Here is a 72,089-nt window from a genome sequence, read left to right as displayed (position 1 = left end):
TTTATATAGATAACACCTGCATTTGATATAGAAAATGCTGTTGTATATCTATGCATACATTCATTTTTGAATTTACTAAAATATCTGCTTGCCCAATATTAACGGTTTCAGAATATAACAGTGTAACAACAGATTTTATAAAGGTAAACAGTGTTACAGTTTCTGTTCTGATGATCCTGTTTGCAACAGGAGTGAACTCCAGTATGCAAATGTACAACCCCCTGTATTAATGCTGAAATGTTTAGTTGTTTTGTATGCAAAATGTATGGGCGGTTGTTAAAGGTTAGGCTTCAGTGTACTGCGCCTATTTTTACTGGTAAGCATTACTGCACTTAGAGGACAATACCGATTACATTTGGGTAACAAATTCTTTTACCATAGATAATATACTGAATAAAATCAAGAGGATTCAAGTGAAAATATTGAAATTACTAATTCACACAAAACTTATAAAATAAGAGCTACAATGACTGTTAGTTAAAAAAAAGGCTCAAGATGTTTCAGACCCTCCATAGAGCAACTGTGGGTCCCATTCCTCTAGAACATTAATATGAGAAGACTGGATAGTTTCAAGAATGACCTATTCCCAGGCACTGAACCTAGGAAGGGTACTTGGGTGTGCAATAAAGTGTCAAGCAAAATTCTCACCAAATAGTATCAGTCAGCTTGCAAAACCCTAGAAAAGTGCCGCAGGTCAACAAAAATATTCGTTTAACAAAAGATTCTTGTGTTATATGTGACTCATTAGCAATATTCAAACTATGGGCCCTCCTAGCTTTCCATCTTTGGAAGTCCAGCCAGTGACTGTAGCTGTGAACACTCCTTTTGTGTCATAGGATGTCTTCATAATTTGGCTAAGAACAACCACACACTGGTTTATGAATTATGGTAGTAAAGAAGAAATTCCATGAGCGCACTTATGTGTATTGCCTCCATCAAATGCTTTTACATCCCCAACAGAAGATATTTCTTCCCTCCCCTCCACAGTAAAGCAGACTACAACTCTCCCTTCTTTGACTGTGCTGTGTGCTCAATCCTTGTATTGTGGCTGTCCTGTTTCCTTCCTCGCTGACAACTGTCCTGTTTCCCCTGTCCCTGGGTGGAAAGATTGCCTTATTTCCTTTGCTTTTTTTTTCAAATCCAGTTTTATGAACCTAAAACAAAAATAATCAGCAGTTTTTTGTCACTTTGTAAAGACTTGGTAAATTTCAACAAATTAAAACCGTTATCTATAAATGACTGAAACTGAAATGTGAGAGAAATATCTATTTCTCCGAAATTCTCACTCCCCTTTAACACTCATACCTGACCCCTGAGCTGTTAGTGTCAGTACATCTGCCAGGATTGGGGAATCTGGCCGCCCTGCTGGCCATCCTGTGTATTGTCGAGTTGTGCTTTTGTTTGTTTTGGTTTTGCCATGTGCTTCTGTTTGTCCCTGTGTACTCCTGTCCCCGCCCCCCACCTGATCCCTATTATTACCTCGTTTGTCTCCTCCAATAGTCTGTCTCTGCTGTTTATTGTTCTGTGTATTTAAGTCCTGTGTTTTGTACCTGTTCTTTGTCAGATTGTGACCTTTTGTTCTCTCTGCCAGTCTGTGTGTTTTGCCTCCCGTGATCTGTTATTTTTGACCGTGTTTACCTGGACCTGTTTTTGCTTTATGTTTTGGATTTGGTTGCCCTGTGGATCCCTGGCTCTGACCTTGTTTGTATCCTGTTTTTGACCAATCTTTTGCCTTGCGATTTGGATTTGTTTGCCCTCAGAATTTCTGGATTTGACCTTGGACTGGACACTGTTTTTGAGATTTGGATTCTGATCTTTGTTCTAAATAAATCTTATTTTACTCAGTGGGTCTGCGATTGGGTCTTGGTCTGTCAAATCCTCACAATTAGTGCCTTCAGCTGAAATTTAGCCTCTGAAACTGGAGCAAAGTGTCCTTGGGAGAGCACAATTTTGAATCTGCACACAAGTTTCCAGTGGGATGTTCTTGATTTGTATAGTTCCGAGTTAACTGATGTGTACTGTGTCTGCTTCTAAAAGAAACATTTATACTTACTACTAAAATGTGACATGTATATGGATCAACATGGCTGATAACTCAGTACTGAAGGGTATAGTCATGTGTGCATCACCAAAAGGTTCATATTCATTTTACCATAAGCACTTAGTTTTTTTGTTTGTTTTTGTTTTGTTTTTCCAATAGCCAACTATTGAAATAGGCAACGTAGAACTAGAACACTGTTGTACCAAAATAAAATGCTTTTGTCATTGTACGGTACAGTACTTAATTTAAAAAAGAAAAGAAAGAACAGAAAAGAAAAAGGGGGGATGCTAGAAATTGTACTTAGCTGAGTTCTGACTGCAAACATTGTCCTCATAATCTTGTGTTAATGGTCACTTCGTGGCCTTGCGTAAAGTTGTAGTAGTCTTTCAACTGAATGGTAATGGCAAGACAGAAATATAATGTAATTTCAGTGATGTTCTAACTGCTTGTCATGTGTCCTTTTCTAGGTCCAGAAATGGGATTATCTAGTGAGTCAAAAATATTCTTCTTCAATCACATGTACATGTCATATACAACTATACAAAATATACAAATGTTTTATTCATTCTTAATTACAGTTGTCATGTAACCGGAAGACATTGTAGCTTCTCCTCTCTACATGCCACTTACATAAATCAGGGACATTTAATATAAGCTAGGACTCTGATAAGTGCAGAGCTAGAAGTTCTTCCACCTATTACCTGTGTGAATTTCTCAGTGTGTGACACATGCAGAGTAACACATTTGACACTTGAGTCTATTTACACCCCATAAGCTTCATCTATCAGTAAGCCCATTAGCTATTATCCATTCTGTTTACAGAGGTGTGCTATGAAGAAGTGACTTAATTAGTATTTTGTATTCAACCACTTTTAAATGGTGATAATCTGCTAGAGAGGCTCTGCAGGTTATGGGCTGCATTATTTATTTTTTTGCTGTGAGTTTTTGCTATTGTTTTTAAATATAGCACAAACCGAGATAAGAATTTGAAAGTAGATGTGAAATGATTTTTGTATTGAGTATGTGTCATTAATAGTCAGCTTTAGTAGTATATTTTTGCTTGGCTGAACAAGTTGGTGATATGTTTCCATATGTAAATCATTATATCAACAGAGAATGATTTTAAATGAATAACGTATATTTTACTTACCATTGCATGGAGCTACATTGCTGTTACATTGAATTTTACTGTGTGTAGCTGATAATAATATTTTTTTTCAGCCAGATTAATTCAATTTGCAGAGGGAGCAGATGTTGACAGATGAGAGCTGCTACTATTTGACTTCCTTTAGAATTGCTAGTGGAACCAATTGAATTGGGTTATGCTGAATTTTTAAGCCTTCAATTTCTATGTTGAAATCAAACATTGAAAGGCAGTATGCACTGCAGAGGATATTTCTGCCTGATATTTCTCTCTTCACAGTAATAAGCAAACCTAAAGATCAAGAAGTGTACGTAGGCTCAGAGATTATTCTCAGCTGTGAGGTGGACACAGATCGAGCTTCAGCAATATGGAAGAAGGATGGTGTTTGTTTGTCGGAGGATGGCAGGTGTAAAATATCTTCGAGTGATGGAAAATTCACTTTGACAATCAACAAAGCACAATTAGAAGATGGAGGAGTGTACAGCATTCACTTTGGGAAAAAAACCCAAAGCTCTGCCGAAGTCACCGTAAAAAAAGGTAAACATATATCCATACATGTGATTGACTTCCTCCTCATCAATGCTTGTTTATAATTCATGCCTATAGAGAAAAGCTTCAAATTCAAATCGCTGTTAAAGCTAAAAATCGAAAGGCTTCCATAGCAGTTACAGGATATGCATAAAAAGTGTCTTCAAAAAGTATTGAAGCCCCCAGTTTATTTTATTTATTTATTTTTTTTAATTCATTCATTATTTTAACTACAAATGATTGTTACAGCCTGGGTTTTGGTAAGTTTTACAGATTTTATATTTGTGAATCACACAATCTTTTTCAGAGTGCAGCCTCAGTAAAAGGTATACACCTTCAAAAAATTAAATATGAAAAGCCGTAATTTCAAAAATTTATAAATATGCATCCCTGTTCAGTGTTTGGTTGGAACGCCTCTTGCAGCTATTACAGCCAATAGTCTTTTTGGATAAGTGTCCATTAAGTTTGCAGAATGTGAGGCAGCAAGTTCTTCCCAAGTTTTCCAATTGCGCGCTCTCTCTCTGTGTGTGTGTGTGTGTGTGTGTGTGTGTGTGTGTGTGTGTGTGTGTGTGTGTGTATATATATATGTACATACACACACATATATATATATTTGAAACTTACCGGTCATGTATCAATAACAATCTATGATACAAATGCAAATACAATGTAGGCTACACCTAGATTGATGAAAAAATGACAACAACCTCAAATCAGTTTGACTATTTAATGAACAGTAACAATAAAGCAAAACAAACAGAGTAACGATTGAGCAAAACCTCAACATTAGCTGCTAAAATGTGGGCTATTACAAAACATATAACTTGTAACATCTGTAGCTTTTTTTTTTTTTTTTTAAAAAAAGGGGGGGGGGGGGCACCACTGTAGGTTGTTAATAGGCTGTTTCACTGTCAAAACACAAATGTCCCGTTTAGCGATTGCCTTTGTTGTAGCTACATTTGGTAGTTTTGCCAGGCAAAAAATGGTAATTACCGGCTAATGGAAACCCTGATATTATGCAATTAGGAAAGCACATGATTCAGTAGGAGGAGTACACGCTATTGACTGTGTGAAAGCAAGGGGCCCTTTGAAGAGCAAACTCAAGAGCCCTGCCACACTGACCATAAAAAAGGCAAATACATATACACATATGTGATCTGCCTCTTAATCAATGCTTCCCTTTATAAATAGTTGTTTAAAAAAGCCCTAAATGAAAACATAATTGTTAAAGCAAAAATCAAAAGACTTTCAATCATGTCATAGAATGTGCAAAATTTCATTTAAATTTGAGTTTTATTGCATTTTAAATGTGTCTAGATACACTGGGCTAAAAACACATGAACATGAGAAAATTCTGATGTTAGGAGGGTTCACTTCTACAAAAATAATCTTATTTCAGCTTTCAAAAAGTGATGGCAGTCTGAACCAAGAACTCAAATGTCCAATCCAGTCAAGGACTGTCAATGGTGTGAGCAAAAAGAGAGAAAAGATTATTCCATTAACCAAACTGTCAAGTGACTAAGTATGTTTTGACTTTTTGAAAAGCTAGAGTGGTACACAGATTGCTCTCTCCATCTCTCCCTTCTGTTTCTCTCTTGAAACTGTGGTGTACTGTCCTTTGTTGCAACAACATGCTGTGGCATATAGACACAATGAAAATGAAAGGGAATGACTTAATTGTATCTTGTTTGATCATTTAAAACCTTATATCTGGAATGAACTCAAAGCTTAAAATTATTGGAAAATAATATGATTGAATACAACGACAATGTTATGAGTTAATCAGCATAATATGTCTGTTATGTGTTTTACAGCGTGGCGGGAGATAAACTGGGAGTAAGTCCATAACCTTTAAAAATCACTTTTAAAATCACAAAAACAAGTTCCCATAATGTAAAAGAGATCTAAAAAATCTGTATGTTCTATGAAATGCATGTATTTTCATTTGGCAGAGGAGGCCAAAAAGTGTTAAGTGAACAAATATATTTTTGGAGGTACCGCTGATATAAAAATATATATTACTCTGTCAGATTTTAACTATGAGATTGGAGAGAGATTGGTGTCATCAGTAACACTAACAACACCAGTAAATTTGACATTACCGAAGTCAAGAATTTTGACATTCTGACATTTTAGTCCATGTGAAAAGAAAAAAAAAAGTAATATATTTAAACTAACCATAAAACTAAAATGTTGGCCCTTGTGATATTAGTTCAAGTAGGTGGTATAGTGTAGTATGTTATAGAATATAGCAGAGTATAGCAGGGGTGCCTGCAGGATTTCATCTTAGGGTACGCACAGAAGCCTGACCGCACGCACGTATACACACACACACACACACACACACACACACAGAGAGCTAAGATAGAGAAACTCCACTCACTGATTAATGAATAATTAAATCTGGCCCACCCATTTGAAGTTTACTCTTCTTCTCCTGGTCACATCAAATTGTTTGAGCACTTCCTCACTGTCTATTTTCATTTCAGAATGTTCGTAAGGGCAAGTCCAGTGAGTCTGCTGTCTGTCATCATGTAAATAAGGTCGTTTTCACACCTGAAAGTCCGGACCAACATCCGGTTCATGTTTTGTTACATTGTATACATTTGATCCGGTCGGTTTTGGTTTCACACTGCAATTTTGTGAGTGAACTAACATCGCATGACATACCAACGTGCGCTGCATCTCCCTATACTTGACATTGACTGGTTTGTTGATGGGCATGTGTTGGACATCAGCATGTTGTCGGTTTGGCAGGTAGCCTTTTCCATTTGAATGGAGAAAAATGAACGAGCAGATTAATTTAGCTGCCACTATACTATTCTTATGCCATTACTACCAGCAGTATCAACTTCAAGCGCAGTACTTGAGACTAGCTCGAATTCGCCTGTGATGACTTTGTCTCCTCCTCCTTCGAATTCTACCATTCAGAGATCGGCGTTGCCTGTCTACTAATCACCAGCCTGTTTAATCATCATCCTCTACACCTGTTTTCACTTGTTTCTTCCTGATTTTTCAGTGTAATTATACCCTTCAGTTTCATCCAGTTAGTGCGAAGTCTACACTTTCCTATGTGTATTCTGAGCTCTTGCTTGTCCAAAAATTTCCAAGTCTGTTTTCTAGTTTAGATCTTAGTTAAGTTTCCTAGTCAGTATTTCCGTTTGTGTATATCTTGTTTACTTTTCTGGTTGTTTGTGTTTCATTCTATTTTGGGACTCCTGCCTTGTCGTGTTAAAGTTTGAACTTGCCTAACTTATATTAAATCTCCAAAAACTCCGCACTTATGTCCAGCTCTCTGTTTTTTTTCTGACATCGGCAAATGAACATCCTCATCATGCTAAAATTATATCATTGCCGATACAGCAAGCTTCGACATTTTTATGCAGCTTTTCCAGTTGGCCTTTGATGTCTTGATCGGACCAAATTACAATTAAATACTTCCTCTCCCCATGTGCCACTGTGGCTCATTTTTACCTCTCTTCTGGTTCTTTTTCTTCTTCTGTTGTGTAATGGGTGACGTTAGCTTGCCTCAGTTTACTGTAATTGATCCGAAAGTTTGAACCATCCAAAACGCGTTTTCACACTGCAGACGAATTGAACCATGATTCAGTTTGATCCGGACCGAGACCACCTCTTCTGGTCGGACCGAATTTTGGTCTGTTGGTCCGGACTGTGGTCCGAGGCAGCTTTCACACCTGCTATTTTGGTTCGGACCAAACTGAAAAGTCTGAAAGTCTGGACCAAACAAGGTAGGTGTGAAAGCTAAGTATTTAGATGCCCGAGAGTGCAAAATGAGTATTTGGCAGAGGCCATGGACACTGGCATAGTTAGCAGGACTTTCAGCACACAGTGAATGTTGGGGTAGAAATCTGCCGTGCTCTTAGTTCTAACATGAACTAACTGGCATAGGATTGTCATTGGTGATTATCTGGAGGAGAGCCACATTTGAAAAGACATAATTTAAGATTCTGCGCATTAGCTAACCAATCATATTCCCCTTATGTGCGTCTTTGCACAACAAGAGGCAAAAGACGACACCAACAACCTCCTTTATGGCTATACCAGACATCAAACACAGAGCCTAATTGAAGAGCATTTAGATGGACGAGATGTATGAAATGGAGTTACACATGATCTGTAAATGTCAGTAAACACTCAGAGGCAGACACCATGTCATTCCTTGGTCACAAATCGGGAATCTCATGGTACACACTGTGCGTACAGCTGTACAGCTGCAGGCACCCGTGTAGTATAGTATGCTTCAAGTATGGGTTAAATAATATTAGTACATTAACATGTTTATACAACGGTATTTTGTAGTAATAGAGATAATTCACATTGTTATATAAGTTAACTGCTAGTTGCTGATTACAATATTTACATTTTAGCTACGAGTTTCTTTTCTTTTTACGGATTCTACAGTAAATAGCATTTTGTTCTCCGTACAAGTTACTGATCCTAAATTTTGTCATCCTTTGCTGTTAGTTATCATCTTAAACCTTGAGGCCAATCATATTATACATTACCTAATAAAAATCATTATATTTAAACCTAAGTTATAAGCCTTGCTATGACATTATTTTTCCTATCCCCAGCAATCATAAGATGACAGAAGAAATCTCTTCATTCCAACCAAAGAAGGCCCCTCTTCACCTCCTTCTGCATGGACCAATTGGAGCAGGGAAGTCAAGCTTGATAAACTCAGTTGATACCATTTTCAAAGGGCATATATCCACTAAAGCCTTGGTTGATGGAATAGGCAACAAGAGTTTCACTTTAAATGTGAGCAAAAGCAGATGGCCAATCAACCACACAGTACTTAAATGTTGTTTTAAAGGCCTTTGGAATTACGTTAAAAATTTTATTTCTCATCACCTTTCATTAAATAATTGTTCAAATTCTATCATAAGGACAATAGCCTAGTTATAATATGTATTTGTATTCACTTTTCAATAGTATAATTCAATATTACAGTTGAACTATCTAGTTAATGTTTACTGTAATTGATCTGTTCAGCAGGAGAGAAATTGAAATTCTCGTTTCTTTCCCTTTTCTTTCTTTCTTTCTTTCTTTCTTTCTTTCTTTCTTTCTTTCTTTCTTTCTTTCTTTCTCTCTTTCTTCTGGTAGTATAAAACCTATACATTCCAGAATGACGAAGACTCTGGTCCCTTGCCATTTGTCATAAGTGATGTAATGGGTCTGGAAACAACAGAATCTGGGGGGGTGCACTCTGATGACATCATTAATATATTGAAAGGCCACATCAAGGAAGATTACAAGGTAGGCTCAATTCACACACACACACACACACACAGAGAGAGAGAGAGAGAGAGAGAGAGAGAGAGATCATCAATCCTTCTTTCTTTTTTTTTTTTTAGTTTAATCCAGGTGCTCCATTGTCTGAACATGACATAGGGTATAACCAGAATCCCCATGTGACAGATAAAGTTCACTGCTTGATAAGCATAATTCCAGCAGACAAAATCTCTCTGATGCAAAATGGTGTCATCGAGAAAATGAGGACTATCAGAGAGAAAGCCCGTGATTTAGGTGAGTCCACGGTTACAAATGTTCAATTTTGGTAATGTGAAGTACAGAAGATACATCCCTAAATCTGTGATCAGACAAATGATTAGTAGACTGGCAACGCTGGACACTGAATGGTGGATAGTGGAGGTGGGAGTATAGAAGGTAGCTACAATATAAAAACTGTTTGATCTATGATGTATGCTCTGAAAATATAAATGAATTTAAAGGTGCTAACACAATGATTTGTCAGTTCTGTTAGATCTCTGCTTAAATTTGATGTCTATATTTGATATGTTTGATTCTTTAGATCTCTATCTAATCATACTGTGTGTTAGATCCATTTGATATCTATTTACTGCAATTTTGTCTCAGGGATTCCTCAAGTGGTTATAATGACAAAGGTGGATGAGGCATGCCAACTGGTGAAGAACGATATGAAAAAGATTTACACCAGCACCAAAATCAGACAGAAAGTATGTCCTTGTGTTTGTGTGTGTGTGTGTGTGTGTGTGTGTGTGTGTGTGTGGATGTATTGTATTTGTGATAAAACAAAGTGTCAGAGCATTTCTTTGATTAGGGTTAGGGATAGGTTAGTTACAAGATAATGGGAGTCAATGGGAAGCCCCCACTAGGACATGTATAAACGTTTGTGTGTTTGTGTGTCCCCAGATGGATGAGTGCCACAGTAAATTGGGTGTCCCATTGAATTGTATTTTTCCCGTGAAGAATTACCATGAAGAAACCTCACTGAATCCAGAAGTGGATTGTGTGATCCTTGATGCTCTGAAGCACATCTTGAATTTTGCTCATGACTGTATGATCACTCTAGTGCCACCAGTCAAGCAATAGATGGCCCAAAGTGATTCTGCTACATTGCCTAAACAGACATGTAATTATGCAATTATGCAATATGAACTTTTTCTTTCAACTAAAGTATGTAGTTTGTATTAAATGTACCACATATATATTCAAAACATTTTATGCTATATGTTTCATCATAATTTTTTATTTCAAGATTAGCGTAATACAATAAGTAGAACACCTCAAATGAGATCAGGGCACATTTTTTGTGTGTTACTATTGGAAACAAGGATAATAAAATCCTACAGTTGAGATCCTTTTTCTCCCCTTTGGCTCCTGATATGAATAAAGTTTTGGAATTTTTATCTTGACTGACAGATTTTTTGTTATTTTTCCCACTTATTCCTCATTATTCTCTCAGTTTAAATGTGCCGCATAATACACCAAAATGATATTGTTCAGTTATGATCTGCACAAATATTACAACTGAATCGACCTCATCCTTAAGAGCTGGCTCCCTAGGGAAGCTTTTTAAGCAGGTTGACATGAATGTTTGCAATTTTAGAAAACTGTGCTTTCTCGTTGTTATGCCATAGGATATATCTGTAGGCCATATCTGCAAAGCTGCCTTGATCCTGGTCACCTTATCTCTGATTGTAAAGCTATAAAGCAAAATAATTTCTCCCTAAAGACTGAAAGAGTTGCTTTTGTTAAAACTGTGCCTGCTTCTGTCAGTCCCAGTATACTTACTGTAAATTCTTACTTATTTATCTGTAATGTATTTTATATGTAAAGTGATATATAGTTAAATTATGCACATTGTAATGGATGACCTAGCAGTCATGGAATAAAAGGCAGGAGAGATGTGGTGTCATGCCAAAGAATGCAGATTTAATTTTTATCCTAAGGGTAGCTCCCTGGTTGAGTGTCCCAAAACAGGCAGTAACAAGTGCAACCAAACCAAAACCAAAAACCAAACACTAGTTTCCCCCCCAAATAAAATAAATAAATAAATAATGAGAAATAAAGTCTCCACTTTTAACAAACTAAATTTCAAAAAGACTACAGCTTAACTCAATTACAATGTTCACAACAGCTCTCCTGATATCTCACTATCAGCCCAGGGGAACTGCCCGGGGTTGTTAAGCTCAAGGGAGAAATCATTTTAATACATTGTTGCTCTGTGAAGGTGTGCAATGATGGAATCCAAAGAAACCTCTCACCCATTTAGTTGGCCACCCTAAACGTCAGAAACATTTATTTTAGTTATGTTTTCTGTTGTAGATGCTGCCATAGTCCATGTTTGCCACCATTTGTCTGTATGCTGCAATTGCACACAATTAAATGTCTTTGTTAGACCAAGTATTACATTGGCCATTTGTTATATACTGGTACAGACAGTAGCTCCATTACACACATTTTAATCTTGGTGCTTGTTCAGACTCATTTTAAATTTAAACTAATTTTTCAATTACTCAATTACTCAGTTTTAAATTTGGAAATTTATTTGCCCGATAATACTCTAAACCTAGTTGACTATTTTTACTGTGCATACGAACACTTGTGGCAGAACAAAACTCTACTAACCACGAGATTATCGTCCTATACATCTGTGCTCCATTTCCTATCTTATACGCAACGTTCCACTTTGACTACCTGCATTAGACAATTCTGTGGAAAATGGCATCTTCAACTCCATTGTGACAGGTGAAAACAAAAACACACCTACATACACCAGAACATTTTTTGCAGGATTGCTCTCCTGAGTAGGACAACTGTTCACGTCAAAGTTTCACCCTGCGTATGTATCAGAATGTGCGGCAGTCAAACAAAAGCCAGCGAGCTAAAGTAATCAACTTACCGAAACAGAGTTACTTCCTTCCTGTTTTCTTTTTCGGGGCAGACTCCTCTTGCGCCTCTGTGAGCTCTCTAATGTCTGACTCCATCCTGTCCAACCGCAAAATATTCTCCAGAAATCTTCTTAAAAATGCATTTAACGGGGACACTAGTTTGTTTTTGTTCGGATTCGGCGTTGGAATAATCGGATATTCCGGGCGCACGAGTCGCCACTCCACTCCGCTGTCCGTTCGAAAACTCTAGTGTTCTTTTCCAAGCCATGTTCAAAATGCACACTATCAACATAATACGGAGTACAACTTCTGTAATCCTCTGTAATCTCTGATTTGCTTCTCCTCCATTCAGGTAACCGCTTCCCAAAAGCAAATTTCGCGCTGCTCTTGTACACATTGCTATTGGTTACTGTCACTCTAACTCTAACGCCATACATGCACAGAAAACTGACTGGGCAGGACTCAACCTTAGATTCTGAGTGGGTGGTTTGAAAACTGGCCGAATCCTCGTACTGAGGAGAAACATTCCAAACAAACAAGCAAGGAACAACAACAACAACAACAAAAATACAAACCTCCTGTACCCTGTAAACTTCTAAGGCACTTTGATAGGGTAACCAGGCGTACTGCTTTGCGTTGTACTGCACTTTTGACCCTTTGTCCCGCATTCTGCATGCTGAGATAATATCCCGCATTTTCGTTGATTGTTTGGTTTTTAACTGTCAGAAATCAAAACAAATGGATTTGTTCAAATGGAGAGTTTTTCTAAAAGCCTTGCTTTCACCCAATGGCTGATAAGAGGGCAGTCATTGAGAGGCTGTGACGGCCTTCAGTCAGACTGTTCAGGTGTGGGGCCAATGAACTCCTCTGCTACGTCACAAAAACCAAACTTAGAAAAACATTGCAGATATGAAGGTAAAAGCTATCAGCCGACAACCTGGTCAAAATGAAAAGAAAAAAGATCTTTTATCCCTTCTGACCATGATACATATCCAGTAGAGATTTTGATATATATATCGCCCTGTGAATGCTGGGATAGGCTGCAGCACTCCCACATCCCTAATCAGGATAAGCGGCTTAGAGAGTGAGTGAGGGAGATGTTGAATGATTGCAAGTTGTTACTGAACTGTTGTTTGCATCCAGGCTTACCTTTAAGTCTAGGGAGTAGAACTGCTTATTAAGACCAAGGAAGTTACTCCAAATTAAAGATATATCAATATATCATTTCTGAAATTGCTTGTTTTAGGTATGCAATGATAGTATTCTCTTAATAAAAGTCATATGAAGAAGTTTAGCACACCCCATCCTTCATCTCTATTCTGACGTTTTAACTGAATCCACCTGTTCTCAATACTCACCTAAATATATTGAACAACACTACATATATTGAACAATAATATGACAATACAGAGGAGAGAAAAATGGATACAGAGAGAGAGAGAGAGAGAGAGAGAGAGAGAGAGAGAGAGAGACAAGGCTTGATCTCAGTATAAACTATGTAAGATATTCAAGATTATAATATTCTATTTATATATAATTATATATACTTTATATATTTATATGTTTTCACGGCTAAACATTTGTTAGTTTGTTCATTTGTCAATTTATTTCTTAAAATAACCAAACGCAGTTTATGCTAATTTTTATGCTTTAGCAATCGATTGGTTCATGTACACTGAGGCCTTCATGTTTCTTGCAAGGCTTTCTCTTTCTCTTGTTAAATTACTTTTTCAACTACTCTTTTAATCATAGAAAATTTGAATTTAATTTGCTAAGTTATTTTGAAAATCCAAGTAATCACTCTCACAGTGCATATAACAATTTGTGGTAAAACAAAGCTCCACTAGCTAATAGAGGGTAGCTTATGGTCCTGAAGATTTTTTTTTCCCCAGACCCCTATCTACCACACTGGACACCCAAAAAAGTTTGTGGGGAAACATCATTTTAAAACACCTGTTTTATTTGGCCTTGCAGTATTGCTCTAAGCAGAATTTTAATTTCATCAGATTTTAGTTCAAAATTTTGGCACCTTTGGCACCTCTCCTGCGCGCACACACACACATACACACACACACACACACACACACACACACACACACATATGTATATCAACTGGACAGTTGAACAGTTTGATTAGAAAGATAGACACAGGGGTTAATGTCGGTAAAACGAATGACTTCACAGTAACATATGTGTTACTTGTTCCTTACAGAGTTTGACAAGCCTTGGAGGAGAATTTGGGATGACAAACAGAAGTAAGCCCACTAATTTTCAATATCATGTCATGAAATAAGACAAAAGACAGAAAGTAGTATTTAAAAATGTCATGGAGACCCACAAAAACAAATCTGTAAGAGGGTACTCTTCCAATTTGGCTTAAATGGCTTCTCATGGTAAATGCTGGCTTCAGTGGCCTCCATGATTACTTCCGTACGGCAGCATGATGCATGTGACGTCTGTGTTATTGTTCTTTTGCGCATGTGGGTCAGTTAATGATTGTGACCATTTTACACTGGAATCTGATATTGGCCACACAAAATAACGTGAACAGCCAAACAAACAAACAAAAAAAGAAATCAGATATGAAGAATAAATCCGAATTTTTTCCTGTAGCTGTAGCTCATTATTAAATAATGCCTTCCATTCTTTAGCATATGAAATGAGCTTGGAGCGAAAGAATTTTGACATGCAACCTTTTTCATCTGTGGCTGCAATTTACACTTCTGCAGTGACTGTTGTCTTGGCCATGCTGTTGCGGTCCACATTGTGATGCTCAGAGCTCTTAGTGACACTACATGTCTTCTTAAATGTTTTCAGCACTGCCTGATATCTATTCACCACATCTTCTGGCATTTTCACTGCAGAGACACAATTAAACGGCAGTGATGTAGTTAGGAGCCAAGCAGCGAAGCTGCAAGCACCTATTAGAATTGTTAGAATTTTTCACTATTATTATACTATACTTTGTACCATGGGAATGTATGGCAGCCCATAGAACCGAATGGTAAAAAGCTGTGAAATTCGGCACATTGATAGAGGACATAGATGCTCATAACTTTTGAACCCTTTGTCCTAGAGTTGACATTTTTCCCCCTTGATCCTTGTTCTTGGTGACACGAATGTGCCCATTGCCATTAATTTCTGCCATATTTTTTGACGAATAGTCAAAAAAATTAAGTCCTAAATCTTTTCCTAACCACTTTTCCTTGACCTCAATGGAAAACGTCATGAGGTTAAGGAAAGCTGGGAAGTAGAATTGATAATGACTGAGGAAAAGACAACCATGGTGCTAAGAGAATCCGAATGCACTTACACTAGGCTATGTAATCATGTGACGGCAAATTTTACTGAAGTAGATCTGCCGTGGTGAAACTACAGTGTTCCGAAGATGGACTACTAAAAGCGCGTCTTGGATACTTCTTACCATTCTTACCATGTTTTTTCACAGTATATACACTTGCACAACCCAGTGAAAAATGTTACTTCATTACCAAGGTTGGAATTGAAATAAAGAAAGGCATATAGGCTACCAATCACAAAAGTGAAAGGAATGGTTGCTCATCCTCACCCTCATATCCACTCACATTTATCGAGATGAATCCCAGTATGATTGTGGGGAAACAATTGTTAATGCTGCAAAGCTAGTGACTGTGGAATGTGCAGGAGGAGCAGGGCCATGCATGACGAGCAGGGCCAGCGACAGCAGGGCACAGAGATGAGGTCAGGTCGCTGCCCTAAGGATGGAGCCACATCCATGCAGCGACAGACAGATGTCACCCAGTCACACAGACAGAGGAGAACCAGTTAGTTACAGAAAAAACAACACGGTCGAGACAGAAAGTTGAAGGGGAGGGGGGAGAAGAGAGAACTGTGAGAGGCATCTAAACTGGCAGAAACTAAAGTAAACTATGATAGAAGAGGGTATGGCAGAGACTGAGCCAAATCTAAATTATATTATTTATAAGTTAAAGAAAACAGATGAGTCTTAAGCTTGGTTTTGAAGATGTCAAGAAAGTTGGCCTCCCTAACTTGGGGGGAGGGGGGGGTGATTATAGGGTGTAATAAAGTCAGATAGGTAGGCTGACGCAAGCCCATGTAGAATTTTATATGTTAATGACAGGACCTTAAAATCAGCTCTGGAATTAACTCTGAGCCAGTGAAGGGAAAGCAGGACAGGTGTAATGTGGGCAAACTTCCTCATTCAGGTCAGGATTCTGGCAGCAAGATTCTGAACTAATTGAAGACTTCTAGTATTAGAGGCAGGCAGACCAGGATACAGAACATTACAGTATTCAAGGGAAGATGTGACAAATGCATGAACAATGGTTTCGGCATCAGCCAAACTTAGCATGGGCCTAATTGTGGCGATATTGCGGAGGTGATAAAAGGCCATTTTTGTTGTGATTTGATATGGGTGACTAGCATGAGACTAGAGTCAAAAATCACACCAAAGTTTTTAGTTGTAAAATTTTGAGAGATAATGCAGTTGTCAAACTTTAGGGTGAGATCACTAAAAAGATGTTGATGCGTAGGGGGACCGATAACTGACATTATGATCCTGTCTGTGTTAAGCATAAGGAAATTTAAAGACATCTAAACCTTAATGGCACAGAGACATGCCTCAAGGTTAGCCAGTTTAGAACGATCATTGTGCTTGATCGGTAAGATCAGAGTATCGTCAGCATGCAATGGAAGCTAATGTTATAACTGCAAATAATGTCACCAAGAGGGAGCATATAAATGGAGAGGGCCAAGGACCAACCCCTGAGCAAAACTATAGTTAAACTATTGGTGCTCAGACATCATATTATTATAGTGAACACACTGCTTTCTCTCTGAGAGATAAGATTTAAACCAAGTGAGCGCCAGGTGAAAAACACCAATCTGATTTTCCAGGTGCTGTATCAATATGGTGTGATAGACTGTGACAAGTGCTGCGCTCAGACCAAGAAGGATAAGAATAGAGGTATCATCAACGTACATGGCTAAAAAGAGATCATTGGTCACTCTAGCAAGCACAGTTTCAGTAGAATAAAAACTCCTGAAGCCTAACTGAAACACTTCACATTGTTGGAGGACATATGGGCTATGAGCTTAACAACTACAATTTTCCCAAGTATTTTAGAAGGATTTTTTTTTCTTTTGATTGAGGTCCCTTCCTTGCTTACATTCTGTCTGTTTATAGATTCAGCATATGATTAAAATCTCCTATCAAAACAATTATTTCACCTTTATCCACCAAAAGGGCAGACACTTTCTTTAAAAAAAGTAAGGGCAGTCCTCATGTGGTGCATGCTAACATATATGAAGACTGAAGCAGATTGTACCACCCCAGTGTAGGATGTAAAGTCTGCAGCAGTTGATTTCCTAGAAATGACAGATCTACTGCTCTAAACAACACCCACAAACCCCAAAGACAGAGAAAGAGAAAGTAAAAGTAAGCTACACAGTATTTAAGAGCAGACACAGAGTGAGACATAGACCCCAGTAACAGACTAGTAACTTACTGTGGACACCATTGACTTTTAACAGAGAGGTAAGTCATAGTGCTGTATTTTAATGTGATGTGGGACGTGAAAAATATGCTTACTAAATTATCTCTCAGTTGCCAGATCAGCCATGCTTTCTTTTACAGTACATAAAAAGGGGACAATTTAAAATCCAGAAAAAAAATATATATATAGTTCACAATTAACATTTATTCAGCTAAAGCTCTAGGACTTTGTTAATTTACTCACTGTAGGACTGTCTAGTAGTTCAACTAATTCACTCCTATTGACAATGTGACCTGTCTTCAAATGGAGCGGTACACACCAGTTGTGACTGGGAGACTGCCGGACCTTGCAAATTAAGAATGCTGGTGTATAACTATGCCTACACTAATCCTTGAGTTTACCAGAATATTTCCATATCCATAATAACAGATTAGAGTATAACCGTGTAACAGTATTTGACAGAGTAGTGGAATAGATTTTAAAAAGTAACCAGTGTGAATACAGCTTCCTTTCTGCCACATCCTGTTTGCAACCAGGGTGAGTTGCCGCAAGCGAATGTACTTCCTCCATTTGTTATTGCAGTATTGTTTGGCATGCAATTTTTAGTATGTAAAATAAACAGTCAGTTGTTTAAGGTCAGGCTTCACTGCATGCACTGCTCCTATTTTAACTCTCCCCATCACTGCATTGAGGAGAAAGTGTGATTATGTTTAGAGAACAAGCCACATTCAGCAAGCATAGGTAAGATATTTCAGAAAACCAATGTAATTTAAGCAGATACATTAAAATGTCTGATTCAAACATAGATCCAAACATTAATGTTTAGACTAAGAGAGGTGGGCAATCTTCCCCATGAAATGCATCAGTGCTTTATTCTATCACCTCAGCTAAAGCGAGAGCACTAGATTTCAGATCCCGATATTTTCAGGGGTAAACTTTTATCAGTTCGTTTCTGGCTTAACTGAAAAGGACGTAGGCAATTTCTCCATAGTTCATGTGTTAGTAATCGATTTGTACATGTGAACTAAGGATTTCATGTTGATTAAAGAATTTATTTGTCGGTTGTTACTCTTATATCAATAATGTACTTTATCTGAGAAATAATTACATTTTCACACACTTTAATCACCAGACAAATTTTTAATTCAAACCACGTTGTCATAATTTTGATCAATTAAACTTAAAATTATATCCACTCTGTAATATTGTAAATACAATTAATCATATTCACAGTGCATATGAAGGTATGGCAGACTAAAGTTTTACCAGTTGCTAGAGGCTAGACTACAACCCTGCATATTTTTCCTCTAGATGCTAGCCTCTAAATTACTACATGATTAACTATGAATGACATATATGATTCTGGCTGGATATGTCAAGATTTAAAATTACACATATACAAGAATTCTTATGACAAAGGTTAAAGAGAACAACTGGTATAAAACACAAGCTGCTTATGGAACTGGCATGGTTGCAGACTCACTTATGCTATAATGCACAAAGAGTACAAAAAGTACAGAAACTATTTTCAATGAAATAACATGACAATGATTAAGGTATGATTAAAGAATCATAGTGGTGCATAAATAATTGTGTATTCAGTGTTCAACAAGGTACAAATATGTGTTATGGGCAATAATATATGACAGATTATAGACATATTCTTGGTATAACTGCTTTGGATTGTTTTCATTTTCACAGCATCAAGAACGAGACTGGTAGTGTTTCACTTGTGTATTAACAAAAATCAAGTCCAATTTTTATTCTGGATACAGAAAATGGTGTGCTAGAAAATTCCTCCAGCATCCTTTTTGTAACAGTGACAAGTGTATGTGAATTTCACTCATTGCTTCTGTTTTGTACCCTAGAGAGAGATATGGGATCAGATTTATCTGGTAGGTAGAAATGGTTCTCTCCAACAACATTACACGCTCTCTCTCTCTCTCTCTCTCTCTCTCTCTCTCTCTCTACTACAAACAGAAATACTCCCCTGACATATCTGCATATCTGCAGCCAGAGGCCAAGTTTTTGAAAGAGTGAGGGTGTGTGGACTATGTGAATGAATAGCAGCAGATTTTTAAATGAAGCAAGTATTTAATAAGCATGTGAATATTTCAACAGGGAATATACACTGTCCTTTTTTCTCGATTTCTCTTATATAGAGGGAATGTGTATGTGTGAAGTTGCTTACTGCATTCGAGGAGGTCTAAATTAAAGGAACACGTGGATATTTTTAGGTGTCTGATCAAAGACAATATTTCTTTAGTATAGCTTGTAAATCATAGTGGATGGCTTTCAGTAATTATAAAATCTGTGATATTGGTTCATATAATCTTTTAGGAACATCTATTTGTTATGATAATGTCTTCGTGTGATTTTAAACTGGTGTCTGCATTTAGATTCACTTAAAAAAAAAAAAAAAAAAAATCAACACGTCCTTTTTTTTGGAGCATTTTTACTAGTTGGGGCTGTGCCCTATGGTTTTGACAATAGTAGTGCTTGTTGATGATACTTCTGCTGCATGCTCATCAGAATGGCTCTATATTCGAAAATGTTATGTTGTTTTATGTTTTGTATGATGAAGCCTTTGGTCTGTAAGGTAAAAGAGAAATACCAGCCGGTAGCATGTATAACAAGGGAGCCTTGTGTTAGTCATAATCCTGACATTTTGTTGTGGCTGTGATAAAAAGATATGCACATGGCTTAAGACCATATTTTTGTGTATTACAGTAGCAACACCAATATCAAGCCAAGACGTGTACATAGGACAAAAAGTCACTTTTGTGTGTGAAGTGAACAAAGAAGAAGCCTTAGCACAATGGAAGAAGGGTGACCGTACATTGTCAGATGATGATAAGTTTGAGATGTCTGAGTACAGAACAAGTGAGGGTGCAAGGTTTTCTCTAACTATCCATGACCTCCAGCCGGAAGATAGTGGCAGCTACTCTGTTCATGTGACACACAAAAAACAAGACGTCAAGAGCACTGCCAGACTCACTGTCAAAGGTAAATATCTGTCCCTATACAAATCATATTGTTATTAATGTTGCACGTTATGTATGTAATGTTGCAAGTGTTTACATGAGAAATATTTCAATAGCAGGCTTCCAAAGATATAATAATGATAATAATAATAAAAGGTTTTGGCAAAAGGAAAAAGAATAGAAATTTGCATGTATAAGATAATGGCTTAAAGGATGCTTGGGTGCTGTAGTGGAAAAATGCATTAGCCCAATGCTGCAGATGCCCATGTTTTAGTCCCAGTAGGGGTGTTTCCACAAAATGTGATTTTTCAAATAGATCTATTCTGCCCTCACCTCAGAATTCCCCTTCCTCAGGCAAGCAGGTAAATAAACTCATCCAAGGCTGTTGTCGATGAATGGTAGATTTATTGAGCACCAACATTCAACTGACGGTATGACAGGAGCTATGTGATAAGATAGAACCTCTACATGTTATGTTTTTAGTCTCTAAACAATGTATTATCTAGGCCAAATACAAGATGGCTGACTTAAAAGTCATAGGGCAGTTATGAGAAACCTCAAAGAAACAAACTGTAGCTATCAATATTGCCACCTATTGGCTCAGAATGAAACAGCATGATCCAAAACTACAGAAGACGGAAAATTACAGAGGACGGCTTGAAAATTTGCATGAGTACACATACATACACACACTCCTGCACATTAGAATTCATAACTGTTTGTTTTTCTCACACTGCCTTTCTCCTTGTAGAGAGACTCAGGATTGTTAAACCCTTTGATGATGTAACAGCCTATGCAGGACAGAGGATCATTCTCAAGTGTAAAGCAAACAAAGATGGAGCTACAGCAAAATGGTTGAAGAACAATGAGAAGGTGTCTGAGAGCCAAAATGTTACCATGACCCAGAACGGTAAAGAGTTTATTCTGACAATCAGAGAAGCTCAGAGGTCAGATCGCAACACTTACACGTGTGAAGTGACATTTTCTGATGAAGAGGTCAAGTGCTCAGCTGTGATAAGTGTACAAGGTAATCATCCATTTGAGTATGTAGTCTATGTTATAATTGGTGAAATGTTAATCTGATGTTGACTATTATTTCAATGTTAAACATCTGATGTGTTGGCACATCAAAAACCTTAAAGAAAACCAAAGAAAATCTTTTCATCATACTCTGGCAAGTAAGGAAAACAAACAAAAAAAGAAGCCATAACATATTATTTAAATTAAGTGTTGTTTTTAACTTTTGAAGACAGGTCAACATAATTTACAGCATGATGTGGGAAACCGCCTGTCTTGGTAGGCCTGAACCATTTGAGAACTAGAGAAGGGGGGTTCCATTGTAGCTCAGTGCTAAAATGGAGGAAAAATAACAGAAGTAGAATGAATTGGTAGTGCAGAATTTAAGAATTACGAGTGTTTCTACAATTGTTTGGTTTATTTGTCTTACAGAGTTTGACAAGGAGTGGAGGATAGTTAACTGGGAGTAAGTACACAGCCGTTTACATTATATGATATAAAGAACGTATAAAGATTATGAATGGAATGAAGGTATAAATGTAATATTTCCCTGTTAAATAAAATTGCTGGTGGGGATTTTTTCCATGAACTATCACCACAATCTTCTTCAAAGATGTGTTATGATGTACAATATACTTTAACCAAAGGTCTTAGTTACCATGAGGGATCTGTAATCATTTTTGACACAAGTATGAAGAGTTTTTCCCACTGTGGAGATTACAGTTATGTTTCACAGACCTGCATCTCTAATTTAAAGTTATAATATATTTTAAAATTTTTGGCTGAACAGGATTTATTTCTCAAATTAGTTATGCTTTTGTGTGAGATGGTAGCCCCTGATTTTTAAATATATGCCTGTCTGTAGTCTTGCATTTAGAATTTCAGTTTTCACTTTAAACTTGGTATTTAAAGTCAAGAAAATGCAAGATGATAATGTTTGATCCTTAAAATTTGTGATTGTTATGTTTCAATAATGCACATAGCTGTCATTATATTACGTTTAGATGACACACAGCTAAACCATCCATGATAGATGTATTTACAGGGTGGAGTGAGTGATCAGATGTGTGTATTCATGTAAGATGAAGAGACTGTGTTTAACTGTAAACATTGACTAACTAACTAACTAACCAACTACCTAACTAACTAAATGAAAAACATTTAAGACACCCTGAAGATACCAACATTGTGTCATAAACATCTGACAGGATCCACACACAACTGAGAGGAAATTGCAAAGCAGTTTAATATCTCTGGAAGTGCAATAAAGACTTCTTATATATTTATGGACTTTGTTCCATCTGTATTAATGATGCAAGCCAGGCCCCAAAGAAATCAGTTACTGAAGAGATGGTAATGCTTCCAACAGTAATACTGATTGGTGGTGACTTCTTCTTGCCATAATAGTTGATACAATAATGTAGTATATTTATAATAATGACCTTAATTTTAGTAGTGCAATCACAGTAAATGCTAATGCCTGGGTCAATGAGACCTAACAGTAATCTTTAACAATAGTCATAAACTCTAAAATTTAAAACCTAACTATGAACTTCTTTTCAGTATCCTCAGCAAAAACAAGATGATGAAAGAGATCAGTTTGCTTAAACCAAAAGTTACTCCTATTCGGATCCTTCTCCATGGTCCTGTTGGAGCAGGGAAGTCCAGCTTTGTGAACTCCATTGATACTGTCTTCAAAGGCCACACCACCAGTGGGGCCCTGGGCGATGCTGTCACTGGAAAGAGTTTCACTAAAATAGTGAGTAGAAATCAGAGGGCAGATGAGTTATGCTCTTTTACTGTACACTCTATTACAGTAGGACTCTATAGTTCAGAGTATCAATTAACTACATCCCTATTGCAGTTAAACACTTCTTTACACATTACCTCAGGATTACACAAATTCTATCGCAGTACACTCCAGTGTAAGACACAAATGTTGTACTTGGACACTAAATGCACTTACTCTATCAGACCATAGTTCAGTATCACACACAAATGTGTCATGTATCAGTCTAACACAATATTTAATTCACTGTCACACTGCAGCACATTGTCACACCAACTTTGTCACACTCTAATGCAATATTACTCTCATTTCATTAAACTCAAATATAAGTATTATACTTGTACTTTATATATTCATTTTATTCTTCCTTCTCTAGTGAAAGAGGGTTAGTATACATTTTCATGCATCTCTTTTTTTTATATACAGATGTTATATACAGATTTTTTTTCATATATATATATATATGATATTATTTATGTTCAACTGTTCATTTCTAGTACAAAGCGCACAGTTTTCAGATAGGTGAGAATCCAGAATTTTTGCCTTTTGTTGTCAATGACATCATGGGTCTGGAGAAAAAAGATTCAAATGGAGTACACATAGATGACATCATCAAAGCCTTACATGGTTACATAAAAGACAATTGCAAGGTAGGATGAAAACATTCACACACTAAAACACGTACGTAGAAATTACTGACATACATACATCAGTATAAACACAAGTACACAGAAAAAAAAGTGTTATATCATTCCCTCTTTGTCTTTTCATCACTTTAATTTTCCTAAGCTTAATCCAGGAAAAGCACTGTCTGAAGCAGACCCAGGTTACAACAGCAGCCCTTCTCTACAAGATAAAGTTCACTGCCTTGTTAGTGTAATACCTGCAGACAAAATCTCTCTGATCGATGAAGCTATCATCAGGAAAATGAGAAAGATCCGAGAGAAGGCCAGTGACTTGGGTTAGTCCACAAAGCAACTTTCAAGAGATTTATTTCAATTTTTAACTCTGATGCATACATTAACCAAAGATATAGATCTCTGTCTCTGTATGTTCAGATCTGTTAGAGTACTTTTGACTCCAGGTATTAGATCTGCTATATAACTACGTATGTCTGTTTCTTATGCCTCAGGAATCCCTCAAGTGGTTGTTATGACAATGGTGGATAGTGCATGCCCACTTGTTAAAAAAGACCTGAGAAAGATCTACACCAGCATAAAGATCAAAGAGAAAGTGAGTTAGTCCCTTGCGAGTGTGTGTGTGTGTGTGTGTGTGTGTGTGTGTCAGTGCTCTTGGACTCTTCGGATGACATAAATTAACGTACTGACATGGTGTGTAGGTACATTACATTTTGTAAAGACTCTGTGATCCCTACCAAAGAAGTGAAAGTTTTCCTAAATAATAAACCCTGAGTTTCAAGACAACTGAAAAATCTGATTAGACAAAGGAAAGCCGCTTTTAATAGTGGTGATGCAATCGAGGTGACCAAAATGAGAAAAGAATAAGGGCACAAATTAAGAAAGCAAAAATTAATTACAAAGACTAAATAGAGACAGAGTTCAGAATCACCCAAGAGCTGCCTGGAACAGCCTGAAAAACATGACTGGCTGTTATGAGAGGGGAAATAAGGCATTTAGTCTTAATGGTTTTAACACTGATATCTGATATACAATTTTCAGGGGAGGGGGAGGGGATTGTTAATGATTTAATGTCATGGTGTAAGGGGTCTTTCACTGAACTGAATATGTCTAAAAGTAAGGGTGTGGTCACTGATTTTACGAGGTAAGCACCTATCCCCAAACCCACAGTTATTGAGGGAACTAAGATCAATTTGGTGGAGAACTATAAATATCTGGGTACTTTGTTTGACAATGCGTTGCACTTTCAGGCTAATGTAGATGAACATTTCTAAGAAAGTACAACGTCTTTACCTCCTGAGAAAAAATTTATTCATTTAATGTGTGCACTAAAATGCCGACTCTGTTCTGCCTTTTTATACTGTGGCATGATTTGGGAACCTGAATCTGGCCCATAAGAATAGGCTTGGTTGGCTTGTCAGAGTGGCCAGTAAAGGCATCGGGGTGAACCAAGCACAGCTCTCTGACCTTTATGATCTGCAAGTCGTAAGGAAGGCCTGTGCTGTATTGGATTGCACCGACCACCCCCTGCAGAGAGAGTTCGAATTCCTACTTTCAGATAGAAGATATAGAGTTCCAACTCATAGGACTAAAAAATTCAAAGACTCCTTTGTTTGCATTGCAATTAGTAGGCTGAATTTGCACAAATGAATGCACTAAGAACTTTCTTTGCACTCTGCAACTTGGCTCATCTTTTGTCTCCACATGTAGTGATCTTGCACTTTATTGTACTGTATTGTTCTCTCTGTGTCCTGCCTGGTATTTTGTCCTTCATGATGTATTATGATGGATTGAACGTTTTAATACCTGGTTGCAACCACATTTCCCCTAGTGGGATGATAAAATTTGACTTGACTTGGCAGGTAGACGAGGAGATGTTGTTTTGTTTTTAAACATTCAAATGAAACTTGCTGACGATGTTAGGATGGGGATCAATCCACACTTGGAATACCAACTCAGAATTGCCTGCATTTAATGTATCATAATGGTCTCTCCCTCTCTCTTTTGAATGTATGTTTTTGAACAGATGGAGGAGTGCCATTACATGCTGGGTGTTCCAATGAACTGCATTGTTCCACTGAAGAACTACCATGAGGAGGGCTCATCAGTTCTAGAACTGGACTGCCTGATTTTAGATGCCTTAACAAAGATTATTCATTTGGCAAATAACTATCTGAGCACTGTCTTCAAAAATGACATGGTAAACACATACAGTCTTTTTCAGTGTGCCTTTGATTGTTTTTCCAAATAATCAACATTGCACCCACAGTAGAGATTACAAATCTGATATTTCTGACAGATAATGGTATGTTATTGTTATTGGCATTGTTATGGTTGTGTTTTGTTCTTTGTCACTCTATTTTGTTTTGTTGTGTAATGCTATGTTGTGTTGCACTGTTTTTCAGATGGTGAATATCAAACCCACAGCAGAGATTGCAAAGCCGGTATGTCAGATAAACAGATTATGATTTTGTTTTGTTGTGTAGTCTTGAGTTATCTACTACTCTGGTTGTGTAATGCTATGTTGTGTTGCACTGTTTTTCAGATGGTGAATATCAAACCCACAGCAGAGATTGCAAAGCCGGTATGTCAGATAAACAGATTATGATTTTGTTTTGTTGTGTAGTCTTGAGTTATCTACTACTCTGGTTGTATAATGCTATGTTGTGCTGCATTGTTTTTCAGGTGGCAAGCATCAAACCCACAGTACAGATTGCTATACCAGTATGTGAAATAAACCAGTATATGAAATAAATGGCCTGTTACACAGCATTGTGATTTGTTGAGTGCCATGCTATTTACTTTTATATAACAACATTGTTTCTTTGTTCAGAAGACAAACAGCAGAGCCACAGTGAAGATGCCAGAGCCCATCTGTCTGATTGACAATGATGAGAGTGGGTGCATGTGTGTCAGGAGAGAGGCACTGGAGATTCTGGAGCAGATCACACAGCCTGTGGTGGTGGTGGCCATAGTGGGGCTCTACCGCACTGGAAAATCCTTCCTTATGAACAGACTGGCAAGAAAAAATAATGGTTAGTCGACCCACTGCTTATTTCACACCTGCTCATTCCCCTTAGTATCCATCTGACACCACTTTACAATGGTGCTTGAAATGATATTTGAACACTTTGTGGCACTTTCAAATGTAATATGCTAATGGAAATATATGTGATGTGTTACTGAAGGTCAACTTTGCATCAGTATTTGCTACTACATTATTCTCCTACCTTTTTAAATGAAACTCATACACATTGGTCTCTACCATCATTGTAGGTTTTGCACTGGGAGACACCATAGAATCTAAGACCAAAGGCATCTGGATGTGGTGTTTACCTCATCCCACTAAAGAAGGACACACTCTAGTGCTGCTGGATACTGAGGGACTGGGAGATGTGAACAAGGTGATTGTTGCAGTGTTACCATGACTACAGCGGGGTCACCATAGCAGTATTTACAGCAGAGTTATCTTTTGACATCAGCTACACTTACATACTTACTACTATCATGTTCCAATCAGCTTATTTTTTATAATTACACTTTTTGCTCTTCTGAATTGATCTTATGTTTATCTTATGTTAATAAACAGTTTGTTGTTTAAATGGCTGATCTATTGTGATGTAATAGTTTATAGTGATGTGTTCTGTTGTATGTCTCAGGGTGATGAGAAACATGACACCTGGATCTTCTGCTTGGCTGTTTTACTCAGTAGTACTCTGGTCTACAATAGCAAGGGGACCATTGATAACACTGCCCTACAAAAACTGCAGTATCCTTCAACACACACACACACTCACACACACACACACACACACACACACACACACACACACACACACACACACACACACACATCAAACAGTTCAACACTTTTTCTACTTTTCCATCATTACACAACTACTAACAGGCCAAAGATAGCAGCGTTGTTCATTCTAACCTAAAAGAAATGAAACAATGCACTCAAGACATGTTCTGATGAAGCTGGACGTGTGAAAGGCGTTTCAGTGTTGAGCATGAATAATAACATAATTGTCCATATTCTGGAAGGGTCTGTCTGGAAGGGTTACCCCCTGCCTACAGCCAACTGGCTGAAATGCCCCAGCAAAAGTGCAGAGTAGTATTCCAGGGAATAACGTCAGCTTCCAAATGCACTACATCCTCATGGAGATGGTTGTACCTTGGCAGGAGAAGAACAGTGGTAATTGACATTAAATATACTGGAGTTCAAATGTACAAGTTCTGACTTTCCGGGATTTTCTTGCAGGGTTGTGTCCTGCTGTTGATTTACGAGAGAACAGGGAAAATAACGACAAAATACAAACCACCAAAAAATCAGTTGCATTGTCACATGCAGCTACAGTATGAAAGGTGCTAATCAGTTTGAAATCTGAAGGCTTCACTCTTCATGTTAATAAAATGTAGATGATGTTGTTAGTTCCTCTTAATTAGGGGAAAGTTCAACTTTGTGACAGTTTAATAATCCAATAGATGATTTTCCAATTTTGCCAAAACACTGAAGGAGATAAGATGCTTTCAATCTATACAACCCTGTTGCATCTTGGCAAACTGGGTGTTTCTTAGACTCCTGTCATTTCTGCATTATGATGACAAAATGAGAACATTTCAGGTCAACTCAAATACCTGCCAAGTTTTTTAACTGCGCTATTTACAGTTCTTGGTCTGCAGACAGCACTAATGGGCAAAGATAAATTCTCATAGCAAAAAAAAGAGAGAGAGATTGAGTAGCTGATCTCATTGGACAATTCTTATTACTAATGATTTTAAACAGCATATGGTTTGTGCCTGGGATTCCATTCAATACTTGGCATCCCTATGTTTGTCAGAAGTGTTGTGCTCCTGAACAGTTTGCCCTGTAGCTATGTCACTGAACTGACTAAGCACATCAAGGTAAAGATGGGCTCAAGCAATGATGACCAGTCTACAGAATTTATGTCATTTTTCCCATCGTTTGTCTGGGCGGTGCGAGACTTTACTTTGAAACTGGAACTGGAAGATCAACCTATCACTGCGGACCAATATCTGGACAATGCTCTGAAGCTCAGGCCAGGTAATTCTCATACTTCAAATAAAGCAATAACATTCAAAATGTCATTGAAAAGACCTGAAACAACAAATCTCAAAGCTTACTGTCACTTTTCTGTTGTTTGTTTCTAAAACTGTTTTTATTGTGTTTTTGTAACTAACGTATGTTGTCACACTTTTATAAAGGGTCGTCTGTGAAAACTGAGCAGTACAATCTGCCCCGCCGCTGTTTGCGTGAGTTCTTTTCTCCTCGCAAGTGCTTTGTGTTTAAGCTTCCAACAACTGAGGAGAAGATGAGTAGGATGGAGCAGTTAAGAGATGCAGACCTACATCCCAGCTTTTTGAAGGAGGTGGAAGCTTTCTGCAGCTACATTTTTACTAATGCTCAGGCCAAAACCATGAGAGAAGGCCTTGGACTGACTGGCAGAAGTGAGTTCTACCATCAGTCACCTTTAGTTTTGATAAATCAAATTGAATATGACATGTTTTGTTTCTGGTTTCACAAATTGAACTTCTCTGACAAAGCTGAGTTAAATATAAAATTAAAACCACTGCCTGATTTGCAGCCGATAAAATATTATATTTATATCTTTTCTTTGCAGTGTTAGGGAACCTGGCAGAGACATATGTTGAAGCAATCAGCAGTGGGCAGGTGCCCTGTCTGGACAACGCTGTTGATTCACTGTCACAGATTCAGAACAAACGTGCTGTAACCGAAGCCCTGGATTTTTATAAGAGTGAGATGAGTCGAAATGTCCAACTTCCCACAGAAACACAGAAGGAACTGTCTGATATTCATACAAAAATACAAGGAGAGGCAGTTGAAATCTTCATTAATGGCTCTTTCAATGACGTCAAACAGAAACACCAGCTTGAGCTAATGGTACTGTTAGAAAACAAACACATCTTAGCCAAGTAAACGAATGAATTAATGTCACACAAACAAATCAGTTAAGCGGAAAAACCTAAGCAAGTTTAAATGGTAGTGAAAAATATCTACAGATAAAGATTTGCATCTAAATTAGTAAAGTTAGTTTTTAAAATGATCACACAATCTCTTGTACTATCTCTTTTGTTGTCTTATCTTTAAAGTATTGCTAAATTCGAATCCCACTAATTCACTAATTGTGTGGCATCCAGCCCAGCCTTGAAGTAATCTCCAAATCTTTCTCTCTGATCTCATGTCTGTGTGTAGAGGAGAATGTGGAGTGTCTATGAGGAGTACTGTAGAGATAATGTGGAGACATCTCACAAAATGAGCAAGTCTGCCATATCTCGTGTGTTTTCCTCACTGGAGACAGAACTGAAGAAGGTGTCCTACATGCGGCCTGGGGGCTACACAGACTACCGCAGTGCTCTGAAGAGAGCGACTGAGCAGTACAGATCAGAGAAAGGCCATGGACTCATGGTGAGCACACATGTCATGTTTTCATTTCAGCTTGTCAAAAATCTCTGAGTGGAGAGGACATGATTTCATTCACTAATAAGCCATGCAGTAATCAGATTTTATATGACGTCTTAGACTGTTTCCACCATACGAACATCTAACTTCTTGCAAACTTGCCTGTTTTTGTGCTTTCATGCAGAGTGAGGACGTGCTTAATGAGTACCTGAGTGAGAGGAAGGTGTTCGGAAATAACATTTTGGCAGCAGACAAGTCTCTCACAGAATTCCAGCAGGAGACTGAAAGTAAAACTTCACAGTGCCACCAATCTAATATTTACTCAAACTCTACTCTCAAAGTTCCCATAGATCAGTTAACAATTAACACTCCCTCTGTTCCTCCCTGTATAATTACCCAACTTGTACCTTTGCCTTCTCTTTTTGCATTAATCAAACATCACACTTTACACTCGATCACTTTCAGCCTTTACATTCACCTGCCCCAACAATTAACACTCTCACTCCATCATTACCTTTTACTGTTCCCTGCCTTCATACTGCACCCTCTCCCAAGTTCAGTCTTCCTTTAGATTCACAGTTAACATTGATTTGTTAATGCTCTCACAGACTCAGAGAAATGGATATTTGTGTTTATTTAAACCTGTGCATGTTTATCTTTCCTTGTAGGGGCAAGGTTGAAAATTGAGGCAGATGAGCAGCAGCGAAGGGCTGAGGAACAGCAGAGGAGGATCAAGGAACAGGAGATCAAGGACCAGCAGAGAACCTATAATGAGAATGTTGAACAGCTGCGGAAGAAGTTGAAAAAAGAACAAGAGACTGCCAAGCAAGAGCTTGAACGAGTGCTGGATGCCAAACTGAAGGTAAAAGTGCTCAAAGCTGTACACTCACTGAAGAAATGAATGCTGCATATTAGACTTGGTAAGATCAAGAACTGAACACTCAATCAAGGGTATTACCTGAGTCAGTCAAAATCAATGTATCGCTTTCACAATCAAAATTATCAGATTTTTTAAAATTTATTCATTCATTCATTCATTCATTCATTCATTCATTCATTTATTTATTTATTATTAATCTTTTTATACGCACTAAGCACACAACCTACCAGGAAAGTTTTCTCGCAGGGATTAAGTCCTTAATTAGCCCTTGTCTAATTCACATTCATAATGAGACTGTATATTCAAGACAAAATTTACAATTCAGGTCTGGACTTGGCTACATATGCATCAGGAAACCAGGCCACTGATTCTGAGGTGTAACGTCTCCTTTGATGAGAGTTACTGGGGTTATAGTCCGTACAGTTCATTTATAGACTCAAACTTTGCATCTCCTGTAAAGTTGGCAAGTCTAGCATAGTACTCTCTGCAGTCATTATACAAGAGATAAATTTATGTATACTCTGTCCAATCAAAGCTAACTTCAGAGTAATACTGAATGTCCTTTTTTCCCCCTCTCTTTCCTTCTTTCTTCTTTTCTTTCCCCTTTCTTTAATGTCGTTATTTCTTGCGCAATGACAAAAGTAAAGGGGAAAATAGACAAAAATAGAGGTGTAATATGTGAAGGTATGTGCTATTATTTCTATTTTTGGCTGTATTTATGGATTTTCAAATCTTTGCCGGCTATTGTCAGGATACATTTACAGCCATCCGTATAGTAACATTCCTTTATCCTCCAGTGTTCCTTACTTAAATTGCCACAATTACTTATATGTTTAGACACAGTACAGACTATTTAGTTATAAAAAATTACTGAATGTGCATAACTATATGTAGGAAACCCACACTTGTTCAGAGCAATATTCCTTTTACACTGAATCACAAGAAGAACCAATTAAATGATATATCTGTAGTACTAAAGAAGATGAATCATGTTTTGAAACTTAGCCAGAGAAATCATCTCACACATTATGGCATCTCAACACATGTTTGGTATTTACATTTTTATGTTAAATGTTACAGTTTAGAGGTTTGTTCAAGTTTACTGTTGTTTTTGAGTTCTTTAATTCAGTGGGACTTATTCAGAATACTAGGGTAGTCCAAATCTAAATAAAACTTGAACATATGACAAAGGAAGTAAACAGCCAATTTCAAGATGGCTGCCTGAATTTGGTTTATGTTTGCAATGAAACACGTACCTCCAAAAATAAATAAATAAGTGAAAGAACTAGCTGTCTTAAACCATTTCCCAAGATATCATGATGTTTCCTATGTTTGTGTACTTGGAACTGTGTTCTTATGCTGAGAATTGCTGCACAGATTTTATTGTGTTTGTCTTGTAATATAAACCTCACATCTGAGGACATTTGACATTTGTTTTATTGTGAATTGATGGGGGGAAATAGCAAAAATTGCATTAAAAAAGGTGAAACAAAATGTATTTAAACATATAATTCACAAACAAGTAGTAATAGTTACATAAAAACAAAACAAAATGTCTTGATAAATTGGGAAAATCAATGCTGTAAATTTATGAACTCTGCGAATAAATTATATTTATACACATAACTGTATTTCATAATTTAAATATAAAGTCAAGAAGGCCTTGGCACCTCCATTGCTAAACATTATCTGTTTCATTGATTTGTTCTGTCTGATGCACATACATTACTCTTCATCTGGTTTCAGGAACAGAGAGATCTGATTGAGGAAGGTTTTAAAGATATGGCTGAGAAAATGAAGAGAGAAACTGACAAACTGCAAGAGAAGAAGAGAAATTGGAAAGTGTCTTGGTCATCTGTAATTAGCATAGCGCTGAAAGCATTGGGGTTCGCTGCCAAGTTTTTGCCTGGCATTGGACAAACAGCAGGAATGGCCCTGGATGCCGTCTCTAATTTCTTTTCGTGAAAGCAACAAAGGTTTTACATACATTTTTCTACATCTAAAGTATAGACATTGTTGAGGATTCAATTATTTTTTTACACACAATAAAATGTATAAGGGCGTTTTCACATCTGAAAGTCCGGACCAAGGAACGAGCCAAGGTTCATGTTTTTGTTGCATTGTATATATTTTATCCAGTTAGTTTTGGTTTCACATTGCAATTTTGCTAGTGCGCTAAAGAACTTTGCATGACATACTTACGTCCTGTTGTCATCACCTACATGGCCTGCATCTCCCTATACTTTGATACTGATTGGTTTGTAGATGGGCATGCATCTGACATTGAGGTGTTGTCAGTTCAGCGGGTGAATGAACAGGTTCAAATCGTTGCCACTGTACTGTTATTATTACTACTAGCAGCACTAACTTTGAGTGCAGTACTTGAGACTTGAGTTTGAGTTCGTCAAATGAACATCCTCTTTGCCCAAAATTTTACTGTTGCGGAGAAAAGAGTTATAAGTTTACTTCTCTTTGGGTTCTCTTTCTTCTTCTGTTGTTTAATGGGTGACAATAGCCTACCTCAACTTCCTGTTCCCACACTGCAAACGAACCATACCATGGTTCAGGTCAGGATCTGGACCAAGAGCACCTCTATTGGTTGTACCAAATTTTGGTCCTTTCATCCAGGCCATGGTCCAAGGCACCTTTCACACCTGCTATTTTGGTTCAGACCAAACTGAAAAGTTTGGAAGGTCTGGACCAAACAAGGTAGGCGTGAAAGCACCTTAAGTTGGTCATTGTGATTCTGTAATTAGTTCATGAGAAGTTATGCTTGAAGTTATGCTTGTGTAAGTCTTTTTTTTTATACTATCCTGCACAGTAAGCAACACTGTATGAAAATGTTTTTTTTTCTTTGTTAATTATATCTTGAATAAGAGTTAACATATCATGTACCAACTTCTTGACCCTTATCATACTGAAGACTCCATTATTCATTTGATTTAGTGTGTGTTATACCGTGTATTTGTTGCACTCCGTTTATTGACAGCTTAGTTCACAGCATAGTTGACAGGAGTCTAATGAAGGGCTATGGCTGGTTTTGGACACAGGAGTAACACTGGTCATAAATATCACATGTATGCTCCATAAAGGCTGCCAAAAACCTTTGTAAATGTGTAATGATGCTTGTTTTTCTCTGTCTTAAAAACATTCTTAACAGTTAAGTGCCTCCCCAGTTATGCCAAAAATAAAAATCCTACCACCAAACAGACACACCCATAGTAGCTCTAGACTGTCTTCAGATGTGCATTAAAATATTGATTCTGTCTGAGTCAATGTGTTTGAGGACTTATATGATCAAGTACTTTCTTTTTCCTAATATCAAATCTGCTGCCACACAATAAATAGTGTAAAATTTTTAAGACTTAAAGTTGCCCAAAGACCCAAATGAGTTTGAGAGATGAAGTTATATGGAATTATGGAATTATGGTGACATGTATTTTGAGGACAGCATTACTATGAATTTCTTAAAGCTGTATTTGATTTAAGTGTTTATTTGAAAGTAAACCAAGACTCAAAATAAACTCCATGTTGGGGTGTGGAGTGGTGGTGGACCCAAGCGCAAGACACAATGATTGTGGTCCTGTTTCTTATCATTCAGGTGCCCTTTAAGCACATAATCATGGACCTGTTGGGAGAACTTCAAATATCAGCCATGGGTCATGAGTACATCCCATTCATCCTTGATTGTCACCTGTTACCTAGAGGCAGTTACCCTCCAAAAAGCCACATCTTACACTATGGCCCATCAGGTGTTGACCAGGGAGCGCAATTTGTCTCTTGGCTTTTGGTAGACCGTTTTTCTAGACTCCAGTTGGTGAAGCAACTCCTATTCCTCACTATAACACCCTGAAATTATGGCTTGGTGGAGAGGGTTGATCACACAGTCAAAGGATGATAAAGCAGGTGGCTACTGTAAAATGTAAATGTACGTGATTGTCCACACACACTCTGAACAGTGAGCAGTGAATTTGTTCTCTGCATTTAACCCATCCAACACACCAGTAGTGAACACACACATCAGACACAGGGGCAGTGGGCAGCATTCCTTGCGCCCGGGGAGCATTGGGGTTAAGTGCCTTGCACACAGCCATGTTGGTCCTGGGACTTGAACTGGCAACCCTCCAGTCACGAGCCCGGTTCTCTAACCTTTAGACCACAGCTGCCCTGTACTGAAGACGTGCATGAATGGGACTTGATGCTACACTACATTTCTGGGTTTAGTAAGTCCTTCAGGCCTCTCACCCTTCAACTTCCTCAAGCCCTTCCTCTTCCACAACCAAATTGCCTCAGAAAGCAACTGCAGATTTGGAGTGAGATTTGGAATGTGTCTGACAGGTCTTTTCAAAACCCAAGAAAGGTCAATAAAATCACATTTCAGGACATGTGTGCTGCTCACATTATAAAAGGAATTAAAGGCAAAAAGTATAAGGACACAAAGAAAACAAAACTACTTGATAGACAGCAGACAGACAGACTTCTGGAGCTCATGGTCACTGTCCAATAAATCAAAAAATTATGTAACAGCACATTTGTTAATTTTCTAAGAATTATATTTGTTTGGGACCTTCAAGTCTACATCAAAAGTATCAGTTTTTTCCCCACATGTAACATCTGGAGCAGGTCCAAAAGAAGCCTGCAATAAAACAAAGAGAAAATGATAGATACACGTTGCACTAATTTCTCAACTTGTGAACAGTTTATCAAGTATGTTTGTCTAGTGATGGAATAACAACCAACAGGTATGCTGCACTCTTAGAAGCATGTTGTCTGAAAGCGTTTTACTGTGGGGAAAAAAAAAAAAAAAAAAACTTTAGCAGTTGATTTCTGAGAAGTAAAGCATTTACAAGAAAAAAAGGCTGTGCTCATCCACACCCATAAAACCCCAAGGCAGAAGAAAGAGAAAGTAAAACTCAGATACAGAAAGTATTCAGGAGCAGACACAGGGTGAGACATACACCCCAGAAACTCGTTGGCAACTTACTGCGTACTTCATTGACTTTTAATAGAGAGGTAAGCCATGGGTCTGTATCTCAATGTGAGAGTTGTGGGACAAGCAAATATGCCAGCTAAAAGATTTTTGATCGAGCAGATAAGCCATGATTTTTGTTTGTGTGAGTGTGTATTCATATTACTTTGTCAGTCATGGTTGGAATAAACTTGAAAGTATATTAGCTCAATAATATTGTAAATCAAATTAACAATGTTTACAGAGCATATAAAAACTTATTGCAGAGCAAAGTTTTACTAGCTAATAGGTAGGTTTATCGGCCATTTGTGTTTTTGCTCCAGAAAACTATAAAGTGATGAAGTGAGCTGCTTTGAAATACACAGGACCCAGTATAAAATTCCACACAGCAGCATCTTAGCAGTCTTTGGTGTTGATAATGATCGTAGTACAATTTACAACAGCAAAGCTCAGCCAGCAACAGGGGTAAATAATTGTCCTTAAGGTTTTAGCTAAAGACACACTTGATCCCTCCACAATTAGCTGAATCAGATGTATTTGCGGAAATACCTGCAGCACTGCATAACTTAGAGGGGGCTGTTTGGCTGTATATGTCCTCAGATAACACAAACTCTTAATTTTACAAATTTATGGCTTTTATAAAGATTTTTCATTGCGCTTTACACCACACATGCACGCATATGAACATACGCTCATGCATACACAGACAAATAGAATCTGACACTGAAAGTAAAAGTATTACAGTATCACACTAGAGAGAGAAAAGGCCTCAGACCTCAGTAGCCCACCTTCTTTAACAGAAACATCGTGCAATGTCACTGTCTTGTATTGTAGCATAGAAGGGACAGACCACTTTTTTGATGTTGTTGTTGGGTTTTTTTTTTTGTAATATTAGAGGGAAAAAAATGTAAAGTGGTCTTCAAGTCACTTGACCAAAAGATCAGAGTTCTGATAAGTTGTCTGAATCCAGGATTAAACAGAAGTTAGTTACAGCCATAAAGTATATCCGAGAAAATACACTGCATGCATTCTTCCTGTCTTATATGATTTGTCTTAATTTCCCAGTCACATACGGCTATGCATAGTTATTTAAATAAATGAATAAACAAATAAGGAGTTTGCATGTTCTCCCCGTGTCTGCGTGGGTTTCCTCCGGGAGCTCCGGTTTCCTCCCACAGTCCAAAGACATGCAGGTTAGGTGAATTAGAGACACTAAATTGCCCTTAGGTATGAATGTGTGTGTGAGTGTGTTTGTCTGTGTGTCTGCCCTGCGATGGACTGGCGACCTGTCCAGGGTGTTTCCCCGCCTTTCGCCCTATGAGCGCTGGGATAGGCTCCAGCACCCCCCGCGACCCTAATCAGGATAAGCGGCTTAGATAATGAGTGAGAATGAGATGAATAAACAAATAAAATATCACAGTAATTTCTTAGCTGCCAAGACTGAATTTGTCATTTAGTCACAAAAAAATGTCCATTAGAAAATCAGTGCATCTCAAACCTTTTTAATGTGGACTTGGACTCATGTTCATCATTTCACAGGTCAGACAATTTTTACACAAAAGTAGTATAGCCATTCGAAGAGACAAATGTTATTTAGGGCTATAATGCAGGGTTAATAATGATGGAATTCAAGATCAGTTTTTGGCTGACCAGTGCTAATGTTAGTTTAAAAAAAACAAAATTAAACGTCATTTACAATTTGTGGTGCTATTCAATTGTTCCACAGGCACCAGACTCCTATGGAAGCCCTGAATATTTTTCATTAAGGCCATTAAAAATCTAATATAGTCCCTCATAAACATCTCTTTTCTTCTTTTAAGATTTAGCCACAAACAAGACCAATTTGAATAAATAAAAAGACCAACTTGCATCATTTTATGCTTCTAAAAGACATTTTTTGTTTTCTGTTAACTTCAGATGATTTAGGAAAATGCCTTCTATCTTTCTCCAAACGGATGATAACAATGGCTAATGTCACTGGGTTATGTTTCTGAAGAGAACAAGGAGCCAGAAACATAAAATCCTAATGGGGGAGATGAACCAATGACCACTCGCGAGACAGTGTGATCTCGAGATTACGGATATCCACGAGTTGCTATGAGAAAGGTTGAACAAAAGGTTGGGACAACTGGTATTAAACAAAACCTGCTTATGGATTAGACATGATTACAGACTCACTTTTATTTGTTACAACACACCAACAAAACGTACAGACACTATTTTCAATGACATAAGCTGATAACAAACAAGATATGATGAAATGTCATGATTCTACGAAATGAATAATTTCCTTAGACTTTATTTTCTGAAATGGAGTGTTTAAATAAATTTGATGTATTTATTGTTTATTAAAGTAAACATGTGCATTATGGACAATAACATAAAAGAAACTACTGACATTTTCTTGGTATGATTGTTATTTATTCCGCAAAGATTTTCATTTTCACATGAAAAACAGCTAAAACTGGTAGTCTTTCACTTGAGTATTGCCAAAAAGCAAGTCCATTGTTCATTCTGTTTGCAGAAAAAAGTGTGACTGATAACAGAAAATTTTGTAGCAGTAACTAAAATATGTACAGTTCACTTAACGATACTAATGTTTCCTACCCTAGAGACAAATATGGGATCAAACTTATGTAGTAAGTAAGAATGGTTCTCTTCAATCATATTAACACACAGACACACAAGCACAAGCACAGACAAACACAGACACAGACACACACACACACAGCCTACTCTTTGGCCACTTTCAGAACTGCAGATGAAATCCTACGAATGACTCTTTCTTTCAAGAATGTTATGTTGCATGATGAAGCCATTGGTTTATAGGGTAAAATGATGCACTAGGTGGTAGCATGCATAACTACTGCTACCCATAATCCTCAAATGTTGTTTTGGTTGTACTGAAAAAGGCGGACATTTCTGAAGAATACATATTTGCTTCTTACAGTAACAAGATCAGTTTCAGACAAAGGAAAGGATGCCATTCCATTGGGTGAAGTGAACAAAAATAGAGGCTCACCAGAATGGAAAGAACCATGCAACACTGATGCCCATTTGGGAGATGATTTCTCTGTTGCTATGAGACATGGGAAAGAAGAGGACAAGGGAACTGGCAGAATCACTGTTAAAGGTAAATATCTGTTTCTATGAAACACATATTGTCATCATTCTTGGTTTCTAATGATGTTCATCCAGGAAATAACATATCATCGTGTTTTCAAAGATGTCACAGAGCTCCCCTTGTTACTAGTATGTGACCACCATTGGACTGTTATATTTATATTGAAGAAAAATCAGAACTAAGATAATACAATACTACAGCTTCATTAGACTTCAGCAAAAGCCAGACAATTTTGGCATATTCCTGGATCCAAATTTTCAAGTTCTAAACAGAAATTCAGAATTCTTCAGAATTATGAGTTTCATGAGAAATTCAAGAACTGTTTTAGAAACAGGATGCTTCTCTAAAGGCTTGGTTTCATGCCATGCTTTTTGATTTCAAAGAATGAATTTAATCCAATACAAAGCTTTCACTGGGGCAATTTTCAATTCACATTTTTTTTTTTTTTTTACCACATTTAACATTTGAATTCAAAGACATCTAACCACTTAACCTCATCTAATCTTCATGTATGCTAAAATGTTTTGGACATGTTGTTTTGTATTATTAATAGCAGGTGAATACATATGCTGGATATACCTTTGCCATCCCTGGCCAGCAATATCCTTCGTCTAACCAATGTGTTTTCAGGGCTGCCTTTTTTTTTTTTTTCCCTTACTTATTTCACATTGAATGTGACCACATTCATTTAATTAGATATTTTGGGACTAACTTGGGCTTGTTTTGGCTCACAGGAAATAAGTCATGTGTAGAGGCTGGAACACCAGTGGTGTAAACCCAGATGGATATGTATGCTATTCCATGCAAGCTGTCAAAACACAGATCAGTGAAATATATGCCCTTATTACCTGAATACACAAACTCATCCAAAATTTTTAGAGATGAAGGATTTGCCGAACACCATCACACAAATTTGACAGGATGGATTTGGATATTGCATAGACTCTCTGCAGTTCAAAAAATGTTTTTCTTTGCAAGACAAACAAATACAAGATGGCTGACTGAAATATTAGAGGGCATTGTCACGCCCTGTTCCTTTCTGCTCATCTCTGTCCCTTTTTGTTCCTCTTTGTTTCTTTAGTTCCTCTTGCCCCCCACTCCCCCCCTCCCTCCTCTAGTGCTCAGTTGTGGTTCAAGTCTTTGTTTACTTCCTGGTTTCTTGGTTTAGTCCTGTTTTGGCTAAGTTCTGTTTCCTCCTTTTGCTTTGGCCCTATCAGTTATCATGGGTCTCACCTGTCTTTATTTTGTCTTGCTTAATTCTGTATATACACTCCTTGGTGTTCCCTGTTTCTTTTTCTTGCGCTGTTTGGCGTTTACCTGATGTTGCATTTGGTTTTCTCTGTCTGTCTGACTTCCAACTCGGCATTTTGTAAGTTTGAAACCTTTGGTTATGTTTAACTTTAATAAAATGAACACTGACCCACAAATGCATCCAGCCTTTTTCTGCAAGCATAGCAGGCACTTACCATAACACTAAAACAGACCAGGGGGGTATTTCAGAAAGCGGGTTTAGTGAAAAATCTGAGTTTGTCAACCCTGAGATGAAGGAAACTCTGGGTTTTCCGTTCCAGAAAGCAAGGTAACTCAAACTCTGGCTCAGTTACCGTGGTAATTGACTCTGTGAACCTAACCTGCTCGCTGGCAGGTTTTCTTCAACAAACCCTGAGTTTCTCCCTAACTCCTCCCTCCGGCTGAACCTGAAGCATCTGTCAAACATGGCGTCTCCTTTCGTCGCTAACCCGATCGGTGTTGAAACCAAGTTAATTCGCATAGCCTTACGTCGGGAGAGGAATTTGAGACCCCGATTAGATGTATTATAAATCCCTGATGAGTACCTAATTGAGCGTTACCGTTTTTCATCACAATCTATCATTTATCCGAACAACTGCGCCGTGGACTTCTTGCTCTCAGATCGGAGCAAGTTCTTTGCTCTTCTTTTTTTTTTTTTTTTTTTGCGGATGGGAGTTTACTTTAACACTGGCGACGCCGAGTATGTCGGGAAAGCAACTGTTTGTAGAGCCGTAAAAAAGTGTCCCTTGTACTTAAACGGCTACTGCACATTTTCCTAGTGTCAGACCTCTAAGGACCATCAAAGAGGAGTTACACAGGATTGCAGGTGACTGATATAGAATCATTCAGTTAAAGGTAACGATATTTTAAATTATGTCGTGTTCATGACATTCTGCTGCGACCTCAGACTGGGATCAATCGTTAGTTTTTATGTTGCAGCATTTCCCAGTGTCATGGGCTGCATCGATGGTACACAGATCCCTATTACTGCTCCTTCAGTTAATGAAGTTGACTATGTGAATAGGAAGTCTTTCCACAGAATTAATGTGCAGGTATACTGACTATTGTCTTACAATAACAAAGACTATACATCATAATATACTGCAACTAATATATCTCATTCTCTGGACTGTCAAGATCATATGTGATGCAGTGCACTTGATCACAAATGTTGAAGCCAGTGGCCCAGCTCTGTGCATGATATACGAATGTATCATTAGTGTACCCTGAGCAACAGATTCGCACATGCTAAGTAAAGCTTTGCACAAATACCATTCCTTGTCTCCCTCTTTTAACACCCTTAAAATGTATCCACTATATAATTACAGGAGAGTTTGATGGCCACCTGCTTGGTGACAGTACCCATGCCAGCCCTCTCTGTTGAGCCCTTACCCTGACCCTGAGCTGGGCCCCCAACAACGTTCCAGTGTGGCCCACTGCAGGACTAGAGCCTGGGTTGAGATGACAATAGGCATGCTCAAAGCCCGGCTCCAGCGTCTGCGTAAACTCAGGGTAACCCCAGAGACGGCGTGTGACATTATTTTGCCATGTGTTGTTCTCCAGAATAATATTGCCACAATTAGAGGAGAGCAACACCTTGCCGCACAAACGAACGATCCTGAGGAAGACAGTCCCATCCACCCTGCAGATGTCCTGGATGGAAGAGTTGTCCGAGAGAATTTGCCAAAAACATTTCACAGATTAAGATACCACCACCCCCAGCAGTCAAATGAAGAAAAATCAGTCACATTTTATTGGGTCTTTATTTCCTACAAATGCAACAATTACTATATTTAGATTGTTCCAACAATTAACAATTCACTTGTGACCATGCACCCACCTCTAACTGCTGTTCCAGTAATTGAATTTCAAGATAGGCCATTTAATCTGCCACTGCAAGTGCATCATTTCTCAGTCCGCTGTAGCCATTTTCCTCCTTAATTCATAACTGAGAAAACATAAGGATGACATTAAATTCTACAGATCTGCATGCAGAATTAACCTGGCATTTATTGAACATCTCACTGTGTCAGTCTGTGCTGTGGAGGTTGATGGACTCTCCTCCTGGTAATGCCCAGTCACGCTCTGTTAAAAAGGATAAGAACGTGTCATCCCTTCAATGTGCATTTTAAACTCAAAATTCCACACAAGAATGTAAAATCATTTTAATAGGGAGAGAAATAATCAGTAGCTACCATACATGATATTAATGTAAACCACAGTAGGCCTTTGTGAATCCCTCTGAGACAGCAGACAACGTGTCTTCATCATCATCCTGTGATGAAGAGCTTTTTGTTTCAGTATACTTTAAACTACTATAATTGACAAAATCTCTGGGACTTTTTACAGCCCAAATGTTAATCTGCTAAGCAGGATATTAGGTGAGAGGACATTTGTGTGTCTTAAAACAGCATTATGTGGGGGGTTAAAGCTACTCCAAGTTGAAATAGCCACTGAATGACATTTACTTGGTTTAATATGTCAAATATGATTAAAACCAAAATGGGGTACAATCATGAGCCTATAGGCCTAAGCAAAATGTGTCTTACCTGTTTGAACTATGTTTTTATATTTAATTTTCAGCAGCTGCCAAGTGCGCTTTGTGCCCGTGGGATTGCTCCTAAAAGAAAATAGAATTTTATTCAATTACATTCCACCACTTCCACCTGTAATATTAAAAGAAAGTGTGCTTACATGTTAAATGAATAGACTTCTGCATTCAAACCTACGCATTGACTCGGGCAGCAATTCTCTCCCACGACAATTATCTCGCCTTTGCCGATGCAGGTGGGAACCCAACCAAACACATTTTTGTTGTGAGGCGACAGTGCTACTCGCTGCTTCACTGTGCCTCCCCAAATTGTGCTCACACTCGCCATAAACACGTATCAGAATTTCTAACTGCAGCGGGGTGAAGTAAAACGACTTTTGTTTTCGCCGGTTGCCATGGTGAATCGTAGTATCGGAGCTCCATTGATGATGGCTTTTTATAATTGTCATGCATGCGCTTAACTCGGAGTTAACATACTCAGAGTTGATGGAACCAACTCAGATCAGCTTTTCTGGAACCGAAAACTCAGAGTTTCCCATCTCAGGGTTCATCAACTCAGAGTTCAGAATTAAACTCTGAGTTTGTTAAACCCGCTTCCTGAAATACCCCCCACTTGTAACTACAGTAAACAACTTGTTTACCAATAACACCATCTAGGGGCTAAATAAATAAATAAATAAATAAACTAAATACATTTAAAAGACTTTAAAAAATAAGTGTGTGTGTGTGTGTGTGTGTGTGTGTGTGTGTGTGTGTTTGTTTTAAACTACAGGGAACAGAACATTAGTGTAAACATTTACACATTACGATATGTCATTGCTCATTATTCACACATTCTTTTTTCTTGTAGTGAAAGCCAAGACTGTCAAACCCTTTGTTGATGTAACGGTACGTGGAGGACATAAGGTTGTTCTCAAGTGTGAGGCGAACCAAAATGGAGCTACAGCAAAATGGCTGAAGAACAATAAAAAGGTGTCTGAGATCCCAAATGTTACAATCACCCAGAATAATAAAAAGTTGATTCTAACAATCAAGCAAGATCGGAGGTCAGATCGTGGCACTTACACCTGTGAAGTATCAGGTGAAAAGGTCATGGATATTGCTCCACAAGGTAAACTTCTGTCTGTGTATATAATCTATTACGTCCATGAATGAAGTGAAGATTAAATACAAATTAACACAAATATACTCCAATAAAACAAAGAAAAGCAATATATGAGAGAACAGATGGCATATGGATGAGCAACAGATTCCTTAATCATTAAAAATGACTGAAATGAAAATGATTAGCGTATTAGTAGAAATATTTGATATTTCTAAGACAGTTCCTACTGTGATATTGCAGACCACATAATATGCTTCTGGATGTTCTCAACCTCAACTTTGGAAACAACAGCTCTTTCACACCTAAAAACATTCCCTGTAGGCTGAGTATTTCAAAAATCATTTTATCAAGTAAGGGTAAAAATGACATATAATGCAATAGAAAGCAAGTTATTAATTTTTGAATGTCTGCCTTCAGTTTTGAGTTGTATTCTGTGTACTAGAAAAATAAATGATGTGCACCATAATTTGGAACTTGAACAGTGAACAGTGGCTCCAAGTTAAAACAGGAAAATTGACTTGAATTACTGTAGTAATATTTGTTCTTTGTTTTTTTTTTCTGTAGAGTTTGGAAGAGAGTGGAGGACAATAAAGTTGAAGTAAAAAAGGGACAATGAAGTTGAAGTTCCCTGAAATGTGAGAGAGATCTACAAAACTGGACGTCTCTCATATATATATAAACACATGGTCACGTGTATTTTTAGATTTTTTATTTCTATTGTGAGGACAAGGGATTTTACTTAAGATCAGCAATTAGTCTGAAAAATTTGATCTGATATTATAAAGATGACTGTTTACTGGGCTTTTTACTTGCACCATTTGACCAGGTTCAGCTGTTGACAGTCTTTTAAATAATCAACAACACATTAAAGTGTTACACTATAGCTCATTCTCAGAGGTACTGTTTCTGAAGGTTTTTCATTCCTTTTAGTGCAGTTCCCTATCCTAAATCTGCAACAGTTAACCACAACAAGAACCTTACAGAATAACTGTAGTCTTCAGTACTAACCTGAAACGTCCCAACTCTGACCACTTTTGAATCTAGACTTAAAACTTTTTTTTTGTTCTGCGCTGCCTATGCACCTTGTCCTTTATTCTTTTTATGAATTTTCTTACTTGTCCATTTAATTCTTTTTTACTCTATCTGTTATACACTGTGGTATCTTTCTTTTTTTAATGTGTTTTTGCTTACTCTGTATTTCTTATCTATAATGTTTTTGTTCTGCACTGCCTGACCTGTTCTCTTTTTATATGTTCGCTTACTTCTCAGTTTTAATTCTTTGTTCATTTTCCCTTATACGCTGTATTATCTCATTTTATTTGCTTTTATTTATCTTATCTGATGTTTTATGTGCCTTGTGTGAAGCACATTGAATGGCCTTGTGTACGAACTGTGTTATATAAATAAACTTGCCTTAAGTATGACCGTACTTTTATTTTTAACAGTAAAGACAAGATGATGACAGAGCTTTCCCTGGAACCAATGATTAAGCCTATTTAAATCCTTTTACATGGACCAACAGGTGCAGGAATGTCCAGCTTTGTCAACTCCACAGGTACCATCTTGAACAGATGATTAGGGGTCTTGACTGCAGTCAGAAACATGATACAGCATAAATATTAACTTACCTCATTGTTTATTTTTAACAAATGTCCTATTGTATTACTAAGTACTGCATGATGATTGCTTAACTTGACCAACTGCTCAGGTGTATCTGGACTAATAAATATCAGGTCATCCCAAAAGTAATGGCATATTTGGTAGCGACTTTAGAAAGAATGAAAAACAAGTATAAATGAATGTTTTAATCAAGCATACTGTATATTCTCCATTCGAATCAAAAATATGCTGCCAGCATTCTGAAAGCTTCAAAATGCCATTTTTATAGAATTCAGGTGGTTTGGATGCAAAGAGATCACGGAGGCTCGATTTAAGTGCCTCTAATGTGGCATACTGTTTCTCACTAATGAAATGTTGCAAACTTTGGAACAAGTGGTAATCAGAAGGTGCAAGATCAGGAGAATATGAGGATGAGGAAGCTTTTCCCAACCAAGTTCCTCAATCTTGTTACAAGTGACTCTTGCACTATAAGAGTGTGCATTGTCATGGTGCAAAATGACATCCTTTCGATTGACCAGAGAACATCTCTTTCCCATCAGCTTTTCAGTCAACCGAGTTGTACACAGTACATTTGAGCTGTGATTGTTTGGTTCAGTGGTAAGATTTCAGTACGGTATAACACCAGACACATCCCACCAAATGCTCAAAGGGTTTCCCTTTTATAAACCCACTGCCTTTGACACTTAAAATTCTTCTAAGTTCGTGTGGAACCTGTTTGCCAAGCTTAGACAGTACTCCAAGTTCCTGCAAATGGTGATGAATGCTAGATGAGGTGGAGTTAAGTTAGCCAATTCTTCAAAAATTACACTGGCATTTCTTGCAACAGCGGCTGCTAGCAGATCGTTATCAAAAGACACAGGGTGCCCATTGCGAGGAGAATCTTTCAAACTAAAGTCTCCTTGCTGAAATTTTTGGAACCATCTTTGGCACTTTCATACATTCAAAACATTTCCACCATACACAACTTGTACATTTTTCACAGCTTTTGTGGCATTGTTGCCTTTATGGAACTCATAAAGCATGACATACCTAATGTGCCAATCAGTAACATACATAGTAAGGTTATATATGCACCAAGATATGTCTAACCCTCTAGCAATGTAGAGTTCTTTAGAATGAAGTCTTAGCTTGGCTTAGCAGCACTCACACAGCTTTAAAAATTCATGTTTACACAAGCGGAGACAGGTTTGATCATGCGCACTATAAAAAATGGCATTACACACATATACCAGTGGCGGCTGGTGGTTGTTAAAAGTAGGGGAGCAAGGAAGGTGCGCTCCGTGAAGTTTGGTGGTGGTGGGGTCTTGGTGAGGGCATATGCAGGCATGTAAAACCCATACGCATTTAAGGCAGCTGTAAAGAGTTTTGGTCTAAAACTAGTGAACTATCTACTTAAAAGACATGCAACGCACAATGACAGCACAATAAGCGCAGATAAAAGCTTGCTGGCATTCTAGCTGGTGTGTTTTTGGGATATAGTTACCAGTGTTATGCTGAGACAGCTGCTCTTACATTTTTTGAAGAGGTGGTCTGACCACAGAACATTGTGAGCTGCCTGGGCTGCCTGTAAGAATGACAGTTGGGTTTTGTCCTTTACATGACCATATACTATAAAAATGAATTTCTCATACTATGTGGTGTTGAACACACTGACCTTACCATTTGGTTTGGTAATCTCGATTTTTGGAACTGGTCTCCCTGCTGCTTTGACCCTAACCTTCCCCCTGCACTCCAACAAGTGAAATGGTGTATTTAATAAAACATAGACAGTGTCCTGTTTCCATTGTGGCTTTATTAGCAATCAACAAAGCTAGCTTGCGCGTTGGCAGATGTATGATAATCATCGCATTTGTAAAAGCCGTTTGTCTCAGTAAATACGTGTTTCTTGAGATTACGCATTTGTTCTCTGTCTTGGTTATTACTCGTGTATGATAATCTTCCTTAAAATACAATAATTTTAAGCCTCTACACTTTAGCATTCCCCATTTGGCAACGTAACAGAGAAACATCTCTCCCTAGCTCCAATTACTTGCTGTGGAAAAGTTTTAAAAATTGGCTGGCTTGGGGTTTGTTTGGTCAAATCATCGACAATACAGATAGATCACCGCTATGATCGGGCAATTGCTAAATAACCAAAAAGACGATAAAAGAACCAAAACTGGTGAGACAAATGAAATGGAAACTGGCTGCTGATACTATTTTCAGTTTATTAATAAATCTTTAAAAATACTTTAAATATAAATCTTGGTAGATAAACTTACATGACCGTTGAGAGGTGCAATTCTGCCAGACAGACTCTAATGTCGTATAAAAATGTCAGTGACACATGTCTCTGCACTGACTGGGTGTTTGCTGCTGTGAGGGGTGGGGTGGCGGGGTGGCTTATCGGCACAAGGAAGATACATTTTCAAATAAATTGAAAATAAAATAAAATAAAATAAAATAAAATAAAATATATCCTTGTGATGAGAACTCTCCCTCTTGGGTGGGAGGGCCAGCCTTGTGATTGGGTGGGCCAGGCCCACCCTGCCCCCTCCCCCGTGGAGCCGGCCCGTATTAGACTCCCAGCAATGTGAAATACCCTTCAATACTCTTGTAATTTCACAAACAGCAATGATTAATGCAGACAATTAAGTGTCTTCTAAACAATTAGTTTTAGGGTGACGCCAAGAAATCTTTCAAGAAACATAATGAAAAAGAATACTGATCACATGAATGGTCTCTTTGTCGTTCTTTGTGTGTCTATATCTCCAGAGAATCATAACAGAATTGGCATCCCGATGAATAGCATTTTTCCAGTGAAAAAGAACTATGATGAAAGTAGTTTGGTTCCAGAAAATGATAGTCCGATTCTAGTTACTTATGTCCAGACCTTACATTTGGCCAATGACTATCTATCTGGGAAGCCTCAAGCTTATAGCTGACAGTAAGCAACTTCAGGAAAATTGTAGAACTGGTTAGGTTTTTGGGGTCTTTACATGTCGAGATTTAAAGTTGTGTCAAAGTAAGGTGAGCTGAAAACATGTGATGTGCCATTTAATCAGTCATGTGGACAGGTTCCTAATGGTGGCAGCAAGATGAGGTGGAAATGGGGTTTTCCAACTGAAATTCAAGGATTTTTCTTTCTTAATTTCTCAGTGATGCATGAATGAATTCACGTACCTTTCAGAGACATTAGGAGGTAAAAGCAAACACACACAAACACAAAAGCAGCCTTTGTGCACATTGTGCAGACTGGAAATTTTGCCCTCCTGCATGTGGTTTTGACAGTGCTTATCTTTGAGGCACATACCCTTCGAATTTTTTTAGTTGTGTTTCATTGCCTGGTCAAAGCCCTGGGTATTACAATTTACAATTTGGTATTTAGCAGACGCTTTTAGGCAAAGCGACTTACAATAAGTGCATCAGTCAGATCCTCATAAACAGAGATCACAATAAGGCTGTACATTAATTTACCCTTTGTATTACGCTCCTGGAATTCTTTGACAGTGAATGACAAACACAAACACAAGACAAGGTTAGAATTTATATATATATATATATATATATATATATATATATATATATAAAGAAAGGGAGGTTAGGCAGTGGGGGACAAGTGGGTTCTGAAGAGGTGGGTTTTCAGTTTCCTGTGGAAGATGGCAAGAGATTGTTAGAATGTGAACAATTATGTTGTGCGCTTGTTTCCTCTTAATGTTAGGGTGTGTTAAATACAAATTACATTGTCTGGTCATGTTTCAACATCTCACTGATAATATCAATATCTCGGTGTCACAGTCCACCCACAGAGAATAGTTTTCAATGCAAGCTTATATATTCAACCTTTCTATAGTCTTCTGAAGCTATGTACATGTAGGTGAGAGGAAACAATAATCATATATCAAGTCAGTGAAGCAATCAACAAACACATAATTCAGCAAATATTGAAATGGCAGCATTCAGTTTATCAACTTATTCAGAATCACACTCTTGCAACATTTGAGCAGTTCTGACAGTAAGTGACAATGTTTGCATTTTGTCATCTTATACCTCGTCTTTAATACATTCATAAGCACAACAGCCACATTTATTTTTTCTCTCTTGCTGGAGGTAAGTAGTTTGGTACTATGATGACAACCTAAGAAGAACATATCTCTACATCCTAAATTAGAACATGAGTTAACAGGCCTCACTTGGAGGAGGGTTGCCATGCCTCTCTGAACACAATCACTGAAATGTTGCAGCAAAAACTGCTTTCAAAAACAAGCTTTATGTTATTCAACCACACAGGAAGAGGCATATAGACAGCCTTCCCATGACAGACAGAGTGAGAGAGAGAGAGAGAGAGAGAGAGAGAGAGAGAGAGAGAGAGAGACTGCAGCGTTTAACCAATCACGTGGGCAGGCTCCAGATGGTGGTGTCAAGATGAAGTGGTAATGGGGATTTCCAACTGAAATTAAAGCATTTTTCTCTTTTTTTTTAATTTCTCAATAATAGATAAACGAATTCAAGTACCTTTCAAAGACATACAGCAGATAAAAGTAAGCACAAAAACACAAAAGCAGCCTTTGTGTACATTGCACAGACAGGAACATTGGCCCTCCTGCATGTGGTTTTGTTAGCACTTATCTTTGAGGCACATACCCCTCCAATTTTTTCAGTTATGTTTCATTGCTTGGTCAAAGCCCTGGGTTATACTAACTGTTAGAGTATGAACAGTTATGTTGTGCACTTGTTTCCTCTTAATCATATATCAAGTCAATGAAGCAATCAACAAACACATAATTCAGCAAATATTGAAATGGCAGCATTCAGTTTATCAACTTATTCAGAATCACTCTTGCAGCATTTGATCAGTTTTCACATTAAGTGACAATGTTTGCATTTTCTCGTCTTATACCTACACATTCATAAATATAACTACAGCAACATTTTTTCTCTTGCTGGAAGTAAGAAGTTTATGATGACAATCTAAGAAGAACATTTCTCTGCCTCCTGAATTATTTGACAATCCTGTCTTGGAGGGGGGTTGCTTTGCCTCTCTTAACACAGTCACTGAAATGTTGCAACAAAAAACAAGGGTTATGTTATTCAACCACACAGGAAGAGATATACATACAGAAAACCGTGAGAGAGAGAGAGTGAAAGAGAGAGACAGACAGACATACAGACCCTCAGAGAGGAGGTTAAAGTAGAAGAAATACAGGACAAGGGTGGTTGACCAGAGAGAAACAGTTCAGTAAATAAGCACTGTTATTGGAAAGGTAAGTCCCCCCCACGTTATCGTTGTTGTTGTTGTTTTTGTCTGTTTTGTATTGTTTTGTTTGTTTTTATCTTGTGTGAGACATGGAAAAGAATAAATAAGCCGACTGGAGGTGTGATCTGCATTTAATTCATGGTAGAGAAATTGGCCTGATATTGAGGCCAGTGGAGGGGGAGAGGACAATGTAAATGAATGGTTTATACACTATACGAACTCAAGCAGGCAAGAACTGCAAGCAAGAAATTAAGAATGTCCATATATCACTATGCATACACTATTTTTTTTTTAGCTTACCAGAATATTTGATTCCTCATAATGAGACTTTTTGCAATATGACAAAGTAACGGCATCTGACAAAGTAGTAGAGTGTGTTTCAAAAGTGAAAGTAGGAAGTAAAAGTCGTACTTTAAAAATGTGAATACAGTTTCTGTTCTTCTGTGTCCTGTTTCCTACCCGGGTGAGTTCTGGACGAGGAACTATTCTTCCTTCCTTTACTATTACATTATAGGTTATTTTTCTTTTTGGTATGTAAAACAAGCCATCACTTGCTGTAGGTTAAGCGTCTCAGCACTGCACCTGTGTTTACCGCTCAACAATGCTGCACTGAGAAGGAAGTTAGCAATTACATTTAAGGGGGAAAAACACACACACACACACACACACACACACACACACACACATACACATTGGTAACACTTTCTTTTACAGTCTGCTAATTACCAGGTATTAACTAGGAAATGAGATGGTAATACAAATATAGTTATTAGGAAGGTTCCAAAAGAAAAAGAAAAAAAAAATGGATACGACTAAATCATTTTAAAACTAAATGATTTTATGGTAAGGACATAGAAACCTACTAGGAAACTAGATGGCAACTAAATATGCAGTAGTTATTTGGAAAGTACCCATTGCAAGTACTAAGTTATTATCTAGGAAGTACATGGAAACCTACTCGGAAACTAAATGGTTAGGGTTAGGGTTAAAGTCATCATTGGTTTAGGGTTAGGTGAGGGTTACGGTCAGGGCTGAATTAAGGTTAGGGTTAGATTTACGGTTAATATTATGGTTGTTGCCATCTAGATTCCTAGTCGGTTTCTATGTACTTACAAGAAAATTATTTTGTAATTTCTATCCCAATATCTGTATTTTATTACTATCTCATTTCCTAGTTTTTACCTGGTAATTAGCAGACAGTAAAATAAAATGTTACAGCCACATTCATGAACCTTAAGTAAATTCTTATAAAATCAACATGATTGAAGTGAATACTTCAAAATGACTAATGCAAACAAAATGTATTAAATTAGAGTAATAGTTGTCGCACATCTGTGGGGAAAAAAAAAAAAAAATTACATGTTATGTTGATGCAGCTTTTTTGTCTTGTTTTGTTTTAACATAAATCCAAACAATACATTTTAGACATAGTTGGACAACTGTTCTTGAGAAGGAAACTGAAAGTAAAACTATCATAGCATCAGTGTTGAAGAGATGATATAGAGAGGAAGAAACACTTCTACAGGAACTAGGCTATTCTCACTCTCACTAAGCCTTTCTAGGCCAACTTAAACATAAGGAAATTTCCAAACATTCAAAGATGACACTCAGAAAAATGAATGGGTGATTTCAAAAGTGATCTCTTTAATTGCTGAAGAGGCATTAAATAAAATGAACTGTAATTAGAAAAAAAATTGCACATGCACATATCCTGTCTCTGAATACAGACTTGCTTTCCATCAATACTGTCTTTCACCGAATGGACTTGTGACACACACTGCAGGTCGTTTATGACATGTAACTGTAATTAACCCTGTTATCCCTGGAGTGCTGCTCACTGAAATGTCTGCATGGAAACCAAAATGTAGAAGCCACATGAAACCTTTTCTTGACAGCCAAATTGTTCTTGTGGGTTTTCTACTCATTTTGGTTGTTTAGGTCTGACTTCTTCAAGTTCTTCATGAGTTAAGTTATCTGTCCCAGTCCCCTTAAACTGTTCTATCTACAACTCTCTCTTCTTTGACTGTGCTGTGTCCTCAATCCGTGTCTACTCTAAATGTCCTGTTTCCTTTCTCCCTGTCTACTGTCTACTTTCCTGTTTCCCCTGTCCCAACATGCTGAGACTGCCTTATCTCCTATGCTTTTTTCCTTAAAATTCTAGTTTTTACAGATATTTCCATTTAAATGAAATTCTCACTCCCCTCTAAAGGCGCCGCTACGCTTGACGCATTGGTCATTGCACACGCAAACTGTGATGTCAACACAGCGCTACAACCTTTTATATTCACTCCTGAGGTTCACTTGACTTACAGCAGTCTCGTCCTAAATGATAAGTGTCGCTGCTGAGAAAAATACAATCTACACCACTGGAATAGCAATAAGAAGAGATTAAAGACCGCAAAAAAAGGGAGAAGTGTCTGACTGCAGAGTTGCAGAGCCACAGTTTCACAGCAGCAGTTTCACGTCAGCAGTTTCACACCCGCAGGTTCAGGCCAGTGGTCGATCGTCTAACCCTAACCCCTAACCACAAAAGATTCAAAAGTGTTTATGACACTAGCATTGTTTTACTTCAGTTTTATATCACAAATTTTTCAGAAATGCACCTAAAACGATTGAAATGTTGATTAGCCTAATAGTCGCTAAGACAACCCCAAACAAGTGTCAGCACATCTGTTGAATGTCACTGGCCTGGAACTGCTGGTGTGAAACTGCTGTTAGGCATAAAACTGTGGCTCTGCAGACATATACTATTGAGAGAAGGTGGTTTGTTCACGGAAATACATGATAAAATCACAACAAACCCCTTGTTGATGCAACTACCCTATGCTAATCACCTCTTTCCATCAAATAAATTTCTTATGCAACTTAAAAGATTTGATGTGAAGTTTAAGCATTAATTTACATTAAATAACTGGATGTAAAACCTCTGAACCCTGACCTAAACCTTTAGGAGCGCTGCCTTCGTGCCTTGGTTGCAGCAAATGCTGCCATTAGATCTTGCAGGTCCGAAGATCTTCTGACCCCTGTCCTATAGAGATTTGAGGAAGCCCTGAAAGCCTTTCCTGGCTCATGGTGGACCTCTCAAAACCTAAACTTGTGACTTGCCTTTTAATAGCCTATACCTGTGTGTCATTCTGAAAATAGCAAATAAAACTTGTCAGCTGATTAGAAAATAAGTGTTTTAAGAGATGTTGTCACAAGCTGTGACTCATCAGAACAGTAATGCTTAATAAGATGAACTGACACGTTACCTAGCTAATGTTAGCACGTTTGCCTGCACAACCAGTATTAAGTAAAACCAGTCTAATCATGGTGTATTTATCATAATTCTATCATAATTATACCACTATCCTGGTGTCATCTTCCCTCCTCTTCTTGTTTTTCCTTTTGTTTCTGGTGATCAGAAAGGAATGCTCATTTCATTGTGCTGACAATTACACCTAATGTAGTATGTTTATATGAGTTACAGGTGGCTAGCTGACTGTCCTAACTAATGGTATCCAGCTGTCATAGGGGTTTTTCAGGCAGCGGCAGTGCACTGTATAGTGCCTTTATGGGAGGTTTAAGGGGATTTATTTATCATTGCAAACTGTGCCAATATGAGTGGGCATCGGAGCATCGGAAGTGTAATGTTTTAACTGTGATGTACTAATTGCTTGTCATGTTTCCTCTTCTAGCACCAGAGATGGGACTATCAAGTGAGTCAAAAATATTTCTCTTCAAGCACATGTACATGTCATTTACAACCAGATCATACAAATGTTTTATTTTTCTCAGTTACACATTTTACTTAATCATAATTTATTGTAGATTCTCCTTGTTACATACCACTTACATAAAACAGGGACAGTGAATACGAGCAAGAACACTGATAAGTGCAAAGGTAGAAGTTTTCCTGCCTATTACTTGCATAAAGTTCTCTGTATTTAACATATGCAGAGCAATACAGTTACACTTGAGTCCACTTACACCACATGGGCCTCACCAGTCAGTTAGCCCATTAGCAGGTATCCATTACAGAGTGTTGCACTATGTAGAAGTCACTTAGTCAGCATGTTCTTTAAAGCATTCTTAAATGATGAATGATGAGGATCTGTCAGAGAGGCATTATTTATTTATAACAGTTATAACAGTGAAAATCAACAGTGAAGAACTCAAGAAAACAAAGATTCAAAAAAAAAAAAAAAGTATATGTGTGTGTGTGTGTATATATATATATATATATATATATATATATATATATATATATATATATATATACATATATATATTTATATAGTGAGAAAAAGAATTATTCACAGGCATAGACAATATAATTTCTCTCTTCAAAGTTATAAGCACACTTCAACACCAAGAGGTGTGCATAGGTGCGAAGATCACTCTCAGCTGTGAGGTGGACAAAAGTGGAGCCACAGCAACGTGGAAGAAGGATGGCGAGACATTGTCACAGAATGAAAGGATCAAAATGTGTCAGAGAGACAGAATATTCACTCTTACAATTGAAAAAGCAAAACTTGCAGATGGAGGAGTGTACAGCATTGACTGTGTAAAAAAACACATCGGCAGTGTCCAATGCTCTGCCAGAGTCACCATTAAAGAAGGTAAACATATCTATATTTTTGTCCAACTTCCTTGTCAATGCTGTTTTAAACATGGTTCATGCCTATATAGTAAAGCTTTAAATTAAATTACGGCTGTTAAAGTAAAAATCAAAAGGCACCCAAAGCCGTTGCAGGATATACAGTGGATTCAAAAAGTATTCAGTGCCCCAGTTTTTTTTCACAAAGTTGATATAGCCTGGAAAAATTGATCCGTTTGACTGTGAATTGTTATTTGTGAATCACAGTCTCACAAAAGTGCAGCCTCAAAAAACAAACAAACAAACAAACAAACAAACAAACAAACAAACAAACAAAACAAAACAAAAAACAACATATGTACTTGGAAAGATGGACACAGGGGTTCATCTGTGTCATAAAAAGACATGCCAGTAAAATGGTGTTATGTGTTATGTGTTTCTTACAGAGTTTGACAAGCCGTGGAGGACATTCGGGGGCAGCAAACAAGAGTAAGTCCATGATCCTTTCTGATCATCTCATGAAACCAAAAAGTAAAGACATAGCATCTGGAACTCATCTGATGGCAAGGAAATTGTGGTATATGTGACTAGTGGCTAATTACAAACAAAACAAAGCCATGGGGTTGTTCTGTTAGAAGGTTTATTACTTACTCTGAGTTAACAAACTTGGAGTTTTCACTTTCTGGAATACCCCCTGCTACAGTCTGCAGTTGCCTATTAATATTTTCATGCAAGATAAAAGTAAGTACTAGTTATTGCAAAAAGTAGTGGAATTACAGTCACCCATTACAAAATGTATTACTTCCAACACTGGTAATAATAATAACAACAACAACAACAACAATAATAATAATAATAATAATAATAATAATAATAATAATAATAATAATAAAAAAAGTTTATATAGAGCCCAGTATCACTATTTATATTCTCAAAAGGCTTTTCCATGTCCATAACAAATTCAAATGATAATTATGTTGTCCATAAGATAAGTCCTTATTTTGGTTTTAAAGTTATTAAAAGACTATAAGTAGACTATTCCAGAGGAAGGGAAAGTGGTAGGAAAAGGCTCGGTGGCCTGCAGACTTCTTTTTAACTTTTGTAATGACTAATAGTCCAGAATCTTGAGAACGCAGGGTACGAGGGGGCTTATAAGGTGTAATTAAGTCAGATAGGTTGGCTGGCACAAGCCCATGTGGATTTTTATATGTTAATAAGAGGACCTTAAAATCTGCCCTTGCATGAATTGGGAGCCAATGAGGGGAAGCAAGGACAGGTGTAATGTGGTCAAACTTCCTGGTTCTGGCCAGGATTATGGCAGCAGTGTTCTGGACCAGCTGAGGTGTTTTTGTAATAAAGGCAGGCAGACCAGAGCATAGAGCATTGCAGTAGTCGAGGCAAGATGTGATGAATGCGTGAACAATGGTTTCCAAATCAGCCACACGTAGAAAGGGCCTAATTTTAGCGATATTACAGAGGTGATAAAATCATATAATGGTCATAATCTTAAATCATAACAGTAAGAATAAATTATAAGTGCTAAGGGAGACATTCCTTTTCTGTATCCCCAGTGAAGTCCAGGAGGTAAAAAGGATGTTTGAGGAACTCTGTTCATTGAGGCCAAAGGAGGTCCCTCTACGGATCCTTGTGCATGGACCACCTGGAGCAGGAAAGTCCAGCTTTATCAACTCTATTGACAGTATCTTCAAAGGGTTTATCTCCTCTGGTGCCTTGGCTGATGGAATAGGTGGAAAGAGTTTCACTACAAGAGTAAGTAGAAATGCTAATCAGTTATGCTTTATTATTGGACTCTATGTTTTACATTCCACAAATATGCAATATTGAATCAACTACACACTACCTAAGTATCACGCTCCAGTATGTTCTAACTCCATATATATGAATACACTATCAAAATTTCTTGAGTTCAATTTTACATTTATTCACATCATTATCATTATCATTGACATAACTCATATCAATTGTTTGGTTAAATGGTGTTAATAGTAAACAAATATTATCAGTTCATTTCACAAGCTATGAAAACTACATTGTATTTGCTTTCACCTTTCCTACATAGATATCACTGTAATACTGAGTGAGGCCATGCTACTTCAGTTATTTTAAATCACTGATGCTGTGTTTTCTGATTAGAAATCTGAACTTTTCCTTCATATTAGTGATTTTATTTTATGACTCAAATTCCACTGCAATGGTAATATAACTTTTGGAGTTTTCTTAAAGTGTCGAGATTGACATACAGACATGACACACACAACATTCACTGTTTTAGAATACAATTAGTATCATACTCAGTTATTATGTGATGTACTTAGTGTGACAGGAGCAGGAATTTTATTTTCACTTTTCTTTCTTTCTTTTTAGTACAGAACATTCCAGTTTCAGAGAGATGAAGATTGGATGCCCTTTGTCATCTGTGATACTAAGGGTCTGGAAGAAAAAGGTGGTATGGACACTGAGGTCATTACTAAAATATTACAAGGCCATGTGAAGGATAAATATAAGGTAAGGTTACAAAGTAAGCAAACAAAGAAACAAACACACATACAAATGCACATGGACACCCTCATATAAGGTCATTATCTGTCTGTCTTACGCCAGTTCCATTCAGATTCTACACCATCGGACCAGGACAGAGACTATAACCCGAATCCCAGCCTGACAGATAAAGTTCACTGTCTAGTGAGTGTGGTACCAGCAAACACAATCTCTCTAATAGAAGACGATGTCTTCAAAAAAATGAGGGCCATCAGAGAGGCAGCCAGTGATATGGGTAAGTGATTTGACCAAGCCCAAAATCTAATTTTTGTAACAGTGGGACACCTTTTCAGATTTAGGTTTTTTTCCCCAAATCTTTGTTTTCTCACAATTTAGTTTGGTTGAGGTGAAAATGAAAGAAAAAAGAAGAAGAAAAGAAAAAGAACAGATCTGATGGGGCTAAAAAAGAAGGAAAACAATACAGAGCTGCTTACAACATGTATAATTTCTGTTTAATCTCAATTTGCCCTACACGCTGTGCCTGTCTGATTTATCCTCACCTGTGTTTCATTTCTCGACCTCTATATAGCTCCTTTGTATAAGCTATTTTACATCTCTATTTAACATTTCTGTCTCTGTCTCAGGGATCCCTCAAGTGGTAATCATGACCAAGGTGGATGATGTATGCCCCTTGGTGAAGGATGATCTGAAGAAGATTTACCGCAGTGCCAAGGTCAAAGAGAAAGTAAGTCCCTGTGTGTGTTTGTGTGTGTGTGTGTGTGTGTGTGTGTGTGTGTGTGGATGCAAGGATGACAGTAGGAATGCTGAAGTGATGTAAACCGGCTGATGGTGGTATAGCAATGTCAAGCTAAAAGCTGTTGTTTACATGGCTAACCAGGGTATTTACACATTTTTAAAGTACAAGTTTAATGACTTTCCAGACCTTTTCAATGCCTGTGAAAGGAAAAAAAAATACCATTGCTGCAGCAAAAGACAAACTAGACCACAGTATACATAGTTATTGAATTTTATTGAATTTGAATGACAGAAATATTCACTGCCCATTAGGTAACATAACTGCCTTCTCATTAACGAAAATAAAACTCTATGGCGGTATACCCAGTCCAATGGAAAAAAAAAAAAAATGTTCTCCTGCATTTACCATCGCAGTAGCAGTGAATGACTCAATGGGCATAGTACTTTTTTGGGCGCTAGCATGGCTCTTGTGCTGTTCAGATTTCATGTGAGAATTCTGTGCTTTACAATTCATTGCCCAAAGTTTGAATGTTTTGCCACAAAGTTCAAATCGTGCCTCATACAAATTGCTGGATGGTTTCAGCCAGCCACGATATGCGACACCCTCCAACCGCTTCTCATTGAAGTTGCATTTGTCCATGGCTGAGCCTGCATTGCTTGCTGGAAGTATTGTGTTTTTTTTTTGTTTGTTTGTTTGTTTGTTTTTTTAATTTATTTTTCCTTTTTCCCCATTTCCTTTTACCTATTTGATGTAGAAATAAATATATCTTGGACGTTGCGGAAATGGTCATTGTTGTAGGATATAAAATACCAGTAAAATAAAACAAAAACTGAACAAAAAAGTAGACACGCTCATTCATTCTGCACCAGATCAAATTTAATGCATTCCCTCCTACAATTCCAGACATTCTAAGACATCTTTAGACCTTGAATATCAAAAACTAAGTTTAAGACGTTTTAAAACTTTGTATATTACATGGAAAAATTGCAGTTGGAATCCACGCATACTTACGTCTGGACCAGTCACCATACATTTACATCATGTATGGTTTCTACGTACTGGGAGGGTTCCTACCCTGAAGTAGGAGCTAAAAAAGCCCCTCAAAACGGCATTCTAAGAACTATGATAGTACCTCCAACTGTTCTAATAACTATAGAAAAGTTCCTCCAGTGCGAAAGCACCTTATGTATACCCATATAATATCAAAGAAAAACATTTACCTATCCAGTAAAATTTGGTTGCAACTCAGTCCATTTTTTTTTTTTTTTTTTAATGAAGTACCATTTCAAAGCAATGTAATCTTAAATGAAACATAGAACACACAGTTTAAACCGAATAATGCCATGGAAAAAAATTGTCTATCCTATATCCCATGATCTCATGGTGTCTCTCTGTCTCTTTGTGTGTGTGTTTGTGTGTCTCTCTCTCTCTTTTGCTTTGTGTGTGTGTGTGTATGTGTATCCAGATTGAAGTGTGCCATAATGCACTAGGGGTCCCAATGTGCTTCATTTATCCAGTGAAGAACTACCATGAGGAAAATTCACTGAATCCAGAAGTAAACCACATGCTCCTAGATGCTGTAAATAGCATCATGAAACTGGCAAATGATTATATGAACGCTCTGTTGTCCTCATTTACAGGATAGAAGCTCTGTCGCATACATGATTATGAATGCCTCAGATGAGCCAAAATATCCATTTTACTTGGCTGAAATATTTACTTTAAATTAAATGTGCTCATAACGTATCCCAGTAATGCACTCCGCATAATAAGATAAATGCAGAGATGAATGCAAATGATTCAGGGTTCATATTATTATTATTATTATTATTATTATTATTATTATTATTATGTTTTTGATACCTGGAGCAAACCAAACACCAATCAAATACTAAATTTACTCTTGGCAAATGCTTTTGATTATGCTTGTGATCAGATTATACTTGTGATCTCTCAGTTATGCTGAATAATGACTTTTATGTTTCCAGACTGATGATACATCTTATTTGCAGCTGTTAGATTGTAACATTATCTAGATGTTGTTGTGGAATCTCTAACACATATCAAGACCTGCATGATTTGGCAATAAAATGAATATCCGTTTAGAAGTGATGATTAAAGCAGTAGGTAACCAGTAACTGTCATACAAAGTAAATCCATAATGTGAAACTGAAAGAGAAAGATAATGAGAGAGCGAAAGAGAGAGACACAGATACAGAGACTTAGATAGACAGAAAGAGAGAAACCAAATACATCAGGAGATAAACCAGATGACCATTCATTCCTCAGGTGAAGACGGGGGGGAGCCGGGCTCAGTCATACAGTAGACAAATAAACCATTGCAAATGATGCCCCAGGTTCTCACTCTTCTCCTCTGCTGGCCGTTTTGGGTTTCATTCTTCCTTCTTTACCTTGCTTTAATCAGTTGATCATTCAATCATTAGTTTCACATTTTTGTTAATCTAGCATGGCTTCTGTGCTGTGGAGTGTTGTTGTATAAACACGCCTTCCTTTTGCTTGTTGCATTGTGAAGTTTTGACTTAACCTGGCCATACCTTGATGTGACTGTACCTTGATGTATTTGAGGTCCACTAGTAAATCTTGTAATGCTGAAAGTTATTTTGAATCCTGTTGCTATCCTGCCTTGTTCTTGTTTTGTATTTCCTGGTCTACCTTCTGTGTCAATAAAGCTGCTTCATTGCACATGCATCCAGTCTCTCAACCAATTTGTGACACAGGACGTTGCAAACATGGATGTGGCAAAACAGAATGAGCTCTGTTTTTATCCTGTTGAATCAGAGAAGTATGATGAGTCTCCTTCAAAATACTGGGAGTTTCTGTTCCAGTGGCCCAAGTACTTCAAACAAGCGGGAATTCATTCAAATATAACATAGTAACATCTTTCGATTAAAGAGATGGAAGGGCTTTGATTTGGGCAGCTGAGCCATGGGAGGAGGGGCCTAGTGAGTTCAGGACCCCTCTCTCTCTCTCTCTCTCTCTCTCTCTCTCTCTCTCTCTCTCTGCATTACCAGGATTACTAATATATGAAAAGTTTCTCCCTGTTTTGCCCCATTTTTGAGCCCTGGCAAGAGGGGATGGCATAGAATCTGAGATGGAATAAAAGAACTGTGCCATTTAATGGGTCTAAGAGCACAGTCTTTGCACAGCACCTGGGAGGTTTAGGTTTGATTCCAGCAATGTTACCACCTTTGGTCCCCTCAGAACTTGCCTACTCACTGCTGCTTCTTGTTATCCCAGGGATTCCAGTCTCTGTTCCCACTGCACTGCCTAAGAGTCCCTAGATCCAAGGGCTTTTCTCAGAGTGGAAATCTCTGGATCCTGCCATGGTTGGGGCTACAGATCTGTTTATGGCAGAAGATTGTCTTACAGGAGGGGAACAGAGGCTGTGCATGCCTCTGACCTCTCAATCTCTGGTCCTGTCCCTGTTGCACCTGAGGTCCATGCTTCAGTTTTTACTGTTGCTGAGAGGCCATCCCGGTATCTATGGCAGCACTGGAAGCTCCTCCTCCAGTCTGGGTTCCTGTCCTTTTTGGCTCAGACGCTTGGAATCAAAGTGTTACATAAATAAAAAAGCAGGTATTGACAGTAATGTGCTGGCAACCAAAATTAAACCTTTATTTCTATTGGACAAGGCCAGCAAAACAGTCAGCAATGGTGAAAAATATACAAACAAACAAACAAATAAATAAATAAATAAACAAACAAACATATGGCTAACATACACAGATCCAACAAAGGCTTTTAATTTATGATATTTTGATTTATTCTCTTAATACAATAATTAGTAATCTGGCTATTAATTATTAATCACAACACTGTTGGTCCAGTACACAAGGATGGCCTGACACAACATACTGGCTGTTTTGTGTACACAGTAACTGTGGCTTCCAAAAAAAGAAGCATCAATCAGATGTCCCAATTTCAAGGCAGAGTGAGGTAGATGATAAGTTTTATCCAACAACCGCAGCAGCAATCCTATAAGCCATACTAGACATGATGGATCATATGAACTCATTCAGGGTGTCCCAAACAGGTGGAACTCATGCTATGGCAACTATAATGCTACCTTGAACAACAGGCAGTTATTTAATCATTACTTACAGACAGGTTTGAGAAGGAGCATTAATGATGTTGCAAAACTTTTAGATGAAGACATGACAAACATAAAGGAAATGGTTCAGGTTCTCAAGCCCCTGAAAACAATAAAAACTGTTTTAAGTAACAACTGATCCTGTTATCTGAGAAGGAGAATGTGACAGACAATGTGTATTACCACATCGCCAATGTAAAATCTGGCTCATGGTCACTAACACCTAAGACTGATGTTCTGACCCAATACAATAGTTACAACACAACATTTACAAATTCTGTCAGATTTTTTATGGTCTGTATTGAAACTGCTAATTGGATGAAGGACTGTATGGGGGTGTTCGGGTATCATGGTGTCAAACTGGCAACACCTCTGGGGTCAAAATGCCATTTAATGGGTTTACTAAAAGGATTTAGGCAGCACAGTAATGCACAGGGTTGTTACGAACAATGGAGATGCAGTGTTGTGGTCTAAAGGAAAAGAAAGGAAATAAATCATACATTGACATGTAATAATAAAACGAATGCTTACTATGTACAAATATAACCAGAAAATGAGATACAATGAAGACTTCAAGAAACAGTACAATTTGGTCGTCATGATATGACTACACTGCTGACTCCAAGTCAATCGTGTCCATTTGAATTATTAGTAACAAATGAGCAGAGCTACCGCTGTAATGCACGGAACAAACAACTGCGTATTTCTAACCGAATCCTATTATTAACGTTTCACATAATAAATGAGGTAGAAAATCACCAAACCGATTTAACATTTCAACATACATCATTAAACAAAATAAACTCGAAGCTGTCTCCATATGGATAAATACAAACAAACTAGCTGAAAACATCAACAAGGTTGTAGCCATATGGAATATTTCCTCTAACAAATGAAAACAACTTACAAATTGTCAGTGACACACAATCTTGCACTCAAGGGAATGTAAGAAGGAATTCAAACAGCACAAATCGCAAAGCTGGATTAACAGGCGAACCAGCCGTTAAACCAGTAATGAGTGGACTCCCAACTAAGTTAGCTATTTACAGAAAAACGCGCACATGACAGTTCTAAGCGCATGCGCGCATGGTGATTTGCTACAGCCCTTGGTCTTGTGATGTCCTCTGCAAAGGCTCTTGAAAAAGTTAACTGAAAAACTGTCGCAGTACAGTAAATCAAACTTTCAAGCAAAAGTACATATGTTCATGTTATATTTGTTTGTTGTCTTTGAATCTGTCAGGAAGTACTAAGGCGGAGGACACAAGTGCGGGCAAACTGAGGTTTTAATAAGTCAAATAAACAAAAGAAGCTTTACACAGACAGGTATAACAGGAGGCCAGAGGGGAGTGCACACAGGTAACAGAGAAGTTGGGAAACTAGGAACTTTTCCAGAATACACAACAGAAGGGGCAGCTGTGGTCTAAAGGTTAGAGAACCGGCCTCGTGACTGGAGAGTTGCCGGTTTGATTCCCCGGCCCAATATCCACGGCTGTGTGCCCTTGAGCAAGGCACTTAACCCCAATGCTCCCTGGGCGCTCACCAAGGAAGGCTGCCCACTGCTCCTGCATCTGGTGTGTGTTCACTACTGGTGTGTTGGATGGGTTAAATGCAGAGGACAAATTCACTGCTCACCTGTTCACAGTGTGTGTGTGCAATCGCTGAAACTTAACTTAAGAATGGCTCAGTAGACACAGGAAGGTGTAGGGAGATAATCAGGCTAAAGTGAGGGCAGGTGTGCAGGATGAGAGTGATCAGGCCAGTGATTAGTAGACCAGCTGAGTGCAGAATGACTGAGACTGTTACAGAATCTTGATCAAAGGTTTCCATTTTTCTAAAGTGCAGCATCCTTAGGCATAATTGTTTGTCCTGAGAGTAAATTTTTTAACTGTTTTTTTTTCTCCTCGTCATTGCAAGTGAAGGATTTGTTCTTGTTCAAATTACGTTTCTGCAATGGATTATAACAAATGCAAGCAAATATATCCTTTTGCATACAACTCTGATGGCAATCACTTTTATCAAGATATGTTTACAAAACAGTTCTCCACATTTCTACATGTTCTTCCATGAAGCAGATGAATTAATCCAAAGTTTACAGTCACTACAGTCGACACACACCTTATGTCACGTTGTGATAAAGAGGCTGAATGCAAATGCAGGTCACTTGTTGCTTTATTTCCAATAGGCATAATAAAGAGGAAAACTTACAGAGAGCTCTCTTCAGAAGTTGGGAAAAAGAAAACCATCGTGACATGGGGTTCACACCAAACACAGCTAAGGAGGGAAACTAACTGAAAGCAAGTGGAGTGAATGAACTTAACAGGGCTAAACCACCAGAACTCACACAGGAACGAACCAAGGAGCCAGTAAGTAAATAAAGACTTAAACCACAACTGACCACTACAGGGGGGAAAAACAAGAGGAACTAGAGAAACAAAAAAGGGACTAAGAGAGACTGAAAGGGACACGGCGTGACACCTTTCTTTCTTATCATCCAAGCAACAAATAAGCAGCGATGGCTGTTGTCCTGTTACAGATTAATAGAGCATTAAAATTCAATTTCAAGAAAGATGTACTGTAGTGTCATGCAGCTGGTAGGAGCAGAAGATCTGGTAAGTAGAGTGGAGAAACATATAAATAAAGCTAGATGATGTAAAAAAACAAAACAAAAACAAACAAACAAAAAACATATGATGAAAAAGTCAAAATGAAAAAAAGACCTTGTCTTGGCAAACTGGATATAACACACACACATACTTCACAGTTCAGTGTTATGTATATATATGATCTCACATCAGAGCACTGCCCTGTCTTTGTTTGTTCTTTGAATGTTCTTTGCTGTGTGAAAATATGCAATTATATCTGTTGTACCCACTCAATGTAATCTTTAGCAATTAGTTAAGAGGGAAAAAACGACTGCCATAAAATAGATTACCAGTGACGTTTAGGTACAATGTACGTTGTTTATTGCTCTTAGACCATCATTGCAGCACTGATAACTTCATATTTTACATTCTAAGTAAGGGCATGAACAAACACGCCTTGCACGGTCACGCCCTGTCCCTTTCTGTCCCTCTCGGTCCCTCTTTCTTTCTCTCGGTCGTCTTGTTTTTTTTCTCCCCTCTAGTGGTCATTTGTGGTTTAAGTCTGTATTTACTTCCTGGTTCCTTGGTTCATTCCTGTTTGAGTGCTGTTGGTTTAGCCTTGTTAAGTTCATTCACTCCACCTGCTTTCAGTTAGTTTCCTTCATTTAGCTGTGTATTTATACTCCATGGTTTTCCCTGTTTCTTTGTCTTGCATTGTTTGGTGTGAACCCCATGTCACATTGGTCTTCTTTTTCCCAACTTCTGGAGACAGCTCTCTAAGTTATTACTCTTTATACCTATTGGAAATAAGCTTGGATACTAATCCTATGTACTTAGACAACAATGACTAGGTCATTATAAATGTTGTTTTTATTAGAGAAACATACGTATGAAGTTTTACCTTTCATAAGCTGAGATTTAACACAATGGGTAACTACTGTTTCCTCTTCATTACCCTGATTTGATACCTGTCACGCTGGTGGTGTGGTGCAGAACCCATGCGCAAGACACGATGATTGAAAGTGACAAAAGGAGGACTTTACTTAAAATGAAGATCAAAATACAGGGGAAAAAAAGGAACAAAAGCAATAACAAAAAGGTGCAGCATAACAGTGTGCTAAATACACAAACAATGATAGACAAAGTACAAGGCAAAACACTAGGACTTAAATAAAAGGAGAACTAAACAGGGCAAAACAGGATTGGTTGAAATTAACAAGGTTAATAATGAGACAAACAGGAACAGGTTAGGGGCGGAGACAGACACAGAACAAGAGCACAAAGACATATCAAACTAAAAGTCCAAAATGAGGTGCAGGCTGTGACAATACCCTTGTTTCCTTGTGTTTTCCAGCCATTTCCCTTGGCCTTTTTTCCTTGGGACTCAAACGAATTTGTTTTCCAATTTTTTTTTTTTTAAGTTTATTTTGCTTCGAAGGATACTGCTTGTACTTTCAAACCATGTTTTACACAAATAAAGTTAGAAAAGAGAAAGTGGAAATTTGAAAGTTTGATTAGAACCTTCAGTCTATTCCAGAAAACATAAGTGAAGCATCTGGTTAGTGTCTAATTTCATGTAAACACACACACACACACACACACACACACACACACATATATATATATATATATATATATATATATATATATATATATATATATATATATATATATATATATGAAATATATATATATATATATATATGAAAAAACAGGAATGCTCTTAAAATATCCCTAGTGGCAGCTGCACAGTAAAATGTCAGTGTTAAATGAATGTTTATATGAGTGTTAATATGGTCTTATTCTCACAAAAGTAGTTCCATCTCAAACCCAGAATTAAACAGTCAAGAAATAGGACATAGAAGGTAGCTAGCACCATGTGCTACACATGAAAATCAATAACAGAATGTTCAATGGTAAGAGTCAAGAAGTTGGTAAATTAATGTGCTAACTCTCATTCAAGATATGATAATAATAATAATAATAATAATAATAATAATAATAATAATAATAACAAAAAAAGACGATTTAGTTTGACAATGTTAAATACTATGCAACATATTCTTTAAGCTTCTATTTCACTAATTATCAAATAGCAATGACAAACTCATACACTCTGTGTGAAAAATCTGAATCCAAAACAATATTTGTACTTTAGATGTAGAAGAATCTATGTATAAGTTTTGTCGCCTTTACGGTAAGAACTCAGCAGAGCTATTCCTCCTATTTGTCCAAGGTCAGGTAAAATTGAGGCAGCTGCCCCCATTCCTTTCAGCATCATCTTCATTATAGATGACCAAGATGCTGTCCAAATTTTCTTCCTCTCTCTCAAGCTCAATTTCTCTCTGCATTTTCTCCGCTCTGTCTTTAAATTCCTGCACAAGCAACAGGAAACAGTATGTATTTCTCTTTGTCCTGAAACAGGACAAAGAGAAATACATGAAAGGATGTAGCTGTCATTGAAAGTCACAATCCTGTGGCCACTGCACTTGAAGGAACAAATTAATGAATGAGATATAGTTTAGCAATAGAGCTTCCAAAGTCTTCTTGACTCTATATTTAAATTGGTATGTGACTTTTCCTAAATATCTGTATTTTTGACGACTACCCTATTTGAAATTCTAAAACTGCAATAGGAAACATTAGTGTTTCTGCCTGCTACTACCAAATGTGTCAATGAGCATTGGCACCCATGCACGAACTGTGCTCCTCCGCATGAACTGTGCTTCTCCTCCCCTGTGAATCCACTGGAAACGTGCTAATACTAAGTGAACTGATGTCTCTCTTTTCATTCCACAAATATTTTGAACTGAGTTAGGCATCATTAGCATTCTGAGAAATGAAGAATATTTCTGTTATAACCAATTTATTACGTACACATTAAATTGGTAAGCAACCTCAGGAACAAAGATGTTCATAATCGTTCTATGACAGAACAACACTCGTTCAGATAAGAGAACTTCGTTAGCTTCGTGCTAACTAGCGATTGATAGCCAAGGTCAAAAATGGCAGAAGTGAAGAGTCAGAGATGATATTGTCGCAAATTTATTTTGTTTATTTTTTACTTTACTTCATAGACAGTGTACTTTGCCATCTAGTGAAATTGGAAATACGACAATCTTGGCAATGTTCCCTAAATCTGGAAATTATAAAACATCGTGAAAAGTCTTAACATGGATTAATGTTCCAAAACTGCCATCAGTGATCACCAAATGTCAGACGAATTTGGTGATCATTGATCACTGTTTTGGGAAATTAAGCCACGTTAAGCTGTTTCCTTACAATGGGCAGAAGGCCCAGATCGGACAGGAATGGTTCGCCACTGTTATGCAATGGTATCATGCACATAGTGCAATGCCCATCCAGCAATAGAGACAGAGGATAACTGGATGTGCTTAACAGTGGGGGCTGACATTGATTTAAATTGGAAGATTATGGTCCTGGTGTCTGGTGTTCATCGTCTCTATATATCTCTATACATCAGTTTACTGTAGTGATTTTCCCATGTCATCTAGACATTTTGTTTTGTCTTTATGCATTTATTATCATGGTCATGATTTGTGATTGCTTCAGTTTCTAATGCTATTAGACATTTTTCCCCCATCCTTTCACAAATAAAGCAAATATCCTCAAATGTGAAATTCATATTAGACAAAAAACACAATAAAATTTTAGTTTGTGACACAATCCTAACCATAGAAATATAGTTGATGTACAAACTAGTCATTATGTCTTGGGGAAAAAGTTTAAGAAAGAATAAAAAGCCTTTTTTTTTCCTTAAGTATTTTTAGAGATATGCTTTTTGTTGCAAGGATAAAGCAAATTAAAACAGCCATCTTGGAATCAGCTGTTTTCTTGATTTGTCATATGTAAATAAGTTTCATTAAGATTTGAATTACCCTCACTCCTAGTAAGCACCACTGAGTTAAAGAACTTAAAACAGCAGTAAACCTGAATAAACCTCCAAACTGCAACATTGTATCTTCGTTAATGTCTGCAAAGAATGTTATGCTGGACTGTACAGGAAACACAGGTTTTGTGTCTGTAATTGAACTGTAAGGACTATAACACTAAAAAAACAAAACAAAACAAAACAAAAAAAACAAAAAACAAAAACAAAACAAAGCAGACATCATATCTCAGAATCAGTGGGCTGGTTTCCTAATGAATATTTTGCCAAGTCCAGTTCTGGATTGTGGACTCTATCTTAAATCTAGGATCTTATTCTGAACTGTGAATTAAGCCAGGGCTAGCCTTATTCCTTCTGAGAAAATAGCCTGGTAGGTTGTGTGCTTAGTGCATATGGAAAAATTTGATGCTGAAAGTTGAACACTCATTGCAACTGACTCAGGTAACACTCTTGATTTAGTGTTCAGTACTTGATCTTATCAAGTCTAGTGTGCAGCATTCAGTTTTTCAGTAAGTATATAGCTTTGAGCCCTTCATTTTACCTTCATTTTGGCACTCAGCACTTCTTCAACAACTGTTCAACATTCTCATCACGGGTTCTCTGCTGATCCTTGTTCTGCTGTTCCTTGATCCTTTTCTGCTCTTCTTTGTCCCCTTCGCTGCTGATAATCTGCCTCAATTTTCAACCTCCTCCCTAAGAAGAAAGATAAACATGCACATGTTTGAACAAACACAGATATCCATTTCTCTGAGTCTGTGAGTGCATTAATTATTGATGTTAACTGTGAATCTAAATAAAGACTAAACTTGGGAGAACATGCAGTATAAAGGCAGGGAACAGTAAAAGGCAAAGACGGAGTGAGAGTGTTAACACTAGAGGCACCGAGCGCCTGTCATTTAATCACTTTGACGTCTTACTAGAAGTGCCGTGCTGGTTTGACCAACTTACATCTAGAAGCTGACCGCAGGAGGAATGGAGGAATGTTTAGTTCACTGCATAGCTGTGTACGCAAACGCACAGTGAGGGGATATATATATATATATATATATATATATATATATATATATATATATCAATATATCAATCAGGGTTCCTGCTAGGATTTTTCCTTATCCATCCTGTGTTAAGAAAGAATTTAACTAATTGTTAGATGACATAGATAGTTTGCAGGAATTTTGCAAATGCCAATTAATTCAATATAATAAGACCCTTTGAGTGCAATTGGCAGGTTATAAAAGGAGACGGCCCTGTGGGCGGGGCTGTTATGATCATTGTATTTGCAATAGCATTTCTGAGACATCAAGAGCTATACATTGGTCCACAGGTATGTCTACAGCTCACTGTGTAATAGGGCTGGCAACCCTCTGGGCAGAGTGTGAAAGTACAATATAATAAGAGATACCCCAGGGCCCACATGTTATGCCAAGAACAATATTACAAGTCCACTGAGCAGTTTACTGTGTTTGATTGGCACAAATGTGGGAAAAGATTCAAAAATACACTCAAGTGGAAGTTGACCGAAATAATGCTGATACATTCAAACTCACAGCTGACAAACTAAAAGCATTTGTGAGTCTCCTCTATTTGAGAGGTACTACAGGCGGTAAAAGCATAAACCTGGATGAGTACTGGTCTGCTGACTTGGGAAATCCCATTTTCAAAGAGACAATGTCTCGGCAGAAATTCCGAGATATCATGCGTTATCTGTGCTTTGATGACAAGGACACAAGGGTTGCCTAAATTTGCTATGATATCCGAGATTTTCGATGAATTTGTGAAAAACAGTATTGCCTCTTACACACCTGGTGAGAGCATAACTGTAGATGAACAACTGATCCCGACCAAGTTGCACTGTCGTTTCACATAGCACATGGCCAAATCTGGTATCAAATTCTGGGTGGCTGCTGATGACGAGACAAAATACATGCTGAGCGCAATTCCCTCTCTAGGGAAAGATGACAGTAGGTCGGCTGTACAGCGGCTATCGGATAGTATTGTGATGCATCACATGGAGCCTTTCCTGGGGAAAGGAAGAAATGCCACGACAGACAATTTCTTCACCTCACTGGCACTGGCAAACAATCTTTAGGAGCTCAAAACCACAATTGTTGGCACAATGAATAAAAACAGACGAGAGATGCCCCCTTATACACAGGAACAGGCTGAAAGATTTTCCACCAAGGTGCTGAGGGCTGGAAAAGTTACACTCACCATTTACCAGGCAAGGCCAAAGAAACATTTTGCATCCTGAGCACAATGCATCAGACAGTTTCAACTGACAAAGAAACTGCCTGAGACAATTTCCTACTACAATAGTGCTAAAGTTGGCATTGATGTAATGGATCAAATGGCACGGCTGTATTTGGTAAAGGGAGGCAGCCGCCGTTGACCTTGGCCTGGCTGTGATTAATGCACGTTCTGTACAAACAGTGCATGAACATCACCATAAGCAGAAGGAAATTTATTCTCGAGCGGGTAAAAGAACTGTGTGCGCACTAAATGGCAAAGTTTATGGGAGTGACAGCACGCAAGCAACTTTTGCCTGAAACTCCTTCTCAACCTGCGAAAAGGAGACAGTGCCAAATCGGCAGATGTTCAGGGAACAAAACTTGTGA

General features: G+C 37.7%; 3 protein-coding genes across 3 annotated transcripts; all 3 read left to right on the top strand.

The window, feature by feature from the left end:
- The first annotated feature begins 7,314 nt into the window (after positions 1-7,314).
- Positions 7,315-10,091, top strand: LOC115821637 (interferon-induced protein 44-like). Its single transcript, XM_030785442.1, has 6 exons — positions 7,315-7,462; positions 7,736-7,824; positions 8,841-8,993; positions 9,092-9,263; positions 9,615-9,715; positions 9,912-10,091. Exons 1-6 carry the CDS (start codon positions 7,315-7,317, stop codon positions 10,089-10,091), a joined length of 843 nt encoding a protein of 280 aa, XP_030641302.1.
- A 16,582-nt stretch (positions 10,092-26,673) lies between these two features.
- Positions 26,674-33,106, top strand: LOC115821636 (guanylate-binding protein 1-like). Its single transcript, XM_030785441.1, has 10 exons — positions 26,674-26,851; positions 27,093-27,220; positions 27,476-27,585; positions 28,694-28,884; positions 29,046-29,288; positions 29,462-29,742; positions 30,055-30,267; positions 30,446-30,548; positions 30,930-31,123; positions 32,888-33,106. Exons 1-10 carry the CDS (start codon positions 26,677-26,679, stop codon positions 33,104-33,106), a joined length of 1,857 nt encoding a protein of 618 aa, XP_030641301.1. The 5' UTR covers positions 26,674-26,676.
- A 1,606-nt stretch (positions 33,107-34,712) lies between these two features.
- LOC115821635 (titin-like) lies at positions 34,713-60,516 on the top strand. The gene is made up of 9 exons (XM_030785440.1): positions 34,713-34,893; positions 43,926-44,186; positions 55,368-55,637; positions 56,062-56,104; positions 57,187-57,385; positions 58,001-58,141; positions 58,238-58,409; positions 58,759-58,859; positions 60,337-60,516. Exons 1-9 carry the CDS (start codon positions 34,713-34,715, stop codon positions 60,514-60,516), a joined length of 1,548 nt encoding a protein of 515 aa, XP_030641300.1.
- Positions 60,517-72,089: the final 11,573 nt, after the last annotated feature.

This window comes from Chanos chanos, chromosome 9 (assembly GCF_902362185.1).
Source record: "Chanos chanos chromosome 9, fChaCha1.1, whole genome shotgun sequence".
NCBI lineage: Eukaryota > Metazoa > Chordata > Actinopteri > Gonorynchiformes > Chanidae > Chanos > Chanos chanos.
The sequence above is the reverse complement of the archived record's forward strand: the minus strand, read 5'-3'. Positions and strand labels throughout refer to the sequence as shown.

Bases quoted from the DNA above. Each gene is read 5' to 3' on its own strand.
- LOC115821635 (XM_030785440.1), top strand. From the start codon at position 34,713: ATGATTGTGGTCCTGTTTCTTATCATTCAGGTGCCCTTTAAGCACATA. The intron at 57,386-58,000 runs GTAAGTAGAAAT...CTTTCTTTTTAG, and splicing joins GAAAGAGTTTCACTACAAGA to TACAGAACATTCCAGTTTCA. The intron at 58,410-58,758 runs GTAAGTGATTTG...TCTCTGTCTCAG, and splicing joins AGAGGCAGCCAGTGATATGG to GGATCCCTCAAGTGGTAATC.
- LOC115821637 (XM_030785442.1), top strand. From the start codon at position 7,315: ATGATTCAGTTTGATCCGGACCGAGACCACCTCTTCTGGTCGGACCGA. The intron at 7,463-7,735 runs GTAGGTGTGAAA...TTGCACAACAAG, and splicing joins GAAAGTCTGGACCAAACAAG to AGGCAAAAGACGACACCAAC. The intron at 7,825-8,840 runs GTATGAAATGGA...TTCTTCTGGTAG, and splicing joins AGCATTTAGATGGACGAGAT to TATAAAACCTATACATTCCA.
- LOC115821636 (XM_030785441.1), top strand. From the start codon at position 26,677: ATGCCAGAGCCCATCTGTCTGATTGACAATGATGAGAGTGGGTGCATG. The intron at 27,221-27,475 runs GTGATTGTTGCA...TGTATGTCTCAG, and splicing joins GACTGGGAGATGTGAACAAG to GGTGATGAGAAACATGACAC. The intron at 27,586-28,693 runs GTATCCTTCAAC...TTTGCCCTGTAG, and splicing joins ACTGCCCTACAAAAACTGCA to CTATGTCACTGAACTGACTA.